This window comes from Musca domestica, unplaced genomic scaffold, assembly GCF_030504385.1.
Source record: "Musca domestica strain aabys unplaced genomic scaffold, Musca_domestica.polishedcontigs.V.1.1 12, whole genome shotgun sequence".
NCBI lineage: Eukaryota > Metazoa > Arthropoda > Insecta > Diptera > Muscidae > Musca > Musca domestica.
Window position 1 is genome coordinate 6,328,031 of NW_026712155.1, and position 59,727 is coordinate 6,387,757.

At 31.8% G+C, this 59,727-nt stretch overlaps 2 protein-coding genes and 1 long non-coding RNA gene across 3 annotated transcripts; all 3 read left to right on the forward strand.

Annotated features, from left to right (window-relative positions):
- Positions 1-3,908: 3,908 nt before the first annotated feature.
- On the forward strand, positions 3,909-16,107 carry LOC131800628 (uncharacterized). The gene is made up of 3 exons (XR_009341474.1): positions 3,909-4,408; positions 7,281-8,534; positions 15,389-16,107. It is a non-coding gene; the product is annotated as an uncharacterized LOC131800628 (long non-coding RNA).
- Positions 16,108-38,250: 22,143 nt separating this feature from the next.
- LOC101893942 (uncharacterized) lies at positions 38,251-57,506 on the forward strand. Its single transcript, XM_059132300.1, has 10 exons — positions 38,251-38,481; positions 39,588-40,093; positions 40,157-40,526; positions 40,588-40,797; positions 45,360-45,865; positions 45,926-46,295; positions 46,362-46,569; positions 52,706-52,944; positions 56,352-56,848; positions 56,911-57,506. The coding sequence occupies exons 1-10, from the start codon at positions 38,271-38,273 to the stop codon at positions 57,481-57,483; spliced, it is 3,690 nt and encodes a 1,229-aa protein (XP_058988283.1). The 5' UTR covers positions 38,251-38,270; the 3' UTR covers positions 57,484-57,506.
- LOC101899143 (uncharacterized) lies at positions 42,641-46,650 on the forward strand. Its single transcript, XM_005188140.4, has 4 exons — positions 42,641-42,988; positions 45,360-45,865; positions 45,926-46,295; positions 46,362-46,650. Exons 1-4 carry the CDS (start codon positions 42,784-42,786, stop codon positions 46,571-46,573), a joined length of 1,293 nt encoding a protein of 430 aa, XP_005188197.1. The 5' UTR covers positions 42,641-42,783; the 3' UTR covers positions 46,574-46,650.
- Positions 57,507-59,727: the final 2,221 nt, after the last annotated feature.

Genomic DNA, 59,727 nt, shown 5'->3' on the forward strand with positions numbered 1-59,727 from the left:
ACATTTTATAGGTCCTTAAAAATTACCCTTCAATGGATCGGCATCCACGATTATTTCCCTTAAGGACATAATGTTTAAATATCCACAAAAATGCCACGAAGGACCGAAATTAATATTCTCCTTCCCTTAAAAAATATTTTTTAAAAAAAAATTTACGTTTGTCCCTGAAGGACCTTGAACAAAATAATTTTTTAAAATCCACCAAGATGTCTTTGAAGGTCCTTGATAAAAATATATTTTTAAATTGCAACGAGTATATTTCTGAAATGTCTCGCAAGTCTAGACTATATCTTTAAAGGCCCTAAAATAGCTTTTAAAAGTCCACGGTTATGTAAAGATCCTTTAAAATTTCTTTAAATGTATCTATATTTTAGGATCCTTTAAAAAAGTCTTTGAAGGTCCTTGAGAAATTAATTTTTATTTTGTCACTCTTGAAAATAGAATTGTTAAAAAACAGGATTACATTCTATAGGTCTTTAGAAATTGTCCTTCAATGGATTTGCATCCACGATTATCTCCCTTAAGGACATAATGTTTAAATATCCACAAATATGCCTCGAAGGAACGAAATAAATATACTTCTTTCCCCAAAAAATATTTTTTAAAAAATTTACGTTTGTCCCTGGAGGACCTTGAACATAATAATATTTTAAAATCCACCAAGATGTCTTTGAAGATCCATGATATAAATATGTTCTTTAAATAACAACAAGTAAATTTATAGCATATTTCTGAAATGTCTTGCAACTCTAGATTATATCTTTGAAGGCCCTAAAAATAGGTTTTAAAAGTCCACGGTTATATCAAGGTCCTTGAAGTTTTCTTTAAATGTATCTTTATTTAAAAAAGTCTTTGAAGGTCCTTGAGAAATTAATTTTTACGGTGTCACTCTTGAACACAGAATTGTTAAAAAAACAGGATTACATTCTATAGGTCCTTAAAAATTATCCTTCAATGAATCTGTATCCACGATTATCTCCCTTAAGGACATAATGTTTAAATATCCACAAATATGCCTCGAAGGACCGAAATAAATATTCTTCTTCCCTTAACAAATATTTTAAAAAAAATACGTTTGTCCCTGAAGGACCTTGAACAAAATAAGGTTTTAAATTCCATCAAGATGTCTTTGAAGGTCCTTGATATAAATATATTCTTTAAATTGCAAAGAGTATATTTCTGAAATGTCTTGCAACTCTAGATTATATCTTTAAAGGCCCTAAAAATAGTTTTTAAAAGTCCACGGTTATGTAAAGGTCCTTTAAGTTTTCTTTAAATGTATCTATATTTTAGGATCCTTTAAAAAAGTCTTTGAAGGTCCTTGAGAAATTAATTTTTATGTTGTCACTCTTGAAAATAGAATTGTTAAAAAAAAAGGATTACATTCTATAGGTCCTTAAAAATTATCCTTCAATGAATCTGTATCCACGATTATCTCCGTTAAGGACATAATGTTTAAATATCCACAAATATGCCTCGAAGGACCGAAATAAATATTCTTCTTTCCTTAAAAAATATAAAAAAAATATACTTTTGTTCCTGAAGGACCTTGAACAAAATAATGTTTTAAAATCCACCAAGATGTCTATGAAGGTCCTTGATATAAATATATTCTTTAAACTACAACGAGTATATTTTTGAAATGTCTTGCAAGTCTAGATTATATCTTTGAAGGCTCTAAAAATAGCTTTTAAAAGTCCACGGTTATATCAAGGTCCTTTAAGTTTTCTTTAAATGTATCTATATTTTAGGATCCTTTAAAAAAGTCTTTGAAGGTCCTTGAGAAATTAATTTTTATTTTGTCACTCTTGAAAATAGAATTGTTAAAAAAAAAACAGGATTACATTTTATAGGTCCTTAAAAATTATCCTTCAATGGATCGGGATCCACGATTATCTCCCTTAAGGACATAATGTCTAAATATCCACAAATATGCCTCGAAGGACCGAAATAAATATTCTCCTTTCCTTAAAAATATTTTTTTAAAAAAATTTACGTTTGTCCCGGAAGGACCTTGAACAAAATAATGCTTTAAAATCCACCAAGATGTCTATGAAGGTCCTTGATATAAATATATTCTTTAAACTACAACGAGTATATTTCTGAGATGTCTTGCAAGTCTAGATTATATCTTTGAAGACCCTAAAAATAGGTTTTAAAAGTCCACGGTTATATAAAGGTCCTTGAAGTTTTTTTAAATGTATCTATATTTTAGGATCCTTTAACAGGGTTTTTTTTAATCTCGAATATATATTTGTAAAGCCAAGAGTGTCTCGAGAAGGTCAAAACAAGTAATTCATGATTTGGAATAATCGAAATCGGAAGTATTGATGTGGGCAAGGTTCACTTTCAGCACTACGGACTACATGGAACATAGACAAAGAAACCCATAGCTCGTTCATGGGAACCGGAAATCGACCTTTCAAATATATAACTACAATTGGCCGCAAAAACGAGCTTGTGATTTAACACCGTTCTACTTTTTCTTTCGAGGCTTGCATCGATTGAAGACCTCAAAGGTGGAATTCGTGTGACCACCGTTATGCAAAATTGCCTGAAATGGATATGGTCCTGTAATCATTTTCGTAAAAAGTAGGAAACGAAACTAAATGTTAATTAATTATAATAATTATTGGCTGAATTCAAAGAAAATCTGTGGAAAAATAGATCAAATCGGACAGTGTTTATATATGGGGCCAAAAGTGAGCCATGGCCAAAAGTGAGCCAAAAGCTCTGCATAGAAAAAAAAATATGGCCATCGAAACATCAATTTATCGCCAACCGGGAGTATGATACTGATAATACATTGTTATTTTATGGCATGACTGTACCAGCAAAATTCTCCCTACCTACATCGCCTCTAAACACCACATCACACACCGTGGTAGTTGCGTCAACCATCATTCATTTTCATATGGCTAATTTGTATGATTTTAACAAGAAAATAATTTGAGGTTATGACCAGGGAATTACTGCCATTCATATTTCAATTAAATGACAAATCAAACAAATTTTAAACACAAAACCTTGGGGTCATTGAACACCAAACGGCATTTGGTATGCGATTCACAGACGATGTACAGCATCCTGTTCGGTGTGTAGTTATAGACGCACCCAAATCTAAAAATAATAAAAACGGATTTTATTTCATTCAAAAAAACACACCAAAACGAAAACAATAGCCACAGCACAAAGACCAGACGAAGGATTTGCCATGGTGCGTACACGACAAGGAAGATCAATGGTCAAGGATATGTTGATGGAACGGAAGCTTTTCCCTTCCTTCCGTGTAGCACCCAAAAAGCTTGGCGAGCAAACAAAACAAAACAAGTTTCAATGCTTTGCCATTGATGCTGGGCGATTGTTGCTGGGTGAGATCCTTTGGCCAGACAATGGTCCAGTCGTAGTTGTTGTCCATTGATGCTAACGCAATGATATTAGTTGTTAGACAGCTTGTACAACTGGACCAGGTGCGGTGTGGTGTGGTAGATGAGACACACAAGCCACAATCTAAACTGATCACTGGCAATGCTGATCAGCAGCGGAAGAGGAAATAACAACCACCAAAAACAAAAAATCCTTAGAAAATCACCCAAAACCAAAGGTATTTTTTTTTTCATCCTTTCTTCGATTGAACAATTGCATTGAACTTTTTTTCTGCTGTCATTGTCACTACATTGTTTCCAAAAGGGGAAGAGGGGAGAAAAAAAGGAAACTTGAAAATCAAGTTTTCACTGCTCTCGCATATATTGTGTTTCGAATATTTGCTATTATTGAAAAACATTGTTGCATTCTGAATACCAATACATTAACACAACACATCACATCACATTTGAGATCCTTATCATCGCTGCTGGATCTCTGACCTTTGGTATAAAACCCAAGGCTGCTGCGCAAACGCATTCAGTTTCATTTCAATCTTTGCAACAGCAGCAACAGTTCCCTCACTCAAAAACAAATCAAAACGATCGCCGTCGTTCCAACGGCATCGGTCGTGCGACAATGAATCTCATGGATTCTAAACGCGATGTGTTTAAACTAAAAAATTAATAACAATTTATGATTTATGGCAATTTTTTTTAATTATTACAAAATTCAAAACCAAACCAAAAAAAAATAAATAAAATGTGTTACAACAAGAAGAAATATATTTAAAAATGCAGCCTAAGTATACTACTCTACAGCCAACAATGTCAGATTGTTTTCAATTATTTTAACCAAAAAACAAAATCGTTATAAAAAAAAAAAACCAAGAACAAAAACACTTAACAAATGCAAATAATGACAATAGTTTTAAATCTGCAAAAGTGTGTTATTTTTAAATTGAAATTAACGATCAACGAAATCATCAACTACTGTGCTGAAAAATAATATTCAATTTTTTTCTTTCTTCCCATATTTTCAACAGGTAAGTTTCTTGAGAGAGTGTTGATTTTTATCAAATAAAAAAAAATTAATTAATATGATCGGACAAAAAATTATGTGGTGTTGAAAACATAAAACAAAAAAAAAATAAAATATTATTTTTGAGAGATTTTTACATTTTGTTGTTTAAAAAAAAAACAAATTTCCAATTCGAAGATGCTTCTCCACAAATCATCTAGACTATCTGGATTCGTAAAAAATATGTTGCGTCTGAAATCGAAAATTAAAAGTTTATATGATTTATATCGGGAATTAGGAATATTTCTTGTGTGCATGAAAAATTGAATCTTAATTTTTCATGCTACTCAAATTTCCAAAACTATAGTCGAAAATACTCAATAATAGACTTCAGTCACATTTCGATGGAATAATTTGTTAAATATGTAACCTCAATTTCGGTAGAAAATATTTTTAACGGAAATGAATCTGAGAAATTCGAAAAAAAGGAGTTGATGCCTTTTCAAAATTTTATAGAAAGTAAATACAAGAAGGAGCTAAAAACTTAAAATTGATTTTCTCAACAAGATATAATATCGAAATATGGGAGGAAGGGTGTCCCGGAAACGCTATGCCTTCGATATAATTTTGAACTTTTACTTCTAGTTGAGCCTTTTAGTCATAATCATTAAATTTATATATTCAGAATCATTATTTTCTGTCCATAAATAATTTAAATTCTTAAGAATAAAAATAATTAAATATGGAAGGGAGAGTGCCCCGGAATCTGCTAAAAAATGGTAGTTTAAAAACTAGAATTTAAATAAAGTGCTAACAATTAGATGATTTATAAAGATTATTAAATTTTTCTATTCAGAATCGTTAAATTCTATATACCAATTTCTAAGGATAACTTTTGAGGAATTTAGACTTTAGACAAAGACTACATCGTCGTATCAATATTTCACATTTGATGTACAATGAATTTAAAATCGGATAAGGGTATAAATGAGACCTATATCGAATTATGAAACGATATCGATAATTTTTGGCATAAATATTTCTAAGGTGTATCATATGTCATAATTTTAAGTGCATATTACTATAATATTAAATCCGATGTAACATATATATGGGAGATATAGCTATATCTGAACCGATTTTCATCGAATTTGACATAATTAATTCTGGTCTAATTCCATAACCCTTTTGCCTGGCCAAATTTAAAAATAAACTGGAAGTTTGTTTTTCTAGTAAAAAGAAACATCCTTGAGGACAATGTCCATATGGATTCAAGATTTGTTGCAATACACGTATAACGTTACCTCCAGAAATGCGGTATTTTGATAATTTGAGTCAAATTTTTTACCAGATTTTTTTATTCCCTCCTATGACAGGAAATAGATCATACAGCTCCACGTCTTCGTAAACCGCCTATTTAACAGTACCTTCTTATATTTGGTATTTTAATGATTTTTAGCCGCATTATTCAAGCCTTTTATTTCAAAGTTGGCATTTGATGTTTAATATAGGTAACACATTCTTTGACAGAAAATAATCAACAAATTACTATTTTTATAAAAAAAAAAATAACTTCTTTGGAAAAAATCTCGAAAAAGTCTATTTTAGGAGTTTTTAATATTTTTATGTCCATGTTTTTTTGCCCCATAAAATATTTTCTCTGTGAACAGATAGGTACACCAACGACAAAAAATACATATTTGTATCTGAAAATTTTAAATAAATTTTAAAATGCCCTGGTGGGTTCGGTTTTTTATGGGCTTATTTCAAAAGTTCTAAACAACTTAATTTTGAATTCGACTAAAATATTGTAGCTGAGTTTAAGTAAAATAGCTCATCTCGCGCAAATGTTGCAGACATTTATTTTAATTTTTTTCTCAAAGACAATAACCCTATATAGTTAACCCTTTATCGATAGTCGTTTCCAAGAAATATATTCTTTTCTCCAAAAAAAATAACAAAATTACGTATTTTCAGGAATAAAAAAATATATATTTGTGTTCAGGGGCATATCACATCAATATTTTTTAACATGTGGAGCTAAGTTCAGATATGATGACTATGGAATACATAATTCAGAAATAAATGAAGATAAAAATTGGGGATTTGGCCAAGCAAATTTAATTCTGGGCCATTATTCTTTGGAAGTTTAAGCCGCTTTAAATGGTAACCAATCGGTCTTCTGAATATCGTAGTTCAAATTGAGCTGAATTATTAATGTTACCTGAATCGAGTACAATTTGTCAAAACACAGAGTACAAAATGTGGAAATGACATGAACAAATTAAAATCTTCTATTCTGCCAAAGTTATGCTATTAGGAAAATGTGAAATGCCACAACCTTGGCCTATATTAACAATTATTTCAAATAATTCTTCAAAGTGTATTTTTAAAAGCGGCCATAACTCTTTTGCAGTTGAAAAATTTCAAATTCTTAGCTAAAAAAGTCCTCTAAATTTGGCACTATTTGAATAACATGTCCCATTAAGACATTGCTAATACAGCTTCCGAATAAGGACTGATGAAAAATATTCCCTAGAAAAATTATCAGAAGATATCGAGTTTCATGCATGCATTCAATATAAATCTATATGATGACTAAATTGATTTCCCCTTTTTATCCATTTATTATAAACCTCTATTGGATATTTTTACGAAAGGCCACAGACCTTTAATGCGGAAGTCTATTTAAATTTAAAGACAAAAATAATATTCCGCAATAATAAGGTAGACGTTATGATTTGAATTTTTTACAGTGCTGGAAAAATAATTCACAAAAAAATTGGAAAAAAAAATATAATCATTTCCAACCTTCAAAATTTATTTACAAATACGAAAACAATTTACCAAATATCCCCCAATTTTTTCAATTTCACAAAAAATCCTCTTTCTTTCAGGATGGATGCCAAAAATCAGCTCACACATACGTAACTTACTCTGGAGACACACACACACACAGGAAACCCCATACAACGAAACAAACAACGAAATGAAGCTCAAAAACAAACAAAAATGTAAACCAAAAACTAAGCAAGAAAATTCAAAATTTCTAAAACACAAAAATGTGATAAAAATCTTATAATTTCTACAAAAAAAAAATCCAAAAAAGCAAACAATCAAGATAAATTCATAAGTTTAAGAAACATCAAAAACAGTGAAATGTATGTCAAAATCATATAACTGGAAACTCAGTACAAAAAAAAAAACACAAAACATACTTCTCTTCCAAAGAAAACAAAAAAACGCCATTTTGTAAGAAACTCATACAAAACCAGAATAGTTCTGAAAATAACTCAAGGCAATAAAACTCAAGGCCAGAAAAACAAACAGACTCAAGAAATCAAGAAAGCTAAGCTAATTTCTAAATAAGAGCAAAAACAAAAACTCAGGCAAATTCATAAAAAAAAAATCTCAAATTACACATGCAGAGCAGCAGCAGAGCAAAGGAGACACAGCAGCTAAACTTTCCCCTTTACATTTATGAAAATAAAAAAGAAAAACAAATTACATTTTATCTAGCAACCCCCCGATTTTAGGAGAAATAATATCTAAGCCATGGAGAATATTATGCGGCGAATTCACACACAAGGATAATTTTCCCTTCAATTGCAGCAGGAGATGCTGTTATCCAAAACAATCTACATCTAAAGCTAAACACCCCTCGAAACAAGAAGCAAAGGAGATGCAGCAGCAGAAGATAAATTAGCATCACAAAAAGCAACTCAACAAATTTTTCTCTCCCTCTCTCTCTCTGAGTTAAGCAAAAACGACTCAACTCATTTAAACAACCACCCCACCAAACAAAGTTCAGCAGCAACATTATCATGAAATATATTTCAACTGAATGTTAATAGAAACTTGAAAACAATTATCAACATCATCATCAGCGGCAGCCTAACGGCATAACAAACCGGACCATCCAAGCCAAAGCCAAGCAACCCCAAACCCCTTTAAACGAAAGCGAAATATCCTATCGAAGAATTGTGTTTCTTACAACGAGCAAATGAATTCATAATGATGCTCTTTGGCTTTTGAGAATCTAAGGAGCGGAAAAGGAGTGTGGCAGGGATGTGGATGGACGGACGGACAGCTTGCTTGCCCGGCCAACTGGTGGATGAATACTAAATTAGTATGACGCCAAACAAAAACGGGTAAATTTTTTTCTTTCAAAAATCTTTTGTTTTTTGGTTGGTATTCGTTCTTTTTTTCGTATTTATTTATTTTGTTTTTCTTGTTCTTCTTTCCTGCTCATCAATTGAAATTTGAAAATTATGTTCTGAAGTATAAGGATTAAGACGTATTTCTAGGTGGTGCCTTTACTTTTACTTTTGCCTTTTTAGTTGTTAAACAGCCAAGGGTTTTAATTACAAGGGTTAACTGTTAAAAGAATTGCCAAATAAAAAGAAACGTCTATTTGAGTTTAATGTTAATTAAAAAATATATATTTGCTAATGGGGTAGAAGAGCTTAAGATGATACAAAACAAAAGAAAACAAAATGGAGAGCTGAAATTTACTAAATATTAAAATATAAAAGTCTGTTGAAATACAAATTACGAATTTAATGAGGATTATTAGTATTAGTATTGGTCAAGTTAAAACAAATTAATATCGAAAACATCTCAAGTGACTCTACGAATTTTAAATGATGAGATGAATGTTTCCCTATCTCGAATGAAAGCATTTGTTGCCATTTGAAATATAAGAATAGCAATTTCAGATTTCTCAAAGGACTTCACAGCTTGTGAAGGATGAGATGAATTGAAAATATATTAAAATGTTTTTTTTTTTTTTTGATTTGTTGTATATGATCTTTTAATAACTTTATTTTGGCTTGAGGTCGAAGACAGTCGAAATATTGGAAAATAAAAATAGAAATTATGAAAATAAAACACGAACATTTCAATTGACCTCAAGTCAAAATAAAGTCATTAAGAATATATTAAAAATATTAAATATTATAAAAATATACGAAACACACATTCCAAGATTGAACTTTCAATTAAGAAAAAATTACTTCAAGCCAAGAAAATTTGAAAATTTCTGAATGACATATAATAGCTGGAAAAAATACCTAAAAAGTTATTCGCAATCGAAAGCTGAATAATAATAACAATTGAATTCTGAATAAGATTTTCAAGAAATTCTCCACATGATAGCAGTTCGATAAAAAGACTAAAAGTATTTTTCTCAAACGAAAATAAGAAAGAAGTAACAGTTGTTCATTAGCTTTTTTTTTTTTGAAGACAATTTTCAATTTCCAAAAAATATCCCAATGATTTTTTACAATTTTCAAGCAAAATGCAATTTCTCTATCTAGGAAATAATATTGCACAAAAATATAGAAATCTAAAATTCAATCAATAACTTTCGAAAGTTGAATTAAATTGAAATTTGGGGTCCGTCCTAAACAATTTTAAATTTTTCAAAAAATTAATCGCTTAAACCAAAATTTCTCTATCTCAACAAATACAATTCGATTCCAAAAGAAAAAAAAAAAAAATAAAGTAAATAAATAAACAAACAAAAAATAAAAAATATTTTTCTCGAACGATAACTGGATAAAACCCAAATATGCAATTGCCTACTTCTGAAGATGATTTCAAAATTCTCAGAGAGACCAATAGACTTTCGACTTTTCCAATGAAATGAGTTTCTCTACCACGAAAATGATAACAAGAAAACATTATAAAATCAGACAGTCAATCAAAAACTTAAAATTTTATAAAATTTAATCGCAACCTTTCCTAAAAATTTTTGATTCAAAAAACATATTCGCGAAAAGCTATGTTTCCTCACAATTTGCTAAAATTATTGACAAATTCTATAAATGATATAATACTAAAAATTTTACTCCAAATGAAAAACAAATTTGCAATTTACTACTACGATTTTCTAATTCCCTAAAAATGTCAAGTGAATCCAATGAATTTCACTATCTCGAAAACAATATCAGCAAAAATATTAAAATTTTAATAATTTTGTTCATTGAGAAAAATTTTAATTTTCCAAAACCAAAAAACCCTTTAAAATTGTGTTTCTCTATCTTGAAAATACAATTGACAAAATTACTGACAGATTTGCTGCCAAAAAATCAACAAATAAAAAATAGCTGACAAATTCTTGCTTGGTCAATTCTTGACCCATTTCGCTTCTCCGTTCGACTAAAAAGAGAAAAAATACCCTTGTTCAAAAAAAAAATAAATAAATATTTATGTATGAAATGGTAAAATTTTAAGCAAAGTAAGAGTCGTCTGTCAATCATTAAAAATACCCCCCTGCCCCCTAAAAATACCCCACCAATGGTAGGGGTACATTTCCGAAGCCCATATTTTTGGATACTTTTCAAAATTAATTCTAAAAAAATAATAAATGGAAAAAGTAATGATGAGGAATTACTGTCAATATATGTAACCGTTACATTTAATATAAAAAGCATGGTTTGCATGCACAAACTTCACTTTACTCGACTATTCGAAATTTCGAACCCTAGTTTCTGGAAAAACGAAAAATCGGAAAATTTTTGTCATCAGTTGACCCAAATTACTCAAAAAAACTAATCTTTTTAAAAACAATAACAATATTTAAATCTCGAAACGAAATGGGTTAAAGAGATTTTTATAATTCATAAAAAAACTTAGCTTAAAAATGTTTTTTAAATTTAGAAAAATGTTAAAAAAAATTGGAATACATTTGTTTCTACTTGTTTCTCTATTGCTAAAACTATGATTTTTCTGTATCTGGTTATATATTTTTGAATACGACATGAATAGTACAGCAAACGAAAATTAATAATTCATATATTAATAATAAATGAGAAATATTTTTTTTTTAAATAAAAACAATGGGCTTAAGACTGACTAGTTTGAAAGAAAACTTAAAATTGTTTCTGTATTTCAAAAAACGAAAAAAAAAACTTCTTTCTATTAAAAAAATATATATACTAAAACTGCCTGAATACAATTTTCAAATTTCAAAAAATACTTCCTCGGAAACACGGTTAACAAAAAAATAAAAAAAAAGCAAAATTCCAATGAAAAAATGTATTCATTTAATTTTTTTTATTGTCAATAGGAAAAAAACAATTAAAAATATAACTAAAATAAATGAAATTAAATAAAATAAATTTTATGTAACTAAAATTAATTCAATATAACAAACGCCTTATGTTCTTTGAAATACAAAAACGTGAAATTTTCAATATCGATATAAAAAAGCCTTTGAGAACTTGTTTCTCTATCTCGAACGATATTTTTTGTTTTTGAGTCCCTCAAATGACTTAACAGCTTTTGAACGATGAGGTAGACAGATGAAATATAATAGATTGGGTCTGAAAAATGAAAAAAATATTCTTATATTTGACAGTGCAAATAATTGTACAAACTTAAAACTTCATTGTTTCTATAACTCGAAACTCCCAAAAATAAAGTGGAATAGAACAAATATTGGAAAAGTTCTCAAAACAAAGTAGATATTTAATTGAATTAAGATTTATTTACTTAAATATTCTTCGAGATATGGAAACAAGAAAACGTTTGGATTTCGCAATTTTAGACAATCTGCATTCGAAATCCCTCTTCAATGGAAACATAAGTCACCTTAAAAATTGCAGATTATTGTCTCTATTCAATAGGGATTTCAATTTGTGAGATACATAATTAGACTCCTCTTTCATAATTTCCTTTGAGTTACAGAAATGGGAAAAAAAATAATTTTAAATGTGACAAATATTTTCATAGTTTCAATATTTTAAAAAATAAAGGATAAACAATCTGATAATTTTAATAAAATTGTATTAAAAGTTTTTCAAGATACAGAAACAAAACGAAAGACCCGGTTTTAGAGAACATGTTAAATAATTGACTTCATATAAAACATATCTTATATCAAGAATCGAGAAAATGATAATAATAAAATAATTAAAATTTAAATTTTGTTTGAGATACAGAAACGCATCTCTTTTTCTATACTTAAGAAAAAAATATTTTTTCATTGAAAATTCTCCTCAAAAGTAAATACAACAATTGTATAACTTTGTGAAATGAACCAAAGGGTTTTTTAAACAATGAAATGACACAGCTTTTCATTTGAGGAATAAACTTAAATCAAAAAAAAAATCCTATGATTTCTCATAGAATTTTATTTCTGTAGTAAATTTATTTGAACAGTGAATTTTATTTAAATTCCGATTTCAGGATTAATTTGTGTGAGTTCGAAATTCATTTATAGTAATATATGAAAATGAAACGAATTTCGAATTAACACAAATATTGTCATGAAGTCGGAATTTAAAAATACTGAAACAAAATTCTAAGGAGTATGAATCCATTTCTTTGAGAAATCGTGGCCTTTTCGATTTAAGTTTATTCCTAGAACAAGTTTTATTTGCCGTCAATTAAAAAAAAAGTAACAGTCATGTAAATGGTGAATAATTTAAAAATTAAATTTCTGTGCTTTTCTTCGAGATACAGAAACATTAGAATGCATGACACTATATGGAATTTTCAAATAATCTAATTAAAATTTAATAATTGAAACGTTCGCTAGCTCTCCATAATCTTGCTAACTCTTTTCTAAATAAACATATGTATTTTTAAATTAAAATTTCAATAGACGTATTTTAATATTTTGAATAACTTAGTTGTTAATAATTTACATACATTCTTTTAATTCCAAAAAAAAAATCTTTGATAATAATAATTACCTTAAAAGTTACCACACGAGGCCTTAATTACATTTAAAATAATTAGCTGAAATATTTCAAAAATTCTCTTAAATTAATCTTCTACCGTAATTTAAATGAGAATATATTAAAAATAAAACCATATAATCTATAGTGTCCTTAGTAATAAAATTAATAGAATACTATAATGAATAGAATACAATAATGTAAATTTAAAAAAAAATATGTACCTTCCATAGTATGTTGGAGGGTATAAAAATTAATAACATGTTTTTACAGTTGGTTTTTTAATAAATAGTAAGAGTTCCGAAATTATATATATATATATTTTTTTTTTTTTTTTTTTTTTGAAAAATGGAATTCTTATTCCAGTTTCTTATTCAAAATATTAGATTATCGAAAAAAGTGATATAAATCTAGAACCTATACTTCCTTGTCAGATCTTAGTCGTATACTATAAACCACAATAAAAATATTTCCAAATGATTTTTTTCCCAACCTGGCAAAAATATGCTCCTTATTGATCTATTCACTCCCCAAAGACCACTAAACGTTCTAAAAACTCAATGTTCCTTTAATTTTTTTAAATAAATTTAATATCTCGCTACTAAAATTGAAAGTCAATAATTCATAAATCCATTCAATAAATTGAAATTATTGCAATTTTACAATTTAAAACACCATTTTCAATATGTCAACATTTCCTTTTCAAAATATATCCAAGTTCAAAAAACAAACTGGTTTCTTAAATAACCCTTAAACATCTTTCTGTTATATACCTACAATAAAAAAACCCACCCCTTTTTCGTTAACAAAAGGACGCAATCTAGAAAAATGGCGTCCTTAGGGAAAATGTTTGAAATAATTCCAACTTGAAAGCATCGCAGGAAAAAACATCTCATAGGAGTATTTTCTAATAAGAAAGTCAGCAAAATAATATGTTACTCTTCAAAATATGTTAAATTTATCACCTTGTATTTCGTGCAGCAAATGAAAAATAAATTAGAACAAAAATTTTCGTTTTTCCGTTATGTATTGGATTATTTAAATTTAAAAAGAATATTAAGAAATATGTTGAACTATATTTCCCAAAAACATGATTTATACATGTTCATAAAATAGACAAACAAAGCCATTTCATTTCTATAAATGTTGATGTTTCTCAAATGTAATAGAAATCTCTAAACAAAGATGTCAGCCGATATGTCATCATCATCATCAAAAAAATTCCACATAAAATTCAAAATTTTTATCAGCACACAAATCTACATCGATTTAATGATGTCAGAACAATTTGTATTGTGTCTAGAATGATTGGTATTGAAAATGAGATATATCTGTCCACATTTTTTCATGGATTTGCCTAAAAATTGGTATTTATAGGTCATAATGAGTTCCCGCAGCGGCGGCAAAACATTGAATATTTAGATCCAAATTTAATGTTTTTTTAATTGTTTTAAAACAAAATTTGTGCAAATCTTCAAAGCATATCCATACAAGCCCGATTTAAATAATTTATATTTGTATAAAAATTTAATTCTTGCAGCTGCAGGATTTTTTTTACAGTTTTAGATTTATTAAAAAAAAATATCTTTGATATTTCGGAAAAAAAATCTAATACATACCCTTATGTCTCGTCAAATCCATACACTTTCCTGAAAAGAAAAAGAAATATAGATGCTGTTAAATTATTTCATAAAATTAGGTTTTTAAATTTTTTTCGTAATTCTAAAATATTAACGTTTAACAATTCTCTGCGATGACTTAGCACTTTATGGGTGTCTTAATGAGTATAGAAATTTATTGTAGAAATGAAATGATCAATTTACAATTAAAATGCCATACAACCATTCTAATAACAAATATACATTTTGGTAAAGGTCTGTGAATCATATTTTATTTCATTACATTTTAAGCCACTTTCAATAACAATTATTGTTATTTTGAACCATAATATTAAATAAAGTAAATTACTATCCCTGTCGGTTATATTTAATATACATGAAAATGAAATGTTTCATGAGAAATTCCAAACGAGTGTTTTATGTTTTATGTACAGAAACGAATGTTTTATGTACAGATTCTCGTCAAAAAAACACAAACCAGCTCCTACAAAATATTTGAATAACGGGCAAAACTTATATTCCCAAGAAATATATTTCATTCGTAGTTTTTTTATATTTTATTTCTAATTTTTAAACATTTTTATATTTTTTAATCACAACACCCTATTTTTAAGATTTTTTTTTTTTTTATTTTTTTATCATTTTCAATTTCTTTACAAATACATACACTAATATATTTCTCTTTCTCTTTCTTTTTAGCAGGTACATTGAAGGATACAGAACGAAAACAAAACCCTACATTTAATCTAAAAATTTTAAATTTGGCAAGAATTTGTGATATTTTGGCAATAGAGTTTATTGGGTAAATAACAAAGCACAAAAAAAATAATTATAGTAATATCTTTTGAAATATTGGAAATAATTAGAAAACAAACATATCTAAGCAAAAAAACCAATTGTATGAAAAAATACAAAAATTCAAAATCATTGTTTTTACACATATACAATTTTTTCATATATTACATAAATATCAAATTCAATATATGCATATGTGAGGGTTGTGGTTGTGGGATTTAATTCGAATAGCTTGGGTACAAATCCAACTAAAAATAATACTTTTCTGCTGACAATCTAAAACAAGGGATTATTTCTTTTGGGAGTGGAAAATGTTTCAAATTTTTTTCGTTGAGCACTTGTGCTGCTTAAAAATTTCTAGATTTTAAGCTCAAAGTCAACACTACTAATTTTATTAATATGAAGTATATAATTGACATATATATTAGCCAATATAAAAATTTGTCCAGAGAATTGAATCTGTCCCCTATTTCTTATCAAATGTTAAATTTTGAAACTCATAGACAATAAAATGCTGTAGAGGTCCATTGGTCAAAATATAAATATATTTACAATAAAATCCCTTTCCGTCCATTTAAAATAAAATTTACGATTCAAGCATACAAACAAAAACCTTTTAAATTTTGGTTATTTTTAAAATAACGCAAAATTTTATAAGGCATTATAGACAACGAAATCTGGCATTGGAACAAATTTAAATATTATTTCGTTATAACCATCCTAGTGTGACCTATAAAATAAAACTTGACTGAAAAGTTCAAAATACTTTTTAAAACATTTTTTTTTTCTTTTTAATTTGAAAAAAATCAATATTCGACAGTGATCTATAAAAAACTTGACTGAAATAGTAAAAATAGTATTTAAAATTCATTTTTTTTTATTTGAAAATATTCCATATTCGACTTCAATATTTTTGGATTTGAGAGACTTTTTTGATCTAGCTATCGGTGTTTATCCGTCCATACTTATATAAAACGTTTGTATTGAAATCATTACGAAATTCTGCACCGAGATAAAATGAAGGTTATTGGTAAAAGTGGAGGCTTCTTCTCGAAAATTGCACCTTTTACTAACAATAAACTTAAGTTTCGACTCATTCAAAACCAAATGAATAATTTAATTTTTAATATTTCAACTTTGAGATTTTGATTCAACCACCAAACCCCAAAATTAAAAAAAATGTATCATAGTCCTGAAAATATTCTGTTTTTCGAAGCCTGATCCTCCATTATCAAATAAAAAAATCCAAAAGGCTAATCAAATTAAAGACAAATCCAATTTGAGCTAAATTTCAAAACTATAAAAATAAACAAGAATATGGGAAGATACATTACTATGGATAATTTCAAAAAAAACTTTATTGTAAAATAAAAAAAATACTTCAGTTAAAACTATAATGATAGCCTTTCAAACTCGTAGCAAACAGTTATCAGGATTATAATGTCAAATCTACCCAAAAATAAAAATAATCTGAAAACCATATTCAACTGATAACATCCAAAGATGTGCTTTTTGGAATTCAAAGAAACTAACATTTTTTCCGAAACTTTTAAATTTTATTTACGAGTTAATTAAAAACATGATGTCTTTTACGATACGTGTTGGAGTTCTTTTATCAATATCTCATAGGCATCTTATAAAAATGTTTCGAAGTATTATTCAAATCTCTATTTTTTGAAATTTTAAAAAATCATTTATTTTAAACACAAAGTTTCAAATGTTTATTAAGAATTTATTCTAAAATATTAATCTGAGTCGTCTGTATCCCTCTTTCATGCAAAAAATCCAAATTTCTTATGAGTATTAAAATTTTGCACAAATCCGTATCGCAAAATTGTATTCTTCAACATGAAATTGAAACTTAAATTAATATTTTTCAAAACCTATTATTTCCCCTGTCAGCCAAATTTAAACGACTTAATTTTGGTCCAAGACCCTAAAAGGCCTTTACTAACTAGATATTAATATTATTATTATTATTTTTTTTTTTCAAAAAAAACTTGAGGATGACGAAATACAAATTTCAAGCTTGAAAAAATATTTGAAAACATTAAAAAATATTTAAATTAGTTCCAAATTGAATTAACAAAAGCAACCTTTCTAAACAGCTTAACATTTCAATTTGACCATAGAATATAATTTTATTGAATTTACCTGAATTATTTTTAATATTTTGACCAATTTTAATAAAAAGTAAAAAAATTACCAATTTTTAAATAAATTTTAAATAAAAAATATAAATTTCAACATCAATCCACGCGAAAATTCATTTTCTATATTCAAAAATTGAGCTTTAGTTTAACAATTTTAGATACAAATAGTTTTGTTCAGAATCAAGACCAAATTAAATTAACTCCTTACATGATGCCAATTATGACAAAATTTGTTTAACGTTTTTATACAATTAAGAAAACTGTCAGAAAAATATAAATCATTGCCGAGTTAACTAGGGGTATATATTTCGCCCACTAAATCGCAATTTAGAGAAAACCAAATTTATGATAAATATAGCAACTATGTTTTTTTAAATTTGGAATTAATTAAAAAAATATATATATTAATGCCAATATTACTTTTTATCCCAACTACTTGAGATAAACTTAAAAAAAAATACAATTTTGAAAATGAACACCAAAATAATATTGCTCAGCCATCTACGGAAATCTTGTTTTTCGACCTCAAATCAGTAAATTAAGCCTGGAGCTTTATATGAAAATATTACAAAATGTATTTATTGAAAACGATATGGCAACATTAAGACTGAACTATACATAAAATGTCCGCAAATTACCCAAAATTCAAAATTTCATTTTTAATAATTCAGAAAACAATCATATGCAAAATAAAGATTGTCCTCAAATTAAATATTGCCTTTGCGTGAGATTCCTCAAAAAAAAAAAATATTTTTCCATAGAGAAATCTATACCAAATTCGAAATCAACATACAATACATTTAAAAATATGAAGAAATATAAAAAATTAAACAAAAACTGCTATTTTCCAAAACTTACTCCCCAAGACAACGCCATCCTTTCCCTTGGTTTGCAATATTTCTTATTTTACAACGCACATAAAATGCCATAATTATGCGACACAAACAACAAGATTTGTAAAGACATTTCTCAAACGCCATTCAGACACTAGAAAACTGCCAGCAACAACAAAACAAGACATCCAACAAAGAGTCACAAAGTAATAAAACTGACTGCTCAACTGGATTTAAGATAAATTATAACATTAAATTAAACATTCGAGCAAAATACCAAAAAAAGTCTAACTTAACGGAAGTCATAATGCGCCATTATAATGGCGTATACGACGACGTAGAAGAAGAAGATTTAGAACAAGAAACCAAAACTGAAAAACAAAACAGCCGCCAATTTGTGAAGCAGGCTCTCCTTCCATTAACTACAAAATAGACAAGGCTTGAAGAAAAATGTACTTCCATATCGTCGTGGCAAAACGCAGATGAAGAGCAATAAGACCGAGTAATAAGTTTTACAGCAAATGTTGGCAAAATTACAAATTATGACTGCCCATGAATTATGGGATATCTTGGAGTTGAAATTATGGCTAAGCAGAGAGGCATTTTAAAATTATTTAAAAATTTTAAATTTTTAATGAAATAAATTTAGTAATTCCAAATAAATCAAAATTTCTAACCTATATTTAAACAAGATTTTGAAAGTAATTCATACAAAATATCGAAATTCGAAAATACTTTTAAATACATCCAAAAATACTATTTTGAATTTAACCTTGGAAAATTTTTATTCGAGCACCTTTTCGATAAAAATGCCCTATTAAACCAATCATACCAATTTTTTTTTTTTTGAAACCAAAATTTTTTTTCAAAATCATAAATCCCATAAAAACAATGCCTTCCAATGTCCTGGGTTCGATAAACAAATTAAATTTTCCAAAAATTCGGAAAATAAAAAAATATATTTACCAAATAAAATAAATTCATAGTCTTTAGCCTAAAAGATATCTCTTATTTAATAAAATGGAAAAAAACATCATATGACCCTTACATTTACAAAATTACATTACAAAATTTAGAATTTGAAGTCAAACCCAAAATATTTGTTCCATTTCCATTCTAAGAACCATTGGTCATTGTTTCAAACCTGAACCACAAAAGCAATACTACTAATTTTTCCTAAGCTCAAAATAAATTCCAGTTAAAAAATATAAAAATTAATAAAATCCTAAAAAAACTCAAAAAATCAAACAGGGTATTATTGACCAGAAATCAAAAGGAAAAAAAAATTTCTCGAACAATCGACTATTCTTCTCGATTTCTATTCGCAATTCCGTTTTTTTTTTTTTGAAAACTAAGGAATATGGCCGCCTCATATCAAAAAAGGAACCCCCAAAGACCAGCCTTCCATACACGAGAACTGGATAAAAATTTTCAAAATTTTCCGTTTTTTTAAATCTAAGAAACATTGGCCTGATATCAAAACAGGATTTCAAAAATTCCACATCTTTCCAAAAAAAGAGAACTGAATATAATTTTTTTAATTATCACCTAAAATGAAAAACAACTACATTTTTAAAAAAAATATGTTTTGCACCAGGTGGGTAAAACAGAACCAAGGCAGAAGTAACCAAACATTTTAACAGCAAACTGGGACTAAATTCCAAAATAATTCCAATGAGATCCTCATTTCAACTTGCTAAACGAAATCTATAAATGCAATGCAATTTAAATTCACATTTAAAATTTTCTGATATTTTAAGAACAAATCTGTCATTGTCGTATAAAACTTGAGCCAAATTCCAAAAATTATTAAAGAGAAAATATGACCCCAGAAATGACTTTCCGAAAAATCATTTTAAAAATACGTAACAATTAAAAAAAATATTTTCGAGAAAAAAGGAAAAATATGCATTCAAAATAAATATTAAAAAATCAACTTTCCACTTCAGAACTGGGAAAAAATAACACAAAAAGTACCAATGGCATTTAAATGACTTTTTGCAAATGACTATCCACTCCATATTTCACATCGCTAAATTTTCAAAATTAATAAAATGTTTACCATTTCTAAAAGTAGATTTCCAAAACCGTGAATTATTTCAAAAATTCTCGTTAAATTTTGAAAAGTTGCTTACAGAGATTATAAAAGCCAAAATTTCCAAATTTTAAATTCAACCTTGATATTTGAAATCCTAGAAATTGAAATAATTCAAAAATCCTCGTTAAACTGTGAAAAGTTGTTTACAAAAATTACAAAATCCAAAATGTCAAAAATTCAAATTCGAAATTTGAAATTCTACAAAACTTCGCCCAAAAAACCAAGTTTGAAATTTTCATCAACAGTTGATCATTAAATAACAAAAAGTTGCCCAGATAAAAATTATAAATTTTAACTTTTCCATATTCTTGAAATAAAAATGTTATATCTTAACCCAGATTTCTTTGGATATCAAATTATGAATAATAAATTATAAAAGAAAAAAAAAACATGTCAATTTTTTTTGGGAGATTCGTACTGATTTTTTAAACCTAAAAATAAAAACCAAATATTCCAAAATTGTATCTAAAATTTTTAATAAATTAATAGTCTTAAAAAAAAAAAAATAACTCCTGGGAAGAATATCCCAGACAAAAGGCAAGGGAACAGATGAGGATTGGTGGATCTTTCCGAAACCTTGGTATCTCTGCCATACGCCCTGGTAAAAATTACCTCTCCTGGGGAGAATATCCCAGACGAAAAGCAAGGGAACAGATGAGGAAGGATTGGTGGCTCTTTCCGAAGACTAGGTATTCCCTGCCTTATCCTCTGCTAAACATTACCACCTTTCACCTCTTATAAGCCAAGGTTGTTTTTATAAAACAACAATAATGGGATTAAACCTAAAAATTTTGCAACAACAAAATTAAAAAAAAAACAATCTTAAGAGAAAAAAATCAAATTTTAAAAATTTTCACAATTTACTCCTCGAAAAATAAAGAAAATACCTTCAAAATTATTGTCAAAATGATGAAGACAATGTTTAAATGTAATATCTACGTTATGACGTAAAATTCCATTTTGTAGGTTTCAGTTACAGAAAATGCAGACCTGGAAATGCGTATTTAAATTTTGCTACTTTTAATAACTGCTTCCCGACAGCTCACAAGTTCACGAACTATAATGTATGGAATTTCAAATAAAAAAATCAAAACTCCATTGACAACAAAATCCATTGCGCATAACTTCAAAACAAATTCAGAATTTGGTTCTTACTCAGCAAAATGTGAATCTGATACATTTGAGAAAAAAATCCAAATTTCAAGAAAAAATAAATAAATAAATCTGTTTCCAATAAAAATAAAACAAAAAAATATTTAAAATAGTTTTTTATTGTCCCACACAAAAAAATAAAAAAAGGAAAATCAAATAAATTAAAAAAAATCCAAATTTCAAAAAAATATATAATTAATAAATAAAACTGCTTCCGATAATACTAAAACTAAAAAAATATTTAAAATAGCTTTCATTGTCCCTCAAAAAACAAAAAAAATATATCAAAGAAAAAAACTCCAAAATCAACTAAAAATCTATATTTTAATGAAAATTGCCTCAAAGCTTATCCATATCATAATGATTAAATTAAAGAACAAAATTCAAACAACATTATAGCTCCTGGGAACTAAAAATTATAATAAAACAAACATTTATTTTTTTACCATCCCAAAACCTTTTCTATTCCACTACTTGAACTCTAAATCCCATTTGAATATGACATTGATAACTACAACCACTTAAAATAAACCAGCCAAAGTTTTCTTAAAATGTGGTCATCAATTTTAAATAAATCCCATACAAGAAAAACGGCATAATCTTAATCTCGCTCTGGACGACATGAAAAGAAAACCCAAACTCCCCTTGAATAGAAAACAAAATTAGACTTCCAACCAAAAAATGTCATGGGGGTAGTAACCCCCTTAAAATTAGAACTCATTCAACTGACAAAATTTGAAATATAATTGCTATCATCAATATAGACAGGATAGGACAGGACAGACAACCATGCCAGCCAGCCACCATCATATTTCATAGCTATTCATAACCAGAACATACACATACATGTATACCCACATAATTTGCTTGCAAAATGGTTATCTATAAGAAAACCATGTTTATAAGACATGAAAGAAGAAGGCCATAATCAACCAGCCAGCCTCCCAAATTAATTGAAGCATAAACCAATTGATGCTACTACTGCCATTGCCACCGTTTGAGTCAATAGCCAAAACAGTCACCACCACCACCATCATAACTTGGCTAAGATTTTCTTTTACTTTTCAAACCACAGCTAGTATGGGCCTTTTGCTTTCTTTCCTTCTTTCCCATGTTTTTGGCCATAGATTTTCCAAGTCTTTTGAGAAAAACTTTTAACTGTATTTACATTGCAAAACCTTGCCTATGACTTGCAAGACTTCCAGCTTCTTTGAAAAATATTAATATCTAACCATGACGAAAAAAAAACATATTAAATGTGATTATAAGAAATTTGCCTTTTATGAAACGGAAACCATTATGAGTACACTGAAAAAATGTTTTGGAAAAAATACAAATCAGAATAAATATAAATTTCTTATGGAAAACAAACGGAACCCAAAAAATACCATCTATTTCAAAGTGAAAGCCAAAGCCAAGAACTACCGTATATATTTCAAAGTTCAAAATTTTTGTCAAATAAAAAACAATTGAAATAAAAAACCAACAACGTTTAGTCACAAATAAGAATAGAAAATCGAAAAAAAAAAATAAATAAAATAAATTTCATTCATATTTTGAAATTTTTAAAAAATAATGAACGAATATTCGCTACAGATTTGAAATTTGGGAGTAGTTAAAAACTCATATTTTAAAAACTTTAACAAACTAAAGAAATAATTGCTATTGATTTGAAATTTAAGACACTCGCTGTGCAAATTCCAATCCTGATTTATCTAAAGAATTTAGAAAAAAATTTACAATATTTGAATATTTAGTTAAAGGAAAATTATTTTTAATATCAAAAAATATTGCAGAAATTGGAAATTATTTTACATTTTAACAAGCATTGCAACAAAAAAGCGAGCTTTCGAAATCCTATTTGAGACTGAATAAAATCACTTTACAAATTCCTATCCTGATTTATCTAAAGAATTTAGAAAACAAATTTATAATATTTTAATATTCAATTAAAAAATATTATTTTTAATAGGAAGCAATACAAAAAAATTTTTTGAAAAATTGGAAATTATGTTTATTTTTAACAAGCATTACAACAAAAAACGATATTTCGAAATCCTATTTGAGACTGAAAAAACTCACTGTGTCGAAATTTTTAATTAAAAAAATATTTTTAATACAAAGCCATACAAAAAAAAAATAAGAATATTGAAAAAAATTGAAAATTATGTTTAAACAAAAATTTATCGGGATCCTATTGGAGTTACATGAAAACAAATTTTTGTGACATTATTAATTCCATATTTTTAAAACTTCCAATATGCATTTACAATAAATAACTAAAGCATGAATTAAAATAAAAAATGTAAGACTACATCGAATCTGAAAAACCAACGACTACTTCCATTAAATGCTGGACTCAGTTCATTAGTATTTCAATCACGATTATCATTCATTATAAAAAAATTAATGAAAGAAAAAAACTGATTGGTGGCTCTTTCCGAAACCTAGGTATTCCCTGTCATTTTGTCCATTTTGCAACAACAAAATACTATGGTATCCCGAACAAAAAAGCCAACACTGTCCGAAAAATAAAATATATAAATTAAATTTCGTTCCCTTTTCAAGTCAATAAAGAAGAAGAAGAAGAAGCCGAAGCCCCGGAATAGCCCAAATTAAACCAAAAATATTATCTTCTCGTTCTAAATCACTTCAAAATCCGAATTTATTTATTTTAAATCGGATTTAGTGAAATTATATTTCAAAAGAAAAACAATTAAATGAAATTAAAGAAAGACTTCCACAACCACTTTATAAAAGCTATCAAATCTAACCATTCCAACAAAATGTTGATATAATTGAAAGAAAGTATTTTTCAACAACCATTTACGAAAAAAAAAAAACATTTCAAGTTCAAATATCATTTTTTTTCCAAAAAATGTCAAACCTATTTATTCCAGCTTAAAATGGTTTCCGAAAAAATATTCGCCATTATCTAAACCCATAAAAAATTGTTCAAAAATTGGACTTCAGTGTCCTTTGATTTTAAATTTATTATTTTATTAAAGTTTGCAATAAAATTTAGTGTTTCTACTACAAAAATCAAATTTTTATATTTCCTCAAACAAATTAAATAATTTCGAACATTGGGTTATCATTGAATATAAAACTGTCATGAAAAAATATTTATTTAATAAAAAAATGGTAAAAAAAATCAAAAACTTCAGGAACGAGGTATTTAATCGATTCGAACGAAATATTTCTATGACAATGCAAAGCAGCTAATGACTTACTGATCACCTCGCCAGCCCGAAACGGTCACCTATATAGGTTTTCTCAAAGCCTTCAGGAACGAGGTATTTAGTCGATTCCAACCAAATATTTGTAAAACAATACAAATGAGCTAATGACTTCCTGATATAGGCTAAATTTAAAATAGAACGGTAACATAATAAGATCACCTTGCCATCCCGAAACGGTTACTTTTATATTTTCTATTATTCTGTCAAAGTCTTCAGGAACGAAGTATTTAGTTGATTCGCACTGAATATTTGTTTATTACAAAAAATGAGCTAATGACTTCCTGATATAGGCTAAACCTATAAAATCGAAACAATGTCCATTCACAATGAATTTATTTCTAATCTCGAAATAGTTAGATCTGTAGAATCCATTGAAAACGAAGATCGGCATTTCAATAACGTCAGAAATTGTATCAAATTATAGTCAACCAAGATAAACAAAAAAAAAATCCAATGGCCACAGCATTTGAGTCTATGAGTATCGTAAACAAATTATGGACTTCAATCAATTAATATTAAGAATTTTCTCCAAATAAAACCTATTTTAAACTGAAAATTTGAAAAATTCCGTAAAAATATTTTGGACTTCCTGCAAGTAATATTTAGATTTTTTTCAAAAACAGCCTAGTTTAATTTAAAACTAAAAAAAACTAACCAAATTTTAAAATATAAAATTTAAAAAAAAAGGATCTATTTAATTACAGAACTATTCTGATAAATGGTTTGTTATGTTATCCATGCAGCTCGTAATGCGTGGTACAATTAAGTCAAGGTAACCTCATTTCAAACAAAAAAAATCCCGCTCTTCGTTTTTTTGTAATTTACTTTTTGTAAAATTTAACGACATTGACTACTGGTTCCCATCTCTGATTTGTGTATATTCAATGGATATAAATCAACATTTCGACAACGAGATATTGTTAAATGTGTAATTTTGAAAAAAAAAATTGTAAACATATGACTGCATGACATCACCTTCTTTATTTTACCATGTCACAATCGTAGCAACAACAAAAATAGTTTATGATATACAAAATCGCAAATTCCGACTTCTTAACACAAAACTTCTTTTATTTTAAAAATCTCAAACATCAATTTGAAGTCAAATGTTATTCTAAATCATTTTTATGTGGAAAAAGCTACAAAATGCTGTCATCAATTTGAAACTATACCGGAAATTAGAAACAATTTGAATCTTTTTTAAATAGTACTCAAAATTATATTTAAAAATTACTAAACAAATCCTACAGTCATGCGGGGACGACCATGTGATACCCTATAATAATAAAATATATTAGAAAACCTCCTCCAATCCATTTTATTCGATTTTTTTTAATCCCGTACTGTCTTGCAATAATGCATTGGCGTCGCGCTCTGTCGGACTGTTAGGTATTCAAAACATTTTCGCACAAAATCTGGCGCCTGTTCCAGCAAAATATTATCCGATGTCCATTCAAAATGCTAGGCTTCCGCCCTGTCCTTAACTCTATCCCCATTTAAAATGCCGCGTCGATCTAGATTTTGACCCAAATACTATAATTCAACCAAAACATTTATTTTTTTTTTTTTAATTAAATCATTTCAGAAACAAGTAAGCAAAGGCTACAGTCGAGCGGGGCCGACCGTTGAATACCCTACAACACTATAATAAACGATACAGTTTATATAGACGAGATACTCGAAAGAATTCCACAAGATATTGTGACAAATTATAAAAGAAAACCATCATGTTTCGTTCTCTTATTTTCAAATAATAGCAACTTAAACTAATTTGCTCATTTCTAATTTATTGGTAGATGTTGCACGTAAATGGTCTTCCTAGATCTGGAACCAATATTTCCCAAAGACCTATAATTTCTTAGAAGTGGCAAAAGATTAACATTTATTATTTGTTTTTGACTGAATCGCATCTATATGAGATACAGACATTTGACTATATTCGTTAACGAAATAGTCAGAAGTGCGTCTTTCCTGTATTTGTGAATTCTCGAAAAAGTCTCTCTTGGCTTTTGAAATGGCCGGTAACCCCCTTTCAAATGTGAGTGATGATCGGGCGATAATTACGACCTGCCGACAATTTTGCAGTTTTTTGGTCCATTTCAACCCCTAAATATATGGCGATCATCTCCAAAAAGAGTAGGCTTCTATTCTGACCCTCATCTTATCCCCATGCAAAATTTCGTAAGGATCGGGCCATAAATGCGATCTGTATATGATATTCTGATGTCATAACTACTTAGTTTTGTTAGCTGTAGAAATATTACCAAATGTTTAATTCAAAATGAAAATATGCCAAAAATATGACAAAATTGAAAAAATATGAGAAAATTTTACAAAATCAATATTTTCATCTTTAGAGAGATATTTTTATGCGATTTTTTTAGACGTTTTTTCTTTCCTGCCAAGAGGCCATTCTGAATTAATGAGAACTGTCGAAATCAGTTCAGCCGTTCTCGACATATAAGAGATCTTTCAAGCATATCTTCTTTGATAAACATATATATCGCACATATTTTGCTATATATCCGATTTGTTGGATGTTAACATCAATGTAAAGGTCAGAAGTAACCTTGTCATGGCTTTGTGATTTAGCCGGGATTTAAAATATTCGCGGTTTAATGAAAAATTTTGAATTTTTTCAACACAAAAGGTATGGTCTATTTTACCCGCTAAATATTATCCGATGACCACCCAAATTGGTAGGCTTCTTCCCCGTCCAATCAAACTTATAATACCCCCAACACATAGTGTTGTAGGGTATAAAAAAACTCAATTTAGTTTGAAAGATTTTTTTAATTATTAATTTTCTCGGTACCACAAAAACAGAGTTTTCTACATAAAAAAATATTTTTCAGAACTTTAAATCTTTCCATTAATTCTAACAAAATTAAATTCAGAAATTAATGCTTTTGGAATAAAAAATAAACAACTCTTAGTCCTTTAAAATTTTTTTAAGAAAAGACAAAAAATTTCAAATTGCATACCTACTCTTACTCTTATAAGTAATGCTTATTTTATTAATACCACAAATAAACGTCAAAAATATTCTAAAAAATTCGCTTTTGAAAGGACTAAATAATAATTAAAAATTTATATTTTCTTAACAATTTTTACATCTACCCTAAATGATAAAATTAAATTACAAATTCCAAAACCGTTCTATACCTACATAGAAATTTGCTTTAAGACCATTTCATATACACAGAATCATTCAAAATAAAAAATAACAAAAGATATATTTTAAATTTCAATTTTAAATTTCAATTCATTTTTCATTCTTCAAATTCATAAAAAATTAATTCAAATAATTAAAAAAATCGTTATTATAATTAAAAAAGTTTTACGGTGGCGTCCAAGAAGAAACTAATTGTACATCTGGCCATTCATAAATTAACATTCAGATCATTTTTCCCCATCATTCATATAAGACTTAATTTTAAATTATATGCCAGATATCATTTTGTTGTCCAGTAAAATCCCATTATAAATTATTCCAACATTCAAATCCGTCGTCCTTTTTATACTAACTTATGCAGGCTTCTAAAAATGATTACAGATCAATTATTGAAGGGAAATTCCACCATTTTCATTGGAAAGGTTTAGAAAAATTTCCTAAGAAAATTTAAAAAAAAACTTAAGTTACTGTTTAATTAACTTTGAATTTCGAATGTTCCTTAAAATTTCATTACGTACGAAATTTAATTTACCGCGTTAGCCAGCATCAGATTGAGAAAAAACTGATGATGACGTGACCAAAAAAAATGGTAAGGCTAATGTGGTGAAATGATTTTTGAAAATAATCTATAATTCTTACAAAAACATATTTTTTTACGAAATCTCGTTGAAAAAATTATTTCTTTAAATGATTTCTTTCAAAAAAAATCCTTCCATATTAACAAAATATCGCGATACCAAAACCAACTCCTTCTATACCTTTCTGATATTTAAACTGAGTTTTTTTTATAAAAAAAATTATGAAAAATCTGAGTCAACAACTTTTACAAGATTCTATTAATCTTCATTTCAATATTCGAAAAAAAAACACAACTCTATTTCATAACATTTTTCAAAGAAATCTACTTTTGCATCAAAAAAAAAATTTTTACGCAATCCAGAAATCACCCTAGCAGTAGATCTTTAAACAGAGTTTTTTTATTATAATATATAAGAAAAATCTGAGTCAGCAACTCTTACAAGATTCTATTTAACGTCATTTCTATATTCGAAAAAACACACCTCTTTTTCATGACATTTTCCAAAGAAATCTACTTTAGCCTCAAAACAAATTTGTTTCTTCTTCTAAGTTTTTACATTATATCACCAGTCCAGAAATTACCCTAGCAGTAGAACTTTAAACTGCGTTTTTTTATAAAAAAAAAAATATTCGAAAAATCTGAGTCAACAACTTTTACAAGATTCTATTTATCTTCGTTTATTTAATATTCGAAAAACACACCTCTATTTCATGACATTTTCCAAAGAAATCTACTTTTCCATCAAGAAAAACAAAATATTTTCTTTCTACAAATTTTTTTTCACAGTCCTGAAATCACCCTAGCAGTAGATCTTTAAACTGGGTTTTGTTTATAAAAAATATACCAAAAATCTGAGTCAACAACTCTTACAAGACTCTATTTATCTTCATTTTTATATTCGAAAAAAAAAAACACACACATCTATTTCATGACATTTTCCAAAGAAATCTATTTTTGTATCAAGAAAAACAAAATATTTTCTTCCTATTATTTTTTACACAGTCTCAAGCATCACCCAAGCAGTAGATCTTTAAACTGAGTTTTTTATTAAAAAGTATACGCAAAATCGGGATCAAAACCATTTACAAGATTTATTTATCTTAATTTCTATGTACGAAACAAGAAACCTCTATTTCATGACATTTTCCAAAAAAATCTACTTTTGCATAAAAACCAAAATATTTTCTTCCTACAATTTATTACACGTCCAGAAATCACCTTAAGAGAAAATCTTTAAACTTTTTTTTTTTAAAAAATAAAGGAAAAATCTGAGTCAACACTCTTACATATTACATTTCTATATTCGACAAAAAATCTCTATTTCATGACATTTTCCAAAGAAATCTATTTTTCCCTCAAAAAAAAAATTTTTTCTTCCTCCAATTTTTTACACTGTATCACCAGCAATCCAACAACTGCCCTGGCAGTAGATCTTTAAAGAGATTGTCCATTTAGTTTCTTTGGCATCTTTTTATAACAACTTTTGGCTCGACCCCCAAACCGCAAGAAAATATCATCAAATATTTTTCAAATTCAAAGAAGTTTGGATGTCCTTTGAATAGCAGCAGCAGTAATGCCTCCCTTTTTTCAAAGAGTTTACCCAATGGAGGGGATACCTAGTGTAATTGCTGGTGTATCAAAAACAAAAATAAGAAAAACAAAAATATAGGCAAAAAAGGGATGCGGGGGGTGAATAGAAAAAGAAACAAAAACAACAACTAAAAGCCATTTAACTAACCCTTGACAGGAGTTTTAGTCAGGATAAAGAAGACGATGAAGGAAACAAATCGATTTAAAAGCAATCACGTGGAAAAATATTATGATTATCAATGAATTATTGGGAAAATGTGAAACCAGAAGAGATTTCACTATTTAATTTTTCTGAAAATATCAAAAAAAAAAAAAAATGAAAAACCAACTGTAAAAACACCAAAAATTAAATTTAAAAAAAGCCAAAGAAAAATTCCAAAATGAAATATCAACCAATGTTAACAACTATTTTACAAAATATGCAAATATGCAGACATTTTCTTTTGAAATATAGCCTAGAAATTTCAACTACAGTACAAACTAAATTATTGTAATTACACTCTGTATCTCCTTTATACAATATGTCTAATTTTGTATATTAAGAGAAAATATTGTAAGAAATACAAAAATGTGTAAAAAATGCCTATTCTTTCATTGGAAATGTACTTTTATTCTTTTTTAAAGAATAGCTAAAATATTTCAAATGAGACAACTAAGGCATTGAAGAACAAATTATCAAATTATATATTTTACTATTGTATACAAATCACAAAAATACCAAAAAATATGAAAATATGTAACAACAAAAAAATAAAATAAATGTTTAACTCACACAAATATATATTTACTATATATCAAATATTTACCCAATAACTCTCTGCTTTCAACTATTATATTTATATACACATATATGTAACTCAATCTCTTTACAAGATCTAAACAAAAATGTATTTGAAAAAAAAAAACAAACAAAACAAATGTAAATCACCAAAAATCTTAAATATATAAGAAAAAATAAGAATGTCACTTTAAAAATATATATGTAAGCAACAATTGTCATTTATCCATTTACACGAATTTACATATATCTGAAAATTTCATCCAAATAAAAATTGTATTTCATTTCACATCATCAACATAACTCTATATGTATTTTTACTTATTGGGGATGGGTGTCCAAAAAAAAAGCATTGTAATGCAGAAAGGGCAGTAAAACGCTGTATATTTTCTACAATGAAAACTCTCCGCCATGAGTTGTACATGTAAGCCAAAAAGGTAAGATTATATTATCAAGAAAGTATAAAAAACAGTAGATGTATTTAAAATGTCTAAAACGATTGAATAAAATGAGCCTCACTATTTTGTGCTAGGAATATCCGAGAAATTCTTAAAAAATCCCCAAATTATTTCTAGGTAGGTACTCTTAGAGAAGCATTATTTTTGACCAGGAAGTCCTCAATAAATCCTTGAATTTTTAAATTTTTAATTAATTTTTGAAATTCAATAATTCTTGCTCAGAAGTCCCAGAACAGTTTTTTTTTCACCAAAATCCACTATTTTCAACAATAAAGTCTTCGCATTTTTTCGTTAAAAGACAATGTTTGGATCAGGAGGACCTTCAAAACAATTCTCCTAAAAATTACAAAACCTTCAATCAAGTCAGGAATCCTTAAAATTTTTCTATAAAAACACATCATTTCTGTCAGGGGATCATGGAATTTTATTCTTTAAAAAATCTAAGATTTTTGGTGATGTGGTTTTTGAGTCCGCGATTCTCAGTGATCCTTTTTTAAAAAATGCCCAAATTTGGATAAAGGTTTATGGTCAGAAGATGCCTTAAATTTATTTTTTTTTAGGCTGGATTTCAATAATGTTTTTCTTAAATAATCCAAGATTTCTGGCCAGAAGACCCTTAAAATTTCAGGTTTTTCAATCAGGTATTGGATTTTTTAATCTACTATTTTAAGCCAGAGAAAGACAAACTTTTTTCCTTGAAATAGTTTTTTAAGTCCACGATTATCTATCAGGATGCCCTTAAAATATATACTTAAAAAATCCACGCTTGGCCATGTGGTCTTTGAAAAATGTTTCGTAACAAATTCAAGATTTGCAATCAGGAGGTATTTGAAATTTGCTCATAAAAATCCACTATTTTCTTGTCCTTGAAATTTGGATTGACATTTCTTTTATAGAAAGTCCCAGACTTGTAGTATTTTTAGTTTAGTTTGGATGTCCTGGCATTTTTTCTCTTAAAAAATTCATATTTTTTACCTAGAATGTCTTTGACATTTTTTTAAATCCCCGATTGCTGGATAAAAAGCCATTGAAACCCTTTTTAATAAATACACTAGCTTTCGTTATATTTCTTTTAATTTTTGCAATTTTAAAATTTTTTAAATCACAGAATTTTGGTAAGGAGGTCCTTGTATTTTCTTCTTAAAAAATCCACAATTTTTACCCAGCATTTCCTTGATTTTTTTCTTAAAAATCCAAGATTGTTGGTCTAAAGGCCATTGAAACCTTTTGTTAATAAATCCACAAGTTTTTGTCAAGATTTTTATAATTTTTCATATGATTTTATGATTTTTATTTAAAATCCACGATTTATGGAATTTCATCGATTTTTTGTTAAGATCATAGGTCCTTGCATTTTCTTCTTAAAAGTCTACAATTTATACTCAGAATTTCCTTGATTTTTTTTAAATTCACAATTGTTAGTCAGGAGGCCAAAGCTTCTTTCTTAATATATAAAAAAAGGTAGGTTTCGTTTTTTCTGGAGGTCTACAAAACTATTTTCTAAAAAAAATCCACAATAAGGGATCCTTGATATTTTCTTAAAAAATCGACAGTTCTTGTTTAAACAATCCTTAAAATTGTTTCTTTAAAAATCCACCATTTCGTCCTGGTCCATGGTCCAAATCCACGATTTTTAGTCAGTAGTTTCTGGAAATTCTATCCTTAGGAATCAAAAAAGGAAATCAGGATATTTATGAAAATTATATGTTCAGAAAAACCAAGATTTATGGTCATGAATTTTTTTCCTAAAAAAAATCACGATGGTTTTCTAAAAAAAATTGGTCAAGAAATCCTTTGAAATTAATTTTCCTTAAATATACATCATCTCTGGTCAAAACATCCTTGAATTTTTCCTTGAAAATGTCCGCGAATTTCGCTCTAAGACCTTGTTGTTGGCCAGGAGTACTTTTAAATTATTCTCTTTTGAACGAATTTTAATTTTTGGTTAGAAGTTCTTGAAGTATTCAGGTCCAGGAACACAACAATTATATCACAATAAATGTGGACTAAATGTGTGACCTTGTTGGCGTTATACGAGGTTTATGATTTTAGCAAAGAAATCGGAATATGTATTTTATTTTTATATTGTTTTATATGACGTCATGTTTGTTGTGAAACTAGTGCTCTGTTCCAGTTCTATTCCTGCAGTTTTTTGATATCATTAAGGGAAAATCGGTTATCATAGTAAAACATTTTACATTTGTACAGTTCTAGAAGAAAAAATATACGTATTCTGAAATATGTGCTTTCCAAAACTATTTTTTCTCTGTTGCCTTAGAACTGAAATTGTACAAAAATCACTTTAAGACTGCTATGAGCGGCACCTATGAGAGAACACATTAAGCATATGGTTTTAGTCTATGCTATATGTTTCAATTTCGATTACAGGGTGTTTTAATTATATTTATTTAAGTGGTTGGAATAACGCTTCATAACAGCAATTAACGTGCACTTCTTTCACAATAAGTGTTGGTATCAAAAGGTATTATTTCATGAATAGGGACGTAAGCATGGAGAGGGTCCAGCCCCCCCCCCCCTCTTGCCCACTTCTTTTTGCCAATTTTTGTATATTTTACTTGAACTTGAAAATTTTTTGCTAGTTGGACAACCGGAAAAGGTTTTAAAATCCATTTCTAAATCAAGACACAAACATAATGATGTAGCAAAGGTATGAAATGCAGCGTATCAATAGACATGAATTGGGATTGATATCGAAAAATAAACATAGATGACAAACTCGAAAAAAAAAAACAGAGTTATTGTGGAATTTCTCTGAATCTGCAGAATAGAATCATAACACTTAACTGATTTAAAATTCATAGCGTATGTATGTTCTTACCAAATTTAGCCTTGACAGAAAACTCCTCATGGTATGGTATTATACCACATTGATAACATGAGTGATGAGGCAATCTTTGGCACGCTTATAATAAATAGCTTTTCTACGTAATATTCTTCGATTTTTACAAAGAATTTATTAATTAATTATGTTGGCGCGACCATGATGTGTTTGTTTTTATAATTATTTTCACCACATTTTTAGTAGTGGCGAAATAGTATGAATCTACATGTGACGTATTCAACATGAGTTGGCAAAAAATTGAAGTAACACCTGTTATCAGTTTAAAACGAAAAACTGGTTGGGTGTTATATTCAAATACCACTAGCAATTCTAAGAACCACACGCGCGTATTCATGTTAAAACTCGGTATTTATCAAGATTGACAAATGTTTATCTAAATTTGGTAATTCTCTCCAGTGGGTTCTCAATTCCTCTCTTGATTTTTTTCTTTTTTTTGAAGTCAGTAATACACAGAATTTAGTGTAGCAAAATAGCAATTCCTTGTAAAAGGTATCTCCCAATTCGACATCTTTAAACAGATTCGTCCAAAAAAATTATAAACACATATTGCACAGAAGTTTTATATTTTCTAACGGATCAAATTCAATAACATTACACTACAAAATAAAAAAATATAAAAAATTCTGGAATGAAAAATAAAAAAATTAAAAATTTTAACCAATTCTAGCCTGAAAAAATGCGACTGATTTTCACGGTTCACGATTTATTTCGCCTTTTATGTAAAAAATACAAAGTATCCAACGGTTACATATTCTAAAAATCTATGATTTTAGGTAAGGGCTTTTAGACTCTTGTTTTTGCCAGGAAGTTCACAAAATATTCTTACAAAGTCCAGGCTTTTGGATGTAAAGTCCATGATTTTTTTTTTTTTTTTTTTTTTTTGAAAAAATTGACAAATTTTTACAGGTCCTAAGTCCTACGAAATTTACAAGCAAATCCTAATAAAGTTAATCTGAAAACAAGAAAAATTCACATGTTTTATCAGTGAAAATGGGAAAAAAATTAAAAAAATGCACAATTTTTTGTCTGGAAAGACCGTGTAAAAATCGTCTTCAAAAATTCACTAAGACTTTTACAGGAAAGTCCTTTAATACTTTAATCCATATTAAAAATTTTCAATCCACGATTATTGTCCGATGTGCGTTTGTAACAATATTTGCTTAACATCTACATTTTTGTGTAGCTTAGAAGTCCTTGAACAGTTTTATATACAACCGAAAGTGCTTCAAAAATATTTTTATACCCTCAACCACACATAGTATGGGAGTTTCTGTCATTTCATTTGCAACTTCTTAAATGTACCCATTTTCGACCCCACAGAGTATACAGGGTGAGATAAAAAAACTGCAACAAAGTCAAACGATATAATTTTTACATTTTTTTAGATTCTATTGAATGAAAGCAATAAATGTCGGAAATAGCATCAAATTTTAGTAAAAGTTTTGATTCTTTCGAATCGGTCACCTTTGGCACGAATTATGTCCTTCAAACGGCCAATGAAACCGTCACACGCTGCCAAATATTGCTCTGCGTTATTTTGGCCCATTCCCGGTAAGCGCTTGCTTGAGGTGATCGACACTTTCGTATTTTTTAGTGCCAACCTTGCTTTCCAAAATACTCCAGACACAACAGTCCAACGGATTGGTATTCGGAGATTTTGGTGGCCATTTTGCCCTGGAAATGAAGCGAGAAACCTATTTTTGTAACAATTCTTAGTTGGCGAGTTCTGAGTCCTGTTGGAATGTCCAAGGTCTGCGACCACAATGTTTGCTTTAATACACCCTCCAGAATATTTTCGCGATAATATTCGGCATTTATTCCGATGCCACGGTCGATTAATACGAGCGGAGAGCAATAATCGGCTGTTATGGCGGCCCACACCATCATCATGGCCCGCGCTTCAGTTCTGGTGACCAACCGAAGGTGCACATTTTCAGCTGACCTCTTTGGCAAGTAAACACGATCATTTTGTTTTTGTTGTTTACAAACTGCTGGACAACGAATGTTTTCTCATCGAAGAAAACTAAATTCGGCAGTATGTTCAGCTCACGAGCCATTTTCGCCACTGCGACGCGGGTTTCGATCAAGTCGCTTCTTTACTTTTCGAACCATTTCTGCTGATGTTGCTGTTTTCTTCCGTTCACTTCCTTGACGTCGGGCTACGCTACCAGTATCACGGTAACGAGCGATGGTACGAGACACAAAAGATTTATTCACATTTAAATGCTGGAGTGCTCTAGTGATGGCCACTTGTGGTTTTCCAGCCAAATATAAAGATATCACACTGAATCACGTTTGAGGTCCATCACGAATATCTTTTGTTCTGGAAAATTCTCACCAAAATGCTTTTGTACAATTGTAAACAATATAATGAGCTGTCACAGGAATAATTTTAACAGCTGTCGGACGAGTGACTTAGAAATGACAACAGTCTAAAGTTGGTTGCATTTTTTTCGTCTCACCCTGTATATTCTTGATCAGGATTTAGCCATGTCCGTTCGTCTGTCCCTCTTTGAAAACCCCCTGACCTCCCAACTAAACGAGGATTGATACAATTTTTCTCAGGTGTGTTTTAGGTCTGCAGGACGCTCTGGCATAGACCCCATAATTTAAATGTCCCGGCAAATTTAAAGTTTTTGCGTATTTTAGTACAATTTCAAACTGAATTTTGTGTTCATTGGGAGTGTATTTTCCCAGTATGTGGGAAAAATCCATGTAATTGACTCAAAATTGTTATTTGGAGTTCGCAATGGTCACTACTCTCTTTGGCAGCTAATTAGATATCGAAGTCCACGGTTCCGTATATATAACCAGATATTGTGATTTTTTTATATTAAAACGGCATTTAAAAAAAAAAAAAACATTTCGCAAGTTTCTTCCACACAGTGGAGGATAATAAAATTTCGGCCCGGACGAACCTATCATTATAAAAATTATATCTTTCTTAATCCCCAACTGCTCTATGATCTCTAGCGGTAAAAAGGCTTTATATAAATGCAACAATTCTTGTTCAACCTACGAAATTGTAATTTATTCGCCGCTTATCACAAAGACGACACTTGTTTTAAGAATATGCACCTTATAATAAATAAAAGATAACAGACGACAAGAAAGATTGGCTGTTGAAAGTCAATCTTTTGTTGAATAAAAACAAATATTTAAGGATTAAAAAGAAACAGACATTTTTATTTATTTTCTTTTTAAGCTCCCTTTAATTGACATTAAAATTTATTCAAAATTAATGGTAATGCAACATCAATAAAACGGAAAAAGTTGAATCAAAAATGTTAATTCCCATCGTTTTTTTTTTTTTTTGGCAACTCGTTTGGTTTCGAATGAAATATATTTGATCTAGTTTAATGATGAATGAAAGTCGGGTTGTATCGAATTGAAATTCTTTAGTCTGATCTTTTCATTTCCATCAAAGCCATAAAAATAAAAAATTATTTACTTAAATGTTTGCAAAATAAATGTTCTTATTGACTTAAATGACTTATTATGCCGAATTATATTTTTTGTTTGAAGTTGATTGTTCCGAAAACCCTTAATGTGTTTTAATGTAGACATGTCGTCGATCGCATTCAAAATGTTAACTGCATTGTTAATCACAAAAACCCAAAAAAAAAAAAAAACACAAAATATTAATCTTTGCCAAAAAAAATAATATTGCATTACCCTCCGTAGCCGTCATACCTTTTCGTGCATGCAATAGTCTTTGTTTATTCCAAATTTATTCCGAAAATTTCAGTCTGTTATCGTTCGCCGTGTTGTTCTAATCAATTTCGCTTGAGTCGCTGGTGAAAAAATTGCATTTGTTTCTGTTATCATATATTCGAGTTTTTTTTTTTTTTTTCTTGTTCAAAAATGCCACCAAACAATGATTTGAATATCGTTAATCCAAATGAAGATTTGGATATACCATCATGGATCAGTGTGGATTATTTTAAAGATATTGTGGCCAAAGATGAGCCAGAATTAGTGAAAATTAGAAATTTTACTCCAACCGCAGCCATACCGCCGGGTGAAAACTTCACATCGGTTATGTTACGTTTGCACTTCGATTTGGAAATGACAGGTGGGTAATGAGGAGTAATTTTAATATATTTTGTTGGATAACTACCCTATTCGATAGCTGTCTTATATATTCCCGTTCCAAACTATATAGATCAACACAATCAGGACATGCCAAACTTTCTTCCCCAGTTCATCTTTAAACACTTTCCGTAGTTATCGGGAAAATCTTCCCTAAGCATGCCCATAAATACTTCCTCTGGCTCGCCTAAAATTTTCCCTCTGGTTTGCGAAACAGACTCAATTTAACTCGTCTCTAAATATCCGCTCTGATTCGTTTATAAAGACAGTAATCAGTTATATTAGAGTCTCCCTGGCACGGAGATTTCCTCCAGCTTACTACGTAGACCCTATACAGAACGTGTATTCTATAGAGACAGCCACAAGCTCGCCTAAAAAAATCCTTTCAGGTTATCTACAAAACTTCCTTTAACTACGTCTGCAAATCTTCCACCCCACCTGTAAGGACTAGCTCCAGACCGACTATAAGAACTTCTACTAGGAGACTCTCTGGCCTTCAGCTCGTCTATAGAGACTCTCTGGCCTTCAGCTCGTCTGTAGAGACTCTCTGGACTTCAGCTCGTCTGTAGAGACTCTCTGGCCTTCAGCTCGTCTGTAGAGACTCTCTGGCCTTCAGCTCGTCTGTAGAGACTCTCTGGCCTTCAGCTCGACTGTAGAGACTCTTTGGCCTTCGGCTCGTCTATTGAGACTCCCTGGCCTTCAGCTCGTCTATTGAGATTCCCTGACCTTCAGTTCGTATATTGAGACTCCCTGGCCTTCGGATCGCCTATTGAGAATCCCCGGCCTTCAGCTCGTCTATTGAGACTCCCTGGCCTTCAGCTCGTCTATTGAGACTCCCTGGCCTTCAGCTCGTCTATTGAGACTCCCTGGCCTTCAGCTCGTTTATTGAGACTCCCTGGCCTTCAGCTCATCTATTGAGACTCCCTGGCCTTCAGCTCGTCTATTAAGACTCCTTCTAGCTCATCTATTAAGACTCATTTTTTAAATTCCCTCTTTACCACTTTTGCAAAACTTCCTTCTTTCCGCCTTTTTCATTTTGCATAGTGTAATTATTTAATAAAATAAAAAAAAAATATCTTCCCATTTTAGATGGCTCCATCAAACACAAAACCTATATCTTCAAAACAATGTTGGACGAGGAGAAAGGTGGCAAGGTTATCAAAGACATGGCTCTGTTCCCCAAAGAAATGGAAATGTATAGCACGTATTTGCCAGCATTTGAACAGCTTTACAAAGATGTTGGTTGGGATATTCAATTTGCACCGAAATGTTTGCTTACCGAGAAAAAGGACAATCGCATCAATTTCCTCTTTGAAGATTTATCTTTGAAGCATTACAAAAACTTAAATCGCCTCGAAGGCTGTGATATGGAGCATATGATCTGTGTTTTACGAAAATTGGCTGAATTCCATGCTGCCAGTGCTGTGTATGAGGAGCGAAATGGTCCCTATGGAGAAGATTTCCAATATGGTTTTGTGGATACACGTCATGGTCCCGGGTTTCTTAAACTGGTCTATGACAATAATACGCCTCCCTATAAAAAGGCAATGGCCCAATGGGGTATGGGGAATGCCGAGGAGTATATAAAGAAGTTTGTAAGTTCCAAATTTCAATTTGAAGAATATCAAAAAATTAATTTTATTAATTTGTTATTTCAGCCCACATATGACCAATTCTGGAAATGCGCCCTAGCCACCCTTAAGCAGAAAAACAACACCTTCAATGTCCTTAATCATGGTGATTTTTGGTCCAGCAACATCATGTTTTCCTATACGGAAAATAAGAAAATCCATGAGGCATTAATGGTCGATTTTCAGCTCTGCAAATGGGGTAGTCCTGCTGAGGATTTGCTATTCTTCATAACCATATCTGCGGCACCGAATATTCGCCTCAAAGAATTTGATCATTTTGTGGCCATCTACCACAAACGTTTGATCGAGTGTCTCAAGCAACTGGGTTACAAAAAGCCATTGCCTTCCCTGAGGCAATTGCAGCAGGATATGTATGATAGAAATAATACATTCTATGGTGAGTCCTTGGAATTTCTTAAATCTGCCGATGGAAGTTCGAAAATATTTATTCTTTTCAGCTTTCTTTGCCTGCATCAATCATATTCCGGTTGTTCTACTGCCCTCCGATAAAGATGCCAACATAGAAAATTATTCCCGTCCCGATGAGGTGGGCGAGAGATTGCGAATGAAAACCTATACCAATCCACGTTTTGTTGCTACCATAAAGGATGTGTACAAGTTCTTTGTTCAACGGGGTCTCTTCAATTTTGAGGATTATGACCGAGATTAAGGGGTACTCATAGTGTTCAAATTCGAAATATCTCAGGGATAATAAAGATACAAATTAAGAAAAAAAATAAAACAAACGTTGTTTTTATAAAAACAACAATAATGGGATTTTGCCTGACGATTTTGCAACAACAAAAAATAAAACATTACAAAAATCTTTCAAAACGTTTCGTTCGGCTAAAGGTAAAAATCCTCCAGTAAAGCAATTAAAATTACGCTCTTTTTCAGCTACTCTGAAAGGTTACCATTACAGTTCTTCTATAAAGTCTACCTACCCGAAGCCTCAATATATCTCAGATTCAGCTTGTCTGTAAGATGTCCAACTTTAACTCGACTATAGAAATCCGCCTTCTCTACAGAGACTCCCTAGCCTTCAGCTCGCCTATAGAGTCCCTGGCCTCCAACTGACTTGTAGTGACTCCTTGACCTCCAGCTGACCTATAGAGACTCCCTGGTCTCAAACTGGCTTATAGAAACTCCCTGATCTCCAGATGGCCTGTAGACACTCCTTGGCCTCCAGCTCATCTATAAAGACACCCTGACCTCCAGCTCGTCTATAAAGACTCCCTGATCTCCATCTCCCCCCCCCAGCACGTCTATAGAGACTCCCTGGCCCCCAGCTCGTCTATAGAGACTCCCTGGCCCCCAGCTCGTCTATAGAGACTCCCTGGCCCCCAGCTCGTCTATAGAGACTCCCTTGCCCCCAGCTCGTCTATAGAGACTCCCTGGCCCCCAGCTCGTCTATAGAGACTCCCTGGCCTCCCGCTCGTCTAAAGAGACTCCCTGGCCCCAGCTCGTCTATAGAGACTCCCTGATCCCCAGCTCCTCTATAGAGACTTCCTGATCCCCAGCTCGTCTATAGAGACTCCCTGGCCCCCAGTTCGTCTATAGAGACTCCCTGGTCCCCAGCTCGTCTATAGGGACTCCCTGGTCTCCAGCTCTTCTATATAGACTCCCAAGCCTCCAAATCGTGAATTGAGACTTCCATGCTTCCGGTTCGTCTATAGAGACTTCCCCTACCCCTCAAATATAAAGAGGCTCCTTATAGCTCGTCTATAAAGGTCCACTCCAGCTCGTCTTTAAAGAATCCCTCCAGTTTGTCTGTAGAAAGACTGCCTTCACTACAACGACTCCCTACAGCTCGTTTAAATAGACTCCCCAAGTTCGTCTATAAAGACTCCCAGCTCATCTCAAAGCCTTAATTTGTCCGGAATAAACTTCATTAGTTTCTCCTCGCTTGGTTTTAATAGCATCCACTTTCAGTCTATCTATGAAGGCACCTATTTTCCAATTCTCTTCCTTTCCCCTACTTTAATTAGTTTCAAACTTCTCCCTCAGCTTTTTCGATACCTTTGGACCCTCTATGTGACTACTTCCACTTAAATAATTAATTCTCAATCTAATTTTATCAGATAATTGGCCGACATTTTCAAACAAAAAATGCTGTCACGTACGTCAAAGCGTTGATTTAAGTATTCAATGTGAGTAGATAGCAAAAAATATTCTTATTGATACAGCACAAATAAGGAACCAAATTTGGAGAATATGTTAATTTGGCTTGCCTTATTATAATTTGTTCATGGAGATTTTTAAGAATCGAATAAAAATTTTATTTTTATTTCTCAAAATTTTATGGCCCACTGTGCAGCAATTAGTTCTCAGTTCAAACAACATGAAAATTAAAAATTATTATTTGATCTATGAGTGTTGCAAAATATAATCGAAAGCTTGTAGATATATCTGCTATGAATAGTTTTGGAGAGAATCCAAAATTGTTTTACGCTCACAAAATTGAGAACTAAGACTTTTGTCTGAAAATCTTGATATGCGTTATCTAGACGCTCGTCAAAGCAAAACTGGTAGTTCAGTTTAACGCGTTTTCTCTTTTGACATACGGCCCCATGTATTTTAGTTATTAATTGACTGCTGTTTAACATAGATCGCCGGAAACTTGCGTCCGTTCACCTGACAGCAAAAATAAAAAAATGAGTGAAAATACTGAAATTATCAATCCAAATGAAAATCTGCAAATACCTGAATGGATAAATGCGGAATATTTTCATGACATTGTGAAAAAAGATGAACCTGATTGTGTGGCTATAAAAACATTCACTCCAACCGCGGCAATACCGCCGGGTGAAAATTTCACATCAGTTATGTTGCGATTGCATATGGATTTGGAAATGAAAGGTTGGTTCGATGAATGTTGGACATGAGTGCATGTGTGTCGGTTTTGAATCTGAGTTGTTGTGGCGAATTTTGTGTTTGAGTTACAAATTCTTAAAACATGAACAATGCCAACGATTGTTTTTATTATATTATTTTTTTGTTTTTCAATATTTCTAACTCAAAAGAAAATAATTATCTGATGTAACTGTGCGTGTAAGTTATTTCCGCATGATTTTTTTTTTTTTTGTTTTTGTTATTTCCCACAAAGTTTTTTTTTGCATTGTGTGGAATTTGACTGTTGAGAAAAATCTTTGCCCTTAAATAATCTGGTGGAGTGACTACTGTATTTTGAAAATGTACTTTGAATTTATTATCAAATATATGATAATAAAAATTTTGAGTGTATTAAATATCGTGAAATTTTCAATAGTTAAAAGTGTTCTTGGGTTAGCCATAATTTGAAAAAAGAGAAAAAATGATTTTCTTTTAGTCGACTAAATGAAGTGATTGATTTTTATGCCCTACGTTGTCTATAGATAGCACTATCTTTGATTTTATAACCTGCAGACTGCCAAGATTTAGGATCTTAGTATTAACTCTGGTTGAAGGAGGACATCTCACTACTAGTTCCTACCTTTTTTCAAATAATTTTGGAAAAATATTCATTCTAATGACCAACGTTGTAAACGGTCGAAACTAACTTATTTTGAAATAGATGAAAAAACAGCAACCAACTTCAGACTGCTGTCATTTCTAAGCCACTCGTCCCACAGCTGCTAAAATTATTCCACCGGCAGCTCATTATATTGTTTACAAGCGTGCAAAAACATTTTGGTGAGAATTTTCCAGAATAAAAGGTTATTGGTGATGGAATTCAAACGTGATAGCGTGATTTCATTATAATTGGCTGGAAAACCGCAAGCGGCTATCGTTAGAGCACTCCAGCATTTTAATGGGAATAAATCTTTTGTGTCTCGTACCATCGCTCGTTACCGTGATATTGGTAGCGTAGCCCGATTATTTTGAAATAGATGACAAAACAGCAACCAACTTCAGACTGCTGTCATTTCTAAGCCACTCGCCCCACAGCTGCTAAAATTATTCCACCGGCAGCTCATTATATTGTTTACAAGCGTGCAAAAACATTTTGGTGAGAATTTTCCAGAATAAAAGGTTATTGGTGATGGAATTCAAACGTGATAGCGTGATTTCATTATAATTGGCTGGAAAACCGCAAGCGGCTATCGTTAGAGCACTCCAGCATTTTAATGGGAATAAATATTTTGTGTCTCGTACCATCGCTCGTTACCGTGATATTGGTAGCGTAGCCCGACGTCAAGGAAGTGGGCGGAACAAAAGAGCAACATCAGCAGAAATGGTTCGAAAAGTAAAGAAACGACTTGATCGAAACCTGCGTCGCAGTGGCCGAAAAATGGCTCGTGAGCTGAACATGTCGCAATATTCCATTCGGCAAATATTGAAAAATGAGCTCGGGGTAAAGCCATTGAAATTTCAAAAAGTGCAAGAACTTACACCGCAATGGAAAGAAAATGGACCCAAAAGAGCTAAAGAGTTACTTCGCTTGGCTGAAAGTGGTGAACTGCCAAATTTGGTTTTCTCCGATGAGTGAACATTCGTTGTGCAGCAGTTTGTCAACAAACAAAATGATCGTGTTTACTTGCCAAAGAGGTCAGCTGAAAATGTGCATCTTCGGTTGGCCACCAGAACCAAAGCGCCGGCCATGGTGATGGTGTAGGCCGCCCTAATAGCCGATGGGCGCTTTCCGCTCGTATTAATCGACCGTGGTATCAGAATAAATGCAGAATATTATCGCAAAAATATTCTGGAGGGTGTATTAAAGCCTTGGGCACGCAAACATTTTGGCCGCAGACCTTGGACATTCCAACAAGACTCAGCACCATCGCACTTAGCACGCGCCACCCAAGAATGGTAACAAAATGAGGCTCGTCGCTTCATTTCCAGCGCACAATGGTCACCAAAATCTCCGTATACCAATCCGTTGGACTATTGTGTCTGGAGTGTTTTGGAAAGCAAGGTTGGCACTAAAAAATACCAAAGTGTCGATCACCTCAAGCAAGCGCTTCGCCGGGAATGGACCAAAATACCGCAGAGCAGCATTCGGGAAGCGTGTGACGGTTTAATTGGCCGTTTGAATGCCATAATTTGTGCCAAAGATGACCAATTCGAACCAATCTAAACTTATTCTAAATTTTGATGCTATTTCCGACATTTTTGCTTTTATTCAATAAAATTAAAAAAAAAAATCTGTAAAAATTATGGTTTTTGACTTTGTTGCAGTTTTTTTTATCTCGACCTGTATATCTATACGAAGTTAATATAAACACCATTTATTTGTCAATGTCTTTTCCAGATGGCTCCATCAAACCAAAAACCTATATTTTCAAAACCATGTTGGATGAAGAGAAGGGCGGTGCCATTATCAACAAATTATCCTTGTTTCCCAAAGAAATGGAAATGTATGGCAAATATTTGCCAGCCTTTGAGGAACTCTATAAAGCTGTCGGTTGGAATATTCAGTTATCACCGAAATGTCTATTTACCGAGAAAAAGGACAATCTTATAAATTTCCTCTTTGAAGATTTAAAGACACGGGAGTTTAAAAATATCAATCGTCTACAAGGCTGTGATATGCATCATATGACCCATATTTTGAGAAAATTAGCTGAATTTCATGCCGCAAGTGCGGTATACGAAGAACTGCATGGGGCGTATCCAGAAGATTTCCAATACGGTTTTGTAGATAATCGTCATGGCGATGCTTTTATCAGGGAATCATTTCTTACAAAAGCGGAATCATATAAAGAGGCCATGGCTAATTGGGATCTGGAGAATGTTGAGGAATATATAAGGAAATTTGTAAGTTCAATGCAAAGCGCATTAAGAATATTACAATAATTAGTTTTTTCTTGGTTTTAGCCCACCTGTGACCAGTATCAAAAATGTGCTGCAGCCACCCTACAACAATCCACAAATTCCTTCAATGTCCTCTGCCATGGTGATTTTTGGTCTAGCAATATCATGTTCAACTACTTGCCCAATGGCGAAATCAATGAAACCATGCCCCTAGATTTCCAGATTTGTAAATGGGGTAGCCCTGCAGAAGATCTACTGTTTTTCATAACCATATCACCAAGTGCTGAGATACGCGTTAAAGAATTTGATAACTTTTTGGCCATTTATCATAAGCGATTGGTGGAATGTCTCAAGGTTTTGGGCTACAAGAAACCACTACCCACATTGCGTGATATACATTGTGATATGTTTAATAAAAATAATAGTTTTTATGGTAAGTTATGAAATCCCAATATTAGATGTTGATCGTAATATTATTATTTTTCTGATTTTCTTGCAGCTTTCTTTGCCTGCTTCAATCACCTGCCCGGCATAATGCTGCCCAGCGATAAGGATTCAAATATCCATACATTTTCACGCAACGATGCCATTGGTGAAGAATTCCGACGTCGTGCCTATGCAAATCCATTGTTGGTTTCAGTTTTGAAACAGCTCTTCCCATTCTATCACAATAAAGGCATATTTAATTTTGAAGACTACGATGAGAAGTGATACTGATTTTAAGGATCCTTAACTAAATATTGTTATTAGAATATGTCAATAAATAAACTAGAGAAATTTAGATAAAAATTCAAAGCATTTTCATTCTTATGATAATTTCTTATAACACTATGGACAAATTAAATTTGCCATTCCACCTCGAAAAATTAGTCAAAAAGTGTATATAATTTTTATCAGCACAAGTTTCGAGTAGATTTTACAATAATATTGGTAGCAATTTGTCGTTCAATGGGAAATGAACCCTTCTCTCACAAAATGTTCAGTTTAGTACCATTACTTTGAATAGCCCTATCATCAATAAATTTATATTCCTAGTACTGAACAAGTAGAAAAGCAGCTAAACTAGACCGAACTTTTAATATCCTCCAACATTTCTAAGGAACTAACAAAATGTAGAAAAGATCCCTTGAAAAAGGACGCTATGATTTTAAGAATTTCGAATATCTGGTTTTCAGTTACATGAGCCATACGAAAACGTGGACCTCAGGAAGTAGTTGCTGAGATAGACTCATACATGTAGAGATAGAGAAAAAACATCTATCATTTTCCTATTTTAAACGCACTTCCTTCCAAATTATTAGGAAAATTATTTCGAAAGTCGAATACTGAAGTATTAAATACTGAAGTATTAAATCTGATTTTCATCTAAGGTATACATCTAAAAGCTTTATATGTGACTCTTATTCTTACTCAAATTAAATAATAATAGAACAATTATTTATTGTAAGGTTTGCAAACAAACTTACTCAGTGCACATCATCCATATTCGCCTCAATGTTGATATCCCAAAACAATAACAAATAAAAATGGGGAGTTTAAATAACACTAGGTGAGTATCCCCCCACTTTATACTCTCTACGACACATTCTCTTTAACACTTGACCGACGAATTGTAAACGACATAAAACAGACCGAATTCACACAACGAAAACGACAACAAACGAACGGCCGAATGACAATTATTAAACCGTACTCTCATTAAACACGAACTCAATGGCTAATGAAAGGCCAACAAACCAAACAATGGCAAAAATGATTTTTTTAAATAAATTATAATTGAAAACTTATTTTTTTATCAATTATTTTCTATGCATGAATAAACAATAGACTTTTAAACATTTTATATTCTTTCGTACCAAAAAAGGCCTTTAAAACTACACAAAAATTATGCCAAAACAATAACAAATTGAAATGGGGAGTTCAAAACAGCACATGATGAGTATTCCCCAACTTTACACTCTCGACGATGCATTCTCTTTGACACTTGACCATCGAAATTTAAAGGAAATGCAAAAAACCGAATTCACACAACGAAAACAATAACAAGAAGAACCGAACGACCGAGAGATCATTATTAAACCGCACTGAATGAGAATGCAATAGTTAAGCTCTCACTACACAAACACACACACACGAACTTAACGGCAAACGAAAGGCCAACAATCGAAGCGTCATTCGTTGGGCAGAAAAAGCAACATTATTTTTCAATAAATTTCAATAGAAAACACATTTATTTCACAATTATTTTATTAAAAATGAATGAAACAATAAACTTTTACACTTTTTATATACTTTTTAACTAAAAAGCCTTTTAAATTACACTAAAACAAGCACATCTTGCTGACTACGAAAATTCACGACCGACCGTTGCGAAAAATAACGAGAAACTGGAAAATGGAGCAATTAGGAGTAACAGTGTTGCTAATGCTACAAAACAAAGAAACTCTGTGAATTTTTTTGAAGTTAGTGATTTTGTTAGGAAACATTTTAACCGCAATGGGAACTATTTGAAAAATGAAAGAAAATATCAATCTTTGAAAATATGAATGAAAAGTCATTTTTAAATAGCATCATCCGTATAAAGTTTGCAATGTTTTTTTTTTTTTTTTTTTTTTTTTTTTTTTTTTTTTGAAACGAGGGCCTAAAACATTCTTTTAAGCCCTTGTTTCAATAAACTTTGCAAACTTTATACGTACAAAATTTTTCGTAGAACTCAATGCAATTTAAAGAAAATTGTGTGTTTCTTGCGACAAAAAATAACCCATGATCCTTTTGGATGACAGGGAGTAAAATTTTAATTAGCGACCATCGGCTGTTATGGCGACCCACACCATCATCATGCCCGGCGCTTGAGTTCTGGCCAACCGAAGGTGCACATTTCCAGCTGACCTCTTTGGCAAATAAACGAATGTTTCCTCATCGGAGAAAACCAAATTCGACAGTTCACCACTTTCGACCAGGCGAAGCAACTCGTTAGCTCTTTTGAGTCTATTTTCTTTCTGTTGAGGTGTAAGTTCTTGCACTTTTTGGAATTTCAATGGCTTTACCCCAAGCTCATTTTTCAATATTTGCCGAATGGACTATTGCGATATGTTCAGCTCACGAGCCATTTTTCGACCACTGCGACGCGGGTTTCGATCAAGTCGCTTCTTTACTTTTCGAACCATAATTTTAACAGCTGTCAGACGAGTGGCTTAGAAATGACAGCAGTCTGAATTTGGTTGTAGATTTTTCATCTCACCCCGTATATCTTCTAAATTCTAAAATTGTAGATCTGTCATTATTTGTTATCCCTATTATGGACGAGGAGCTGTCATTAGATATGAACAGATTACTTCTACATCGTTTAGAAAATGTAACATTAAAATAGTTACTTCTAATCATGGGACAGTATTTTTTTTTTTTTTTTGAAGTGACAAAATATTCATAAAAACTTAACTGTAACTCAACTCAACTTAAACTTTATTGATTAAATATCAAAAAATCAAAATCTCACATTATATTTGTGTTGTACTCTCTTATTATATTTATTTCGAAATAGTCTGTGGGTTGACAACACTGGAGCTTTATATACAATTCATTCTTTCCTGTATAAGAATCAAAACTGAAGCATACTTTTAGGCGCATAATGTTTCAACTCACATTTAACATTGATTTTAAAGTTATGGATGATAAAATAGGTCATTAGCTACAATTTTGTTTGTTTGCTTTCTTTTGAGAAAGATTTGTGGTAATTATTCCGAACATACCATACAATTATAATTATTTTGCCATAATTTACCAATACGTAAAGCTGAGTGGATTAATGCAAATCTCTACGTAAATCCTGGAAGATATTTCGAGAACGAGCAATTGTAAGGTATTAAAAATTTCATAGAGACACATACAAATATACATTAGCAGGTCTCGATATTTAGCCATAGAATGAAGACTCTAAGCCTTACTCACAAAACAAATACAAGCTTTACAAAATAATGTGTTATTATTTTAATTAGCACCTCATCGCATAACGCCTTTTTAATGCATCTATGAAAATAAATATTATTGACTCCAACGATAGGTGTCGGAACAGCGTATCTAATAATTGCTTGCTCAGAAATTTAGCTACGTACTTATATATCAATTATTCTTCCATTTAACGACTAGACTTAGGTGTGAACGTCTTAATAAGAAAGCTTACAAAATTTAACATATTTTTCTTAATTTCCCTCATTTTCCCAACACCCCCTACTCCAGGGGAAATATTGTGACCACCTTCAAAGTATTTTCTTATCAGAAATCAAGAACACTCGGTCGCCTGCATTACTTTCGTTTGCAACGACTATCTTTGGTAAGCCTTATACTAACTAAATATTAACCAAGAATAGGAACGTAAACAGTTTTAGCCACCCCCACCTCTTGTGATCCACAAACAAGCAGGTACAACGCTCTGCTAACAAACCGAATGCTATCTACTACGCCAGGCAGAACAAAACTGATAAAAAAGTGTAAAATCCAAACAAAAACAATAATAACGCATTGGGTGTTTGGGACTGAAGGAGGAGAATGAACTACGAAGAGGGTGAAAATACTCAACGTTTGCCTATGAGAATCAGAGAGAGCGAGAGACAAAGTTAAAGGTAATACGATCTGATGGAAACAAAGAAACAACGGATTTTGAGAAAACCGGGTTAAAACAATCTATAGAGACCTGGAGATTTCTGGAGAGGATCTCTTTGGGCAAAACAGAATAATTGAAAACCCCGGCGTATTCTATGAATAATAGACAACCTAAAGACAAGGTCTTCTATAGAAAGCAGGTCTTCTATGGACATTAGAAGACCTCCAGGTCTTCCATAGACATTAGAAGACCTCCAGGTCTTCCAAAGACATTAGAATAAATCCCGCTCTTCCAAAGAAATTAGAAGACCTCCAGGTCTTCTATGGAAATTAGAAGGTCCCTAGGTCTTCTCTGGTCAGTAGAAGAACTCTAGGTCTTCCTAAGACATTAGAAGACCTCCAGGTGTTCCAAAGACATTCGAAGATCTCCAGGTCTTCTATGGATATTAAAAGACCTCCGGGTCTTCGATAGACATTAGAAGACCTCCAGTTTTTCCAAAGGCGTCTTTGGAAGAGCTCCCGGTCTTCCAAAGGTATTAGAAGACCTCCAGGTCTTCTATTGACATCAGAAGACCTTAAGGTCTTCTGTGGGTAGTAGAAGACCTCCAGATCTTCCATAGACATTAGAAGATCTCCAGGTCTTTTATGGACATTAGAAGAGCTCCAGATCTTCCATAGACATTAGACGACCTCCAGGTCTTCTATGGACATTTGAAAACCTCCAGGTCTTCTGTAGACATTTGTAGACCTTCAGATCTACTATGGACATTAGAAGACCTCCTGGTCTTCTATGGGCATCAGAAGACCTCCAGGTTTTCAATGGGCATTTGAAGACCTCAAGGTCTTTTATGGGTATAGGAAGACCTTAAGCTCTTCCATAGGCATTAGAAGACCTTCTGGTCTTCTATGGACACTAGAAGACTTCCAGGTCTTCTATGGATATTAGAAGACATTTAGGTCTTCTATAGACAGTAGAAGACCTCCAGGTCTTCTATGGACATTAGAAGCGCTCCAGGTTTTGTATGGACATTAGAAGATCTCCTGATCTTCTATTGTATAAACTGTAGAAAACTTCCAGGTCTTCCAAAGACATTAGGAGACCTTCAGGTCTTTCAAAGACATTAGAACACTGGGTCTTCAATGGACATTACAAGACCTCAAGGTCTTCTATGGACAGTAAAGGTTCTTTAGACATTAGAAAACCTTCCGGTTTTCCGTGAACCCTAGCAGACCTCACTTTCTTTAATGGACAGTAGTAGACCTTCGGGTCTTATATGGACAGTAAAATCCCTCAAAGATATTAATGGACAGCAGAAGACCTCCAGGTCTTCATTGGGCATTAGAAGACCCCTATGTCTCCTTTGGATAGTAGAAGACCTCCAGGTACTCCATCGACAGGGAACACCCCCAGTTTCTTTCTGGACAGTAGAAACATTCTATGTCTTTTATGGTGAGCGGAAGATTTAAGGAAGTTCTTAAGTTTTATCTGGACAGTAATGGACCTCTTAGAAAAATATTTTTCCCATGTGCAGTTAAAGACCATGAGGAGAACATGAGGCATTCATTGACGACAGAATACATTAAGGCCTTCTTTCGTCCATTGGAAGCCTATTTTGAAACTAAAAACCGGTTTCGTATTTCACATCTCTAATAAACTTTTAACTAGTAACTCACTCTCTCCATTACTTTCTCTCTCGCCAACGATGATTCTCTTCTCCCACTGGGTATCTCCGAGAATGCGCTCAACTTGTAGATTGCAATTCAAAAGTAGAAAAAAGTACGACCAAACGTTGTCTGATCGTTGCCGATAAAACATCAGTTCGATGGCAGTAACGAACGACGTTGTTGGGGCGCGCATCCGAGAAATACAGAATAATAATTTAAAGACGTTAAGAATCTATTTCAAAATTCCAATATAGAGCCTGGCATTTTCTTGTCGCAATAAAATTGATTTGGACGCAAAGTGTGATAAATTGCCTCCGGCTATTTGTTATTGATCGACGTTTTCAAGTTCCGCCTGGCAAAAAAAAAAAAAAAAAAAACAAAAAAATTGAGTAAAATAAAATACAAGTACGCAAATTACGAGCAGCAACAAGTGTAAAAAACAAAAACAAATTCTAAGCGCCAGCAATTTGTCAGTATTATGAAAATAGAAATTTGTGGATTATTTTAAAAAACACACATCGAAAAAATATTTTTGTGATACCAACTAAAATAACAACTACAACGACTGTGATTAATTTTTTTTTTTTTGGAATTAAAATTCTACAAATCCACTATGCCCGATAACAGTTCGAAATTCAATCCCAATCTAAATGTGGATATCCCCAAATGGGTGAACGAGGCCTACTTCTATCCAATTCTCAAAAATGATTTACCCAATTTTGTGAAAATCCTAAATTTTACCACCATCCCGGCCACACCACCCGGCGAAAACTACACCTCGCTGATGATGAGAATCAAAATGGATATCGAAATGGAAGGTAAGTGGATGAGTGAGTTTTGGTTGTTTGACGAAATGACTTGCTGGCTAGCCGACTGTTTGTTTGGCTGTTTCGGTGTTTGTTTGGCTTTCTTTGCTGCAGATTATGATGGCAGGGCTTTGTGTGTCGTTGGTCTTATCAGAAGATTCTGAAATAGTGATAAGGTTTAGAATTTTTGAAATAAAAGCAATAAGAAGTTACTAAGCATTTCAAAGTTCTGCCTCTCCAAAAGGAAAATTACTTGCGGTTGCTTTATTAGCATTTCGTCACTAGATTTTGTTGCTATTTTTACAAGAAACCTAAATATTTGATTTAAATGGAATGTCAATAAAAATAATTTTTTTTGGCTTAATGCGGCTAACTTCTGGATTACTTTAGTTTAAACAGATGTGTGCTTGACTGTTTTGCACGGCAACCTTCAACAAAATAAATACTAAAAATATGATCTTAATTAAAATTTTAAAAATGTGAAGGTCTTCTACCGTTCCGTTGTTAATGGAATAGATCACTAGTAGGTAGTTTAAAAAGAAGAGTCGGAGGCTCCTTTAAAGAACAACAACAATTTTTCTTAAAAGATTTCAGGCCTTGTTGGAAGGCCTTATATTATGACCAACAAAAAAATTAAGAATTTAAAAAAAATAGAAGACATTCTTCAGTAGAATGTCCCTACAGAAAACCTCAAAAACATAAAAAGTTTGCTATTAAAAACACATATAAAGTTTTCGCATAGAAAAGCAGCAAAAGAGAAATAGGTTTTCTCAGAGAAGCGTAGAAGATCTTCTCAGAGAAGAGCAGAAGGTCTACTCAGAGAACAGCAGAAGGTCTACTCAGAGAACAGCAGAAGGTCTTCTCATAGAAGAGCTGAAGGTCTTCTCATAGAAGAGCAGTAGGTCTTCTCATAAAAGAGCAGAAGGTCTTCTCATAAAAGAGCAGAAGGTCTTCTCATAGAAGAGCTGAAGGTCTTCTCATAGAAGAGCTGAAGGTCTTCTCATCGAAGAGCTGAAGGTCTTCTCATAGAAGAGCTGAAGATTTTATCATAGAAGGCAAGTCGGTCTTCTCTTAGAAGAACTGAAGGTCTTCTCATAAAACAGCAGAATGTCTTCTCATAGAAGACCCGAAGGCCTTCTCATAGAAGAGGTCATCTCATAGTAGAGCAGAAGGTCTTCCCAGAGAAGAGCAGAAGGTCTTCTCATAGAAGAGCAGATGGTCTCTTCTCATAGAAGAGCAAAAGGTCTCTTCTCATAGAAGAGCAGAAGGTCTCTTCTCATAGAAGAGCAGAAGGTCTCTTCTCATAGAAGAGCAGAAGGTCTCTTCTCATAGAAGAGCAGAAGGTCTCTTCTCATAGAAGAGCAGAAGGTTTCTTCTCATAGAAGAGCATAAGGTCTCTTCTCATAGAAGAGCAGAAGGTCTCTTCTCATAGAAGAGCAGAAGGTCTCTTCTCATAGAAGAGCAGAAGGTCTCTTCTCATTGAAGACCAGAAAGGTCTTCTCATAGAAGACCAGAAGGGTCTTCTCATAGAAGACCAGAAAGGTCTTCTCATAGAAGACCATGAGGTCTTCTTATAGAACACCAAAAAGATCTTTTCATAGAAGACTAGTTGTATTCTCATAGAAGACCATAAGTTCTTCTCTTAGGAGACCAGAAAGTGTTCCCGTTGGGGACCAAAGGGTCTTCTCATAGAAGGCCAGAAAACCAACCAAGAAGGTCTTCTTGTAGACGAACAGAAGACATGTTGATGTTCTGGCGTAGAAGACCTGTTGGTCTTCTGATCTAAAGGACCTGTTCGTCTTCTGATCTAGAAGACCTGTTGGTCTTCTGATCTAAAGGACCTGTTGGTCTTCTGATCTAGAAGGCCTGTTGGTCTTCATATCTAGAAGGCCTGTTGGTATTCAGGTCTAGGAGACCTGTTGGTATTCAGGTCTAGATGACCTGTTGGTATTCCGGTCCAGGTGACAGGAAACTAGTTGTTCTTCTCAGACCAGAAAACCACAAAGATTTTTAAGACCAGCAATTCGGCTTATAACAAATGACCTCATATATTTGTCGACCTTGCACATTCACTACTTAGGTTTTTCCCCATAGGTAATTTGTCATGTTCGATATTGCTGACAGACTCTATTAAGGGGCTTATCTTTGATAAACTTTATTTTCAAAGACTAAAGACAAGCAGTTGACAATGTCATAATATAGTCGCTGATGAGCAATGTGTATACATATGTATGGGAATAGCAGACCTCCATTGAATAAAATGGGAATAAAAAAGTGGGTCACGTGACTCAAATAATACTGTTTTATACCAAAGGGGCATTTAGCTATCATATCGTCTCCAACTGTCACTTATTTGGGGAGAAAGGTGAGATAAAGGGACAACAACCTCTCTGACCAACAAGGTAGGAATTCTGGAAAGTAAAATTGTCGAAAGAAAACCCAGTACTAAAATTGTGTAAAGCTTGAACATCCATTTGAAATAAATAACAAGTTAAAAAGCAGTAAGTTCGGCCGGGCCGAACTTTTAAAACCCTCCACCATTTGCAACGAATTTGGAAATTTTCAAAAAATAAAATCCTTAAAAAATTCTGTTAAAAATTTAAAAATACCGAATATAGCCGTTATTTTGGGGTCTATACGACGTGGACATACATAGGCATTGTTTGTCATAAGCCATTACAATATTCAAATTCGAAACTTGAAATAAACGGTGAATAATGTAGCTAAAATCATCAAAATACCGAATATAGGGAGGTACCGTTATATGGGGGCTATACGAAGACCTGGACCCGCACAGACAATTTTCTGTCACAGACTGTAGTTCCCATAACGAACTTCAAATACCAATTTTAAAACAATTCCGGTAAATAGTGTCGCTAAAATCATCAAAATACCGAATATAGGGAGGTACCGTTATATGGGGGCTGTACGAAGACGTGGACCTGCACGGATAATTTTCCGTCTTAGGGTGTAGTATCCATTTTGAACTTCAAATACCAAATTTGAAACAATTCCCGTGAATAATGTCGCTAAAATCATCAAAATACCGAATATAGGGAGGTACCGTTATATGGGGGCTGTATGAAAACGTGGACCTACATGGCCCATTTAGGAACTTAACCTGCCTACTGGAAAAATAAATATGTGTGCAAAATTTTAGCCACCTATCTCAATTCATTCGAAAGATAGCGTGATTACAACAGACAGACAGACGGACAGACAAACAGACAGACGGACATCGCTAAATCGTCTTAGAATTTTACGCTGATCAAGAATATATATACTTTGTTGGGTCTGATATGAGTACTCCGAGGAGTTACAAACGGAATGACAAAGTTAATATACCCTCCATAGTATGGTGGAGGGTATAAAAAGTAGCTATGTTGAAATGCGTATTAATTATATTTTCTTTCATTCAGATGGCTTCACACAACAGCAATCGTACATTATGAAGACGATGTTGGATGACAAGAAGGGCGGCACATTCATCAACACCCTGAACCTCTTTCCCAAAGAACGACTGATGTATGAGGCGATTTTGCCACAGCTGGAGGGACTCTATGAAGAATTCGGCAGCAAGGTGAAGTTTGCCCCAAAATGTCACTTTATCGAGGATAAATCGGGGAGAATAACACTGGTGCTTGAAGATTTGCTAACGAAAAAGTTCAAAAACGTAAATCGCCTGAAGGGATTCGATATGGCTCATATGAAGAGGGTCTTGGAAAAATTGGCAGAATTCCATGCAGCATCTGTGATTTTAAGAGAAAAACTTGGAACCTTCCCAAAGGAATTTAAAAACACCTATCTGCCAGCCAACTATCAAAAATCCAAATCATATCAGGCCCGTTTGAATAGTTACAAGGCAGCCATGGCCACATGGGGTCTGGAGGATTATGAGAAATATGCCAAAATGATTGTGAGTTAATGCATTTATTTTACATGGAAAGTAAATATTTTAAATATTTATTTTATTTCCAGCCAAATGCCGATCAATATGTCAGTGCCACAATGCAGTGCTTCAGCAACACATATCCGGATGAATTCAAGGTCCTTAATCATGGCGACTTTTGGTCCAGCAACATAATGTTAAGTTACACTTCGAAAAATGGCCACAACGATATCAATCAGATACGTTTTGTTGATTTCCAAATGTGTAAATGGGGCAGTCCGGCCATGGATCTGTGGGAGCTAATCATATGCTCGGTGGAGAGTAATCTGCGTATACGTAACTTTGACATATTTTTGAGGTTATATCACAATCATTTGTTGAAGTGTTTGAAATTTCTGAAATATGAGAAACCCATGCCTCTGCTAAGCGACCTGCACATCAGCATGTTGAGATATGGCTTTTGGGGTTATTTCACCACCTTTACACATCTGGTGTTAATTTTATTGCCTTCGGATAAGGAAGCAAGTTTGCTGCGCTTGATGCAGCCTGGCGAAGAGGGTGATAAGTTTCGTATGAAGGCTTTCACAAATCCCTTGTATGTTCGGGCAGTGCTGGATATATTGCCGTTTTTATATCGGAGAGGTATTTTAGAATTTCAATAAAAAATCATTCAAATTAAATTGAAGTTTGATTTTTTTATTAATATTTTAATGAGTAGACATTTTTCTATGGGTGTAATGTGTGAAAAAGCTTGTTTCGTTCAGGGTTGCCATAGTAAGGGTATTTTTAATTACAGATTCAATATTAAGGGAATTTATTATAAAAATCGTCATAAACTATTGGAGTCCACCTTTCCCCAATGGAATATCAATGACATATCATCTGACAAAAATATTATTATTTACATGAACATAAAATATTTCAGAGATTTGCTATCTACAGCAGACCCACGTGTCTTCACTTTTTTCTAACTTTTTTACAAAAGAGATCTAAGATAACTTCCGCGCATGAGAGAACTTGAGACGCCCTCTACCTAAAAATAACTTTTAGAGACATTCAAAATCAGACAGTCATATTGAAAGAGATTTTTGACGGCTATTATGATCCTTCCACCAACGAAATTAAATACACATTAGAAGATTGGTTAGCAAGAACTGAATCAAAAGATTGGTGATGTATTTTCAATTCCTAAACGAACTGTTCGTGTCACATAATTTTTATGAGAAACACAAAACTACAGGATGAGTTAAAAATAGCTGCAACAAAGCCAAACGCCATAATTTTTACTTTTTTTTAATGAAAGCAAAAAATCGGCGCGATTTATGGCCATCAAACGGCCAATGAAATGTCACACGCTGCTCGAATGTTGCTCTGCGATATTTTGATCCATTCCCGGCGAAGCGCTTGCTTGAGGTGATCGAGACTTTGGTATATTTTAATGTCAACTTTGCTATAAAATACTCCAGACACAATAGTCCAACGGATTGGTATCCGGAGATTTTGGTGGCCATCGTGCGCTGGAAATGAAGCGAGGAGCCTCATTTTGTAACCATTCTTGGGTGGCGCGTACTGAGTCCTGTTGGAATGTCCAAGGTCTGCGGCCAAAATGTTTGCATGCCCAAAGCTTAAGACACCCTCCAGAATATTTTCGAGATAATATTCGGCTTTTGCTCTGATGCCACGAATAATACAGCGGAGAACGACCATCGGCTGTTATGGCGGCCCTCACCATTACCATGGCCAGCGCTTGAGTTCTGGTGGCCAACGGAAGGAGCACATTTTCAGCTGACCTCTTTGGCAAGTAAACGCGATCATTTTGTTTGTTTACAAACTGTTGGACAACGAATGTTTTTTCATCGGAGAAAACCAAAAACCAAATTCGGCAAATAACCACTTTCGGCCAAGCGAAGCAACTCTTTAGCTCTTTTGAGTCTATTTTCTTTCTGTTAAGGTGTAAGTTCTTACCACTTTTTGAAATTTCAATGGCTCATTTTTCAATATTTGACGAATGGAATATTGCGATATGTTCAGCTCACGAGCCCCTTTACGGCCACTGCGACGCGGATTTCGATACTTTTCGAACCATTTCTACTGATGTTGCTGTTTTCTTCCGTCCACTTCCTTGGCGTCGGGCTACGCTACCAGTGTTACGGTAGCGAGCGATAGTACGCCACACAAAAGATTTATTCACATTTAAATGCTGGATTGCTCTAACGAAAGCCACTTGTGGTTTTCCAACCAAATATAAAGAAATCACGCTATCACGCTTGTATTCCATTAGGAATAACTTTTTTCCTGGAAAATTCTCACCAAAATGCTTTTGTACGCTTGTAAACTATATAATGAGCTGTCACTGGAATAATTTTAACAGCTGTCGGAGTGGCGTAGAAATGACAGCAGTCTGAAGTTGGTTGCAGTTTTTTCATATCACCCTGTATGATACCTATTCGTTTTGTTCGGACTTTTTGAAGTCGGGAGGTTTTTTCTTACTATGGATCATTGCAGCTTTATACCCTTCAAAAATGTTTTTTTCGTAATACAGCTTGGGTCCCACATAGCTTGTTTTAGACGTAGTCATGGTAGAATTAAGAAGGTAAAGTCATGCAACAATAAGTTTACAATTTTTCCCAAATTTATTCATTTGACAACATCTGATTGTCAAAATGTATATTTATAAATCCATTGTAAATAAACATATCAGAGATGGGAACTTGTTTTCTATGCAGTGAAACTTGAAATTTAAATTACAGAAACTGCAAAGATGGGAATGCTTATTTGAAATGACTTTGCCTTCCTTATTTTAACATGGATGTAATGATCGTTCCGTATCGGATGTCTCAGCTATGACCCAATTTGTGTTAATGTCGGCTTCAGAGTTTGAGTGGATACCACCAAGAAAAGTATAG

What these genes read in the sequence shown, in the direction of transcription:
- LOC101893942 (XM_059132300.1), top strand. Translation starts at nt 38,271, where the DNA reads ATGCCACCAAACAATGATTTGAATATCGTTAATCCAAATGAAGATTTG. An exon ending in TAAAAATAATAGTTTTTATG is followed by an intron (nt 46,296 to 46,361) that starts GTAAGTTATGAA and finishes ATTTTCTTGCAG; the next exon opens with CTTTCTTTGCCTGCTTCAAT. An exon ending in TTTGAAGACTACGATGAGAA is followed by an intron (nt 46,570 to 52,705) that starts GTGATACTGATT and finishes GTGATTAATTTT; the next exon opens with TTTTTTTTTGGAATTAAAAT.
- LOC101899143 (XM_005188140.4), top strand. Translation starts at nt 42,784, where the DNA reads ATGAGTGAAAATACTGAAATTATCAATCCAAATGAAAATCTGCAAATA. An exon ending in TATGGATTTGGAAATGAAAG is followed by an intron (nt 42,989 to 45,359) that starts GTTGGTTCGATG and finishes TGTCTTTTCCAG; the next exon opens with ATGGCTCCATCAAACCAAAA. An exon ending in TAAAAATAATAGTTTTTATG is followed by an intron (nt 46,296 to 46,361) that starts GTAAGTTATGAA and finishes ATTTTCTTGCAG; the next exon opens with CTTTCTTTGCCTGCTTCAAT.